General features: G+C 40.8%; 1 protein-coding gene across 2 annotated transcripts; it reads left to right on the top strand.

Moving 5' to 3' along the window:
- Positions 1-25,432: 25,432 nt before the first annotated feature.
- On the top strand, positions 25,433-59,528 carry TPM1 (tropomyosin 1). Of its 2 annotated transcripts, XM_063449400.1 has the most exons (10): positions 25,436-25,689; positions 26,964-27,089; positions 41,933-42,066; positions 42,355-42,472; positions 42,607-42,677; positions 44,038-44,113; positions 45,221-45,283; positions 45,370-45,439; positions 46,339-46,417; positions 51,255-51,433. In XM_063449400.1, the coding sequence occupies exons 1-10, from the start codon at positions 25,576-25,578 to the stop codon at positions 51,256-51,258; spliced, it is 855 nt and encodes a 284-aa protein (XP_063305470.1). In that variant the 5' UTR covers positions 25,436-25,575; the 3' UTR covers positions 51,259-51,433. The 2 variants fall into 2 exon arrangements, with proteins under 2 accessions (XP_063305469.1, XP_063305470.1); XM_063449399.1 differs by lacking the exons at positions 46,339-46,417; positions 51,255-51,433 and adding an exon at positions 58,801-59,528 and having other exon boundaries at positions 25,433-25,689.
- The last annotated feature ends 4,397 nt before the right edge of the window (positions 59,529-63,925 follow it).

Below are 63,925 nucleotides of genomic sequence, written 5' to 3' on the forward strand. Positions count from 1 at the left end.
TCTGTGTGTGTATGTGTGTTTGTATGTGTGTGTGTGTGTCTGTATGTATGTATGTGTATGTCTGTGTGTCTGTACGTGTGTGGGTATGTATGTGTGTGGGTATGTCTGTCTGTGTGTGTGTGTTTGTATGTGTGTGAGTTAATTTTGTTGACTAACAATTTTAGTCAGATTTAGTGGTCTAAAACTAGACTAAAACAATTCAGTTGACTAAGATACGACTAAAACTAAAATGCCTTTTTATTCAAAAGACTCTGACTAAAACTAAATTGAAGTTTGCCGCCAAAGTTAACACTGGACCATTCTAAGTTCCACATCCTTTATGTCTTCATATTCCTGACCTATACTTGTATGTTGGGTAGTGTAGCCTTGACAATTTGGGTAAATTCGGAGCTTGAGATATGAACTCCTATATTTGTTACAGAATTTTGACATATTTTCCTTATATTTTGGCAGACATGACAGATTGTAATTTTTACATTTGTGTCTCATCTCCAAACTTCCTTGTGTTGACCCGATAACTGAAATGCTTCTAGGGGTCCACACACTGTTATGCACGTACCCACTATAAAGTATTTAATGTGAGATTTTTTTTATTTGTTCCTTAAAGTGCAGAAGATGCAATTTTGCATTTGTTTTTTTATGCCAAGTTTGTTGCAGTTGTACTTCAGGAAGACATTGCTACTTTGTCGTTTGATAATAAGTACCAGAGCTAAAATAACCTTTTTATTTATTCATATAGCTATTTTCAAAATCAAAACTGGAGCAAGTGGTTTAAAGGTGCCTTTTCCTTAAACTTCCCCAAAGAAATAGTGTGAATGGTGCATATGTAGTGTCACACGTAGTTATATCAGTGGATAGTTAATAGGGTGTACAATAAAGAAGAATATATGACCATACAATTTTGGCATGTTATGAACATGTTAAAATTGAATTGATATATATTCTTGGATGTAACCTTTTTTTTATTCCTTTTCCTTAATGTTTTGGTTTTATTTTTATTTTTTTTCATCTCTCTTCCACTGTTTTCCTCAATGCTTTTCCCCCCTTACAAAATCTGTAGGTGGTCTCTGGTGATTAACCAATGGCAGGTCATCAACATGGATATTTTAAATAAATTCACTCAATAAAGAAGTGATATTGCTTCCATGTCCCTAGTATTGAGGTTGGTCATGGCAACGTGGGTTGTGACATTAATGAAGAGTTATGTTAATCAAAGGAGGGTCAAAACACCCAGAGGAGATGGAAATGGGCAGTATTAGTATTTAAAGGGACACTATAGTCACCCAGACCACTTCAGCTCAATGAAGTGGTCTAGGTCCCTCAGGTTTTAACCCTTAAGATGCAAACATGTATGTTTACATTTGGGGTTAAAGGGAAACTCCAGTGCCAGAAAAACGATCCGTTTTTCTGGCACTGGAGGGTCCCTCTCCCTCCCACCCACCAATCCCCGGTTACTGAAGGGGTGAAAACCCCTTCAGTCACTTACCTGGGACAGCGGCGATGTCCCTCGCCGCTGTCTCCGCCTCCGCGACGCTCCTCCTAGTGATTACGTCGGCCGGTGGGCGAGACTAATCTCGCTCACCGGCCGAGGAGACCTAATGCGCATGCGCGGAAATTCCGCGCATGCGCATTACGTCTCCCCATAGGAAAGCATTGAAAAATCATTTCAATGCTTTCCTATGGGGTTTTGAGCGACGCTGGAGGTCCTCACACAGCGTGAGGACGTCCAGCGACGCTCTAGCACAGGAAACCTGTGCTAGAACCCAGGAAGTGACCTCTAGTGGCTGTCTAATAGACAGCCACTAGAGGTGGAGTTAACCCTGCAATGTAAATATTGCAGTTTATGAAAAACTGCAATAATTACACTTGCAGGGTTAAGGGTAGTGGGAGTTGGCACCCAGACCACTCCAATAAGCAGAAGTGGTCTGGGTGCCTGGAGTGTCCCTTTAAGCCAGCCTCTAATGGTTGTCTTCCGGACAGCCACTAGAGGCGCATCTGCGACACTGGAGGCATATTATGCCTCCATCGCGCAGAGCGTCCATAGAAAAGCATTGAGAAATGCTTTCCTATGGACACTTTGAATGCGCGCACAGCACTTGCCGCGCAAGCGTATTTGGCTCCGCTGACATCAGACAGGGGAGCTGCCGTTGGCGGGGGAGGAGAGGTCACCAGCGCCCGGCGCTGGATTAAGGTAAGTGGCTGAAGTGGTTTTAACCCCTTCAGCCCTGCGGGTGGGGGACCCTGAGGGTGAGGGTCCCCCAAGGATGATATAGTGTCAGGAAAACAGGTTTGTTTTCCTGACACTATAGTGATCCTTTAAATTGTGATCTAATCCTTTTGCGGCCATGAAATAGGCATCTATGTATGATAGTACAATGACATATCTTCAATGCTTTTCATTCCACTGGCATCTTAAAGGGACACTCCAGACCCCTAAAGCACTTTAGGTTGCTGAAATGTTTTATTTGTGAAGAGTGTGTCCTATTTCAAAAGTTTTCAAAAAAGTGCACTTTTAAATAAAAATTTACATTTTTATACATTAACCTGGTTACACTCCCTTGGCTTTCAAGCATACAAAGGGTCCTGTTACTTGTTACCTGGTTTGGTTCGCTCAGTTGAGCTAAACACAAGAGGCATAAATTGCTCAGAGCACCTGCCTTGCAAACACTTCTCATTGAGCTGCATTGGGAAGTTTGTGATTGGACAGAAAGTATGTTTTTTACTATAGGACTACCGTATATTCTTTCTGCCTTGCATTCAGCTGGGCCACTCTAAGGTCTGGTAATAATTAATCTTTTTATTTTATTAATTGCCTCTAGCCTGCGTGTTGGGTACTACCTTGACAATAGAGCCTGCAGGATCCTTGAGTATGTGATTAAAGTTCAATTTACAGCACATGAGATAAAATCATATAAATTAAACACACTGTGTTGTAAGATGTGACTGTATTTTTTTTTTCATGGAGGATGTATGTGCCATAGGCAGTGGAGTTGAGGCTACGTGATTTAATTCCTAAATGGCAGAAAATTGAGCAGTGAGACTTCAGGGACATGATATGTACACCAAAACCACTTTATTATGCTAAAGTTGTTTCGTGATGAGTATACCTTTAAAAAATAATTTAATTATGTTATTAGCTGTACTTGTTTATAGTAATTAGTAAAAACCTTCGCGACACCGTAATGCGGAATATAGCAACAGGGTATCAGAGCTCCAGGTATTAAAAAAAAAAACAAGCAAACAAACAAATAAAAAAACAATAGTATTTGTAGTTCAGTTAACAGGCATAAAAGGCAGAAACCTGCATTGAGAAAATGCATGCAATACCTTGCGGTTGGTGTAGTCGCTTTCTGTCAGCATTGAAGTGGGCCAATGACCATGTGTTTGTGGATTTTTGCAGGCTTATTGGGTTGTTATGACTTAGACAAGCACTTTATCTTTACAAATAATCCCCTTGATATCTACAACAACCTTTGGCAGATCGTTGCTGTATCACACAGCCAAAATACTCCATAAGTCTGAGCATTCGTGCCACGCACGATCATCACTGCTATATTTTAACATTTTACCTCACTAATGTACACAGTAACATTTTGTTGTTGCTGCCCATATTTCAATATTACCTTAGTTCCCTTAGTTACACAGGGATAGTGTTAGACTTATATATTAGAGCTTTACTATACAAGCCATGAAGAGCGAGCATCTTAATTGTAAAGAGGCACTGTCACAGTCTGGGGAGTTTACAGAATTCGCAAAGACCACTGTTGGGTGACATCGTCCGCTGGTGGTCTGGTGGCCAGGGGGGCAGGTAAAGGTGAGATTTATTACCTGAACATGTGACTCGTGGGGGCGGCCATCTTCCTCCAGCCGGTCCTCTTCAGCTTGATGCCTCCAGGATGACATCATGTGAGCAACAAAAAAAGGATGCACAATGTTAATGTAACACACACACATACCGGAATGTTTCAAACTGGTGCATCATTTCTAAGGTTAGGTATTTTGTGTTAGGTGATTAGAGTTAGAGCTATATAGCACTGTGACTCTCCTTGCTGTAGCTCTGAGAATTTCCCCATGTAATGAGAACTGTTACTTCAAAGGAACTGTACGATGTTCACTTATCCCTATATTTAAAAAAATATGTATTTGGGGGATGTGAATTTTTTTTTTTTTAAATGTTGAAATAGAAAAAGCCAGATGACCCATAAGACAGAGCAGTTGGTCGTGTAGAGCCCAGGCTCAGACATGGGCTCAGTGGGTCCCTGTCTCGACCTTGAGCTCTGGCTCTGGCTGGGAGGGGGCTCTCCTTAAGCAGACAAGGAGATCAAAAATTGCTAGGCCCGAACCCATTCACTTCATTGAGGGAGCCTTGCGGTCTGTACCTCCGTTGGTTGCAAACCACTTTAAGAGCTCCCTCACAGTCCCCTGGAACGTCTCACCGATTCTGAGCACTGCAGCCTGTTCTCTGAGTCAATGAATGAGCTTGGGAACCTCAAGGGAGCTTGTAAAGTGATCTGCACCTGATATTCGTGCAGGCCGCAATGCTTCACCACTAGACCACCAGGGAAAGGTAAGCACGAGGGAGGCAAACACACACTCAGACACTACACACACATACAACACTAGGCCACGCACACAGACACACTTAGCTCCCCCCGCTCTCCTAACATGCAGCTCTCAGATTTCTCCACACACAAAACTCTCAGCCACTACACACACTCTCACAGACATACAATACTCAGCCACTACACACACACATCACTCATGGAAACAGAGCCCAGGCTTTAGGGGGCAGGGGGGTCCCAATCTACAACTTGCCTATGTCAATCCAGCTGTGGCAATCCTTCCCCGTTTATTAAGCAATTGTGTGCCTCCATCTTAGCTCCCTTTCAATCGTTGCTATAAACTCTGTGTTTTACACCTGGCGGTCAGCAAAGTAAAAGCAGACAGAGAATAAGATAAGATGAAACAATGTTTCTATTTCTCCTTTTCATTGTGTTTGCACTGGCTTTGCCTTGTCTGAACTGTATTATGTTGTAATTTGTTAAATCGCCAATACAAATGTTAAAGGAAATGGAGTATTTCATTAGAAATATTTTAAATGTTTCATTCAATAGCATAAGGTCCATCGAATTGGCAGTTCCCCATTAAAACACTATGGCATTCTTAACCATGGCGCAGTTACCCTCCTAGCATAGTATTGTGACTCTCCAATATATAAAGTTATGTGACTTTCATTGTGTCCTCTCAACCTCCCGCATACTCTGGTTCTCTGGATTCCAATGAAAGATTTAAGAGTTAAGACAAACAAAAGGGGATACATTCTCACTTTACAAATCCTTTCTCTGGAAATTACCTTTATTTGGTAAAATCTAATAAAATAAAAAGAATAAAGTATAACAGTTTCTATAGCTAATCTAACGAGCAGCGAGGTGCTGACAGCCTAGCCTAGCAGCGTGCTTTACCCAACAATCAACGAGCTGTCTCTAACAAGGCTCTGGTTAATTTCTCACTCAGATACTCCACATGGAGATTTAATAAAGTGACACACCTCCGTTATTACAACAACAACAACACTGGTTCGAAAGCACAAAACCATAAACTGCAATCAAATAATTCTAAACCGTACAAAATCCACTCCGTTCAGAAACAGTTTTTCCACACAAACCATTCTTTAGTGATTTCCTCAACAACCAGGAAAAGGTTGAGATTGGACCTAGACCTCATATTGGTTCCTATGTTTCCAATAAACCCACGAGCGCACATTGTTTTCATTGTTATTTTATTATTTCTCTATGACTGGTATTATGTATACTTATCACTGATTGTGATTAAACAGCTCTAAGCAGGGGTTTATGGGAAGCGTAAATCTGTAAATCTTTTGAGAGGCCAATCATTTGCAGTAGGATGGGGACTATATGTGGTAGTTACAGGGTGCAAGATGATTTTGCATGTTTGCTAAAAACATGAAACCAAAATCAGGTAAAAATAGAGAATGTGTCTTGCACCAGTAGTGTCTGAAATATCCTTTTAAATATAAAAATAAGCTTCCTTCCTCCTGTGGTCACGGTGTATTTAGATTATCGGCGTAGTATCTGTAGCAGTGTGCTGACACGTAACTCAAAAACCCAAATGGCAGCAATATATATAGTTTTTCATCATTAGTGTAACAATCTTTAAAGGGTAAATCCAAGCACCATCATCACTAAAGTGATTTGAAGTGGTTATGGTGCCTGATGTCTACATTTGCAGCGTGTCATCAGCCTGCCTGGAATTACAGTTTTGCATTAGTCGATGTTAGCTCTGATTCTCTCAGCAAATGAATGGCAACAGACATGGATTCCAGCTACTGCGGATATGCAGGAGCCAGAAATGAGTCGAGGAACCACGAGGGAGCCAATGTCAGGATCGGGACAGGGATCCAACACGCAGAGTACAAACAGGGGGTAGGTACGTATACCGGACCTTAGAATGGCCGGACTAACGTAAGGAGTAGATAAAGAATGGTCAGAGACAAGCCGAGGTCGAGGGAACGAGAGAGCAGATGAGCGAGAGACAAGCCGAGTCAAAGGTAATAGAGGTAAGCAGGGTAGAACAAACAAGCCGGGTCAAAACCAAAGAGACAAATAGATAACAAGAGCACTGAGTGACTAGACAAGCTAGAACCACGACAGGGCAATGAACAAATGCAGAGAGCCCTATTTTATACCCTGGTTCAAGATAGGTAATCACGCCCCCGACGAGTCCTGATTCGTGCTCGGGGCTTGATTGACAGGTCGGGACGGATCGTTGTCATGACGTCGGCTACTGAGCGCCGTGTCATAAAAGGAAGTGGATCCCTCGCGGCCGGCGTGTAAACGACCAAAAGGACCGCGAGGAACGAGTGAGCCAGGCCGTCTGAGGGGATGAACGTCTAAATGTCTCACCTCCTCTGAGGTAGAGACAACAGGTACCCTGACAGTACCCCCCTCTCAGAAACGCCCACCGGGCGGAAGGAACCGGGGCGAGATGGAAAACGAGAGTGAAAAGCCCTGCGGAGGCGAGGCGCATGCACATCCTCCTGAGGTACCCAAGTCCTCTCCTCAGGACCATATCCCTTCCAGTCAACAAGATATTGTAACCTCCCCCGAGAAACTCGAGAATCGATGATGGAGTTGATCTCATACTCCTCCTGACCCTCAACCTGAACAGCGCGAGGAGAGGATACAGTGGAGGAAAACTTGTTACATACTAGAGGCTTCAACAAGGAAACATGAAAGGAGTTAGGAATGCGTAAGGCAGATGGAAGGGCCAGACGATACGCAACTGGGTTAATTCGAGTCAGAACCCTGTAAGGGCCAATGTAACGAGGGGCGAATTTCATAGAAGGAACCTTCAAGCGAATGTTTCTGGTACTCAGCCATACCCTATCACCTGGAACAAAAACCGGAGCCGCCCTTCTACGTTTATCAGCGTGTTTCTTGAACAATGCGGAATCATGCAGGAGAATTTGTCGAGTTTGATCCCACAACTTCCTCAAATTGGCAACATGAACATAAACCGACGGTACCCCTTGGGAAGGAGAAACCGAGGGAAGAATGGAAGGATGAAAGCCATAATTCATGAAAAAGGGGCTAGAACGAGTAGAATCACAAACAAGATTGTTGTGTGCAAACTCCGCCCAAGGAATCAGACCGACCCAATCGTCCTGGTGTTCGTAAACAAAACAACGCAAATATTGTTCAATCTTTTGGTTGGTGCGTTCAGCGGCTCCGTTAGACTGGGGATGATAGGCAGAGGAGAAATTTAATTTGATGCCCAGTTGAGAACAGAAGGATTTCCAAAAACGGGAAACAAATTGGGAACCTCTATCAGAAACAATTTCGGAGGGTATCCCATGTAAACGAAAAATCTCTCTCGCGAATATTTCAGCCAATTCGGGAGAAGATGGAAGTTTAGGTAAGGATATGAAATGAGCCATCTTAGTAAACCTGTCAACCACCGTGAGAATAACAGTCTGTTTTTTAGAAACGGGCAAATCGACAATGAAGTCCATAGCCAGACAGGACCACGGTCTCTCGGGAATTTCCAAGGGATGCAAAAACCCACATGGAAGCGTATGAGGTTGTTTAGTCTTTGTACAGACCTCACATGCTCCGACGAAATCCCTAATATCCTTACGTAGCGAAGGCCACCAGAAATCTTTAGAAATCAAGGCACACGTCTTGCGAATGCCAGGATGCCCAGCCACCTTACTGTTGTGAAAGCACTGTAACAGTTCCAGTTGGAGTTCAGGAGGAACGAAATACCGTGCCCCAGGACCCTGTTTAGGAGCCAGATGCTGTAACTTCATGATCTCGGCAAGTAACGGAGAATGAATCCTGAGACTCGTGTTGGCGATAATATTGCACTTGGGAACTATAGAAGACAAAACCGCCTCAGATATAGTAGAAGGTTCATGTTGGCGAGACAAAGCATCGGCTTTAGAGTTCTTAGAACCAGGTCTATAAGTGAGCACGTAATTGAAATGAGTGAGGAACAAGGACCAACGAGCTTGCCTGGCGGACAAGCGCTTGGCCTCCCCAATATAGGACAAGTTCTTGTGATCCGTCAAAATAGTAACAGGATGCAAGGTCCCTTCCAATAAGTGTCTCCACTCCTTTAAAGCCATGATAACCGCTAATAGTTCCCGGTCACCAATGTCATATCTGCTTTCAGGCCCAGATAATTTCTTTGAAAAAAACCCACATGGATGTAACGGTTTATCCACACCTAACCTTTGAGACAAGATAGCGCCTATACCTGTCTCTGAGGCGTCTACCTCGAGTAGAAAAGGCAAAGTCGTATCAGGGTGAACTAAAATTGGTGCAGAAGCAAAAAGTTCCTTGAGTGTCTTGAAAGCAACGAGAGCTTCAGTAGACCAAGTCCTAGTGTCAGCCCCCTGTCTGGTCATATTGGTAATAGGAGCAATAATAGAAGAGTATCCTTTAATGAAACGCCTATAATAATTGGAGAATCCAATAAACCTCTGAATGGCCTTGAGACCCCTGGGTAATGGCCAATCTAAAATAGACTGGAGTTTATCCGGATCCATTTTAAACCCGTCCCCAGAAATCACGTAACCAAGAAAGTTTATCTGAGATTGGTCAAAACTACATTTCTCCAATTTGCAGTACAACCCATGTTGTAGGAGTTTGCGCAATACCCTTCTGACTTGTCTGTGGTGGGTCTCAATTTCTCTAGAGTGTATTAGTATATCATCCAAATATACAATAACGCAATCATGTTGAAATTCCCTAAGAACTTCATTGATCAGATCCTGAAATACTGCCGGTGCATTACAGAGCCCAAACGGCATTACCGTGTACTCATAGTGCCCATAACGAGTATTGAACGCAGTTTTCCACTCGTCTCCCTGCTGAATTCTCACCAAGTTATACGCCCCTCTGAGATCTAACTTGGTGAAAATCTTGGAGCCTTTAAGACGATCAAAGAGCTCAGTAATCAAAGGAATCGGGTAGGCATTTCTAATAGTTATTTTATTCAAGCCTCGATAATCAATGCAAGGCCTTAACGTACCATCCTTCTTATTCACAAAAAAAAACCCGGCCCCGGCAGGAGAGGAGGATCTCCTAATGAATCCCTTGTCTAGGTTCTCACGAATATACTCCTCTAAGGCTAAGTTCTCCTTAGTGGATAAAGGGTATACCGTACCTCTCGGAGGCATGGTCCCAGGCAGGAGTTTGATCTTGCAGTCAAAGGGCCTGTGTGAAGGTAAGGTGTCAGCATTCTTCTTGTCAAAGACTGCCTTTAAATCCAGGTACAGAGGCGGTATTTGTACATCTGTAGACTGGGTAGAATTAGCCGGTGCGTTAACTACGCAAACCGGTGAGACTTTCTGTAAGCACCTGCTCTGGCAACCCTGGCCCCAGGAGACTATCTCACCTTGTTCCCAATCAATAATAGGGTTATGTTTCTTTAACCACGGATACCCCAGGACTATAGGAACAGAAGGAGACGAAATAAGCAAAAGAGATATACCTTCCTCGTGTAGGATACCAACAGTTAAGTTAACAGGTATGGTCTCACGAAAAATAACAGGTTCAGATAAAGGTCTACCATCTATGGCCTCAACGGCCAAGGGTGTATCCCTTAGCTGGGAAGGAATAGAGTGTTTAGTAACAAAAACTTGGTCAATAAAGCTCTCAGCAGCTCTGGAATCTACCAACGCCATAGTCTTTAGTACTCCCTTCTCCCAGGCTAAAGAAACAGGTAGAAGAAGCCTGTGATCTTTATAATTATGTATAGAGGACAAAATAGAAACACCCAAGGCCTGTCCTCTAGAGAAACTTAGGTGCGAGCGTTTCCCGGGCGATTAGGACAATTTAGGCGTAGGTGCCCTCTTACTCCACAATACATACACAACCCCTCCCTTCTCCTGTACTGTCTCTCTTCTTCTGAGAGGCGAGTATTGCCTATCTGCATAGGTTCTGGAAAAGCTGAGGTTGTGGATTCAGGACTTTGAAATGAGGGAGCTAGTTTAAAGGAAGGTCTACGGGTTCTATCTCGAGTGTTCTGTCTCTCTCTTAAACGTTCATCAATACGAGAAATAAAAGAAATTAAATCCTCCAAATTTTCAGGGAGCTCTCTAGTAGCAACCTCGTCTAGAATTTCATCTGATAATCCGTTTAAAAATACGTCTATATAAGCCTGTTCATTCCATTTAACTTCTGCCGCCAAGGATCTGAACTCTAGTGCATAATCCACAAGGGTTCGGTTATCTTGTCTAAGGCGCAACAGTAATCTAGCTGCATTGACCTTTCTACCTGGAGGGTCAAAAGTTCTTCTAAAAGCAGCGACAAAGGCATTATAATTATAGACTAACGGGTTATCATTCTCCCACAATGGATTGGCCCATCTCAGAGCTTTATCAATAAGTAGTGTGATAATGAATCCAACCTTCGCCCTATCTGTAGGGTAGGAGCGGGGTTGTAATTCGAAATGAATACCTATCTGGTTTAAAAAACCACGACACTTATCCGGAGAGCCACCATAACGTACAGGAGGAGTAATACGGGAAGAAGCACCTACTGTGGCTACTTCTAGACCTGAACTTACAGGAGAGATGGATGTAGTACGCATCTCTTCTGGTTGATTACTAGAACGAGATAACAAAGCCTGTAACGCTAGAGCCATTTGATCCATTCTATGATCCATGGCCTCAAATCTAGAGTCGGAAGAACCACCCTGAGTGTTTGTACCTGCAGGATCCATTGGCCCTGTCGTAATGTCAGGATCGGGACAGGGATCCAACACGCAGAGTACAAACAGGGGGTAGGTACGTATACCGGACCTTAGAATGGCCGGACTAACGTAAGGAGTAGATAAAGAATGGTCAGAGACAAGTCGAGGTCGAGGGAACGAGAGAGCAGATGAGCGAGAGACAAGCCGAGTCAAAGGTAATAGAGGTAAGCAGGGTAGAACAAACAAGCCGGGTCAAAACCAAAGAGACAAATAGATAACAAGAGCACTGAGTGACTAGACAAGCTAGAACCACGACAGGGCAATGAACAAATGCAGAGAGCCCTATTTTATACCCTGGTTCAAGATAGGTAATCACGCCCCCGACGAGTCCTGATTCGTGCTCGGGGCTTGATTGACAGGTCGGGACGGATCGTCGTCATGACGTCGGCTACTGAGCGCCGTGTCATAAAAGGAAGTGGATCCCTCGCGGCCGGCGTGTAAACGACCGAAAGGACCGCGAGGAACGAGTGAGCCAGGCCGTCTGAGGGGATGAACGTCTAAATGTCTCACCTCCTCTGAGGTAGAGACAACAGGTACCCTGACAGCCCCAAGCCCAATGGGGACCCAGGTAAGGGGGCAAACACGGTGCTACACGGTTCTTCTCATTACAAGGGAACTGGGCCAGAATACTTCTGGTTTCAATTACCATTACAGCAAGCAATAGCGGTTATGATGATTGGAGTAACCTTTTAAACAAGTCATTGGCCCACATATTAAATATTTTTTTAATGCACTCAGTAGTAATATATCCTTATTTGTTATGTACAAAAAGAAACATTCCATACGAATCCTATAGATTCTAAACAACATTTCATTTAAAGGGGAACGTTCACTACTGACATTCTAGCACAACCCAATATCTTACTAAATTTCTTTTTCATGGGTTATGCTTTTATATACTTAACATTCTCAGATTTTTTCTTTATTTTATTTATAAGTCATACTGGGCATGCTAAGTTAATTTATCGCCCACAGTGCCTATACAGTATTTTTGAGCAGATGCCTGAGCGAGCATGAGTAGGACGTTGGCGTGATTGGGCAGTGACGTCATCCTGAACATGGAAGTGAAGAGGAGCTAAGTATGTTTGTACTTACCTTAACAGCATTATTTTCTCCAGTGTTATGGTATCATTTACTGGAGTGAAAGAACAAGAACAGTCGCTTCAAAAAGGTGAGAGATCCATTTTAAAGCTAGAGAGAGATTAGTAACATTGATAAGGGCACAAAATGAGCTTACTTGACAAAATGATAGATGGCAAAACTCATAATGTTCTTTTAGATGCACAAAGAGAACATTTGGACATAGTTTTCAGTGCAGTTTGTTGAGATTGCTTTGATCATAGGAGAATGCATTTATACAGCAAAACACATCTACTGTCACTTTCTCAAATCGCTTACCAAGGCAGGTGAATTTAAAGTGACAGCTTCTATTTCCTGGCTTTATCTTTGCTTTCAATATATGAATGTACAAGGCACATAAACAGTGGAAGCACTTCTATCTGCATACATTAAGGTGTATCTGTGCACAATGCATTATGGGCCACACAGGTGGCATTGTTGGATACATGTACATAAATATGTGCCATACATTCCTGTACGTTTATTGTTCGGTTATATATTGAGTTTTAACTTTACAATCAGCTTCACTAGCGAATGTATAGATAGTTAAAATGTTTGTTCATGCAGCGCTTTGCGTGCTGTCTGTGGATAGCAGACGTCATTTAAAGACATTCAAAATGAAAACTTCCAAAGGAAGATCAAATAGTGTGTGATCAACTTATGATGGCCATAAAAATAGAAATATCAAGATATTGGCTACAGAAAAAGACTCCATCTTGGACCCAAGTGCTAACTCAGCTTAAATACCAACACTATATGGAAAGGGGAATATCTTTTCAATATGATAGCCACTTAAAATTTGATGAGAAATGGTTACCTTGGCTAGATAATCTGATATAACTATATACCTTGTTGCGTTTTCTGTGATGAATATCCTTATATATTCAGGAAAGTTATGAAGTAACCTAATTATTATAGTTTAGGCCCGCCTAATCCGCCCAGTCCTTTTAAATTGTGATATTTGTGGTTTTGTGTGTGAAGTTTACTCAACAGTTCATATATCCTTCCATTGTAAATCAAAGTCTATGTCTAATTCTGTTAGACACTGTTAGAACTGTTTTTGTCTGTGATGTTACATATGTAAAATTAGCAAAAAGAATAAAAAAAAACCATATCATATAGAGAAAATATATAAATATATAAAAAAAATCCTAAATAGTACAACATTTTAATATTTTTTGTAATATTAAATCATTTTAAAAGTTTATCCAAGAATAGGAAAATATTTGGAAAATGCATCCAACAATATTAGAACGTGACCATATAATTTTATTTTCTTATCAGTTTTCTTTCATACACTAAACCCTTATGGACGGAGGTAGTTGTACAAGTTAAGATCAAAACAAAATGTAAACAAAACCTGGAATTTGCGCTATATGTTGTTCAACCATAATTTACATCTTTCATATTAAGTGCACCCACAAAAAAAAATAAAAAAAATAGTGTGTGATATAGATATACTAGATATCTTTACCTCTGTTGAGGTAACGTTAAGCCCTGTGGGTAGGAGAGTTGGGATTGTTACTTCCTGACTCTCATAACCAACCATTCCATGACATCATGCATGCGCAGGGGGTAAGGCATCAAGGCAGTAGAGCTGCTTTTAAACCTTTTAGAAGACTAGATTCCATCCAGATTGAACAATGCTACTCGCTGTTGATATTTGGATTGCCAAAATTGAGAGTTGAGAATTACATAGTATTCATTATTATTATTATTTTTATTATTTTATGACTTGTATAGCGCCAGCAAATTCCGTAGCACTGTACAATGAGATTAAAGATTCACCAGAAAACCGGCAAATTGTGAAACTAAATTTAACTTTGACTTTGAAAGAAAGCACAATAATAAACCTGTACACCACACAAAATGCAAAAAAAATTATTGACTCATCTTGACTGTGTTGGGATTCCATTGAAATTCCAAACCAGTCAATAAATATACAGAACTACAATAAATATACAGAACTACTTTGTCTCTGTATTTTTCCTCCATCTGTCTTTTTTTGTAACGGTTGCAGGAAATTGGCTGTGTCTATGGAGGATCCATACGTGAGAGCACAGCAGTTTCGTCGGCTCTGAAGAGGACCTGCGAGGAACAAGTTCAGGTAAGTAAATTTCACCTTTACCTGCCCCTCTGTCCAAATGGTGACAGGGCCGCTTTAAGGAGGCAGTGTAAGCAATATAATAACACTTAGCACGATCAACCTTAAGGCAATTTAAGGTTCATAAATATGGGACAGCGCTAACGGACTGCTGGAATTCTAATCAATACAGTGCTATGATTCCAAACCTTTTCGGATAAAGCCTCACTTCTGGAAAACTCCCCTGCTGTTTGAGAGCACCTCACTAACAGTATTCCCAGACCTCATCGAGAGTACCCTAACCTGGCGAAAATCACTGCAACCTCTCCTGCAACACCTCCGTGCCAGAGAGATTTCCTACAGATGGGGAACTCCACGAGCCATATTGTTTACTCACAACGGGACTTTCTACAAAGCACAAGGCTATCATGAGCTGGAATCGCACCTAAAATCATCAGGCATACTGCAAGCCGCACCAACAACTGGAACAGGACTGTCCCGGCTGATAACAGCTACCATTCGGGAATTTACTCTAAGAGAAATCCAGAGAGCCTCACCTGCCAGGCCACCCACCTGAGGAAACGGAGGCTAGCCCACTCAAGAGGACTCAATTCCACCATCCACACTCAACATGTTTACCACAGTTAGAGATTGCTTTATTTTATGTTTTTTTTTATTTTTTTTATTTTATTTCCTCACTTTTAATTATACTCTCCATGCACAGTCTATTAGACTACTATTCAGATATGACATATATGTTATGATAGTCTTATCTGCACGCACAACGAGCTCTCTGCAAGCAGGAGATTTCAAATTATGCGACCAATGCTAAGCGCGTCTCCATACCGAGTAACCACACTCAAGAATATTTCCCTAAATACCCCTTTGCGGTCATCACCTATATTGGAGATTAACACTCTAACTACATCCACACAGGGCTCACTGGCTGTTTCTTCCCTATGTCACTTCTAGTCTTATTTAATAATATAAAATGTGCTATGTTAATAGATGCCCACAATTGTTTCTGGATGTTGATAACTATGCTGACAACTGCTGTTGTGGCATTGCTTGCTTTTTTTTTTTTTTTTCTTTTTTTTTTTAGTTTGTTTTTTTATAAATTCTTTATTTTCGTTGTGCAAGGTATTACAATAGGCTTACTTGGCCACAATAGCAGTCGTAAGCGTGAACATACAATATTTCAAACATGGCATAGGAATATACGGCACAAATTTTAAGTTTTGTTGAGATAAAACGTAGATTGTATATTGACATAACACTTATAGGCTTTCCTGTCTGATATGCACATTTTTTAAAAAGGTAATACAACAAGAGTTGACTGATGCTAGGGTTAAGGTGGGTAGGTACTAGCTAGTGAGGCTATACGCATTAGGCTTCGATATAGCAAAATCCAGTAGTACGGTTGCGAGCCTAGACATGCAAAGAGTAAACAATAAAAATAAAAATGAATTGAGACAATATAGCATAAACGTAGCGGGCGCGTACTTGCTAATGCCCGGGCACCCCCTGTCGTTTATCGTAGCGATAAGTTAGCTTGGTAACGTTAATATGAGTAAACATATGCTAGTAAAGATTATTAGTTAAATAAGCGAAGCGTCGTGTGTGCAATCTCGTTACCTCTACTGGGCATTAATCCTACCAAGAAATACAGTATGGGCCTGTTTAGAATGAGGAGAGTTCAGGCCTAGCTTGTGGGCCCGTGAGTATGGGTCACTAAGGCAGGTAGGATCTGGCTGTTAGTGCACAGGCATGCTTAGACATTGTTTGGGGTGCCCGATTCATAAAAGCCTAATCAGTTAAAGCTATCTGCACATACATAGGCAATTATAGGCAAGAATGGAAGTAAAAATAAATCAAGTAGAACTATATACAAAAACAAAAGCTGAACGAATGCCATAGACCTGTGTGAAGGAAAAGCAATGAAATGGTATTAGTGGCCAGTAAGGCCTAGCAGTCCCTTGGGAGCTCTCAGGTGGTGGCTACAGTCTGTGCTGCGCGGGTGGGTCCACCCGGAACGAAGGGCTTGGAGGTAGCCGGGTTCCATCTGTGTGGCTTGTAGGTTGTGTGGCGTCGCTGTATAGCATCTGCCGGTAATCCCAAGGCAGGGAGGTGGGTCTCCGCCTCCTGAAGGTCCGCTATGAGGTATGTGGCGTCTCCGTGGTATATTTGCAGCTTGTGCGATGAGCGCCATCTATATTTAACATCCTGATTGCGGAGCAAGGCGGTAAAAGGCCTCAAAGTAGAGCGCCAGGCCATAGTCCCCTTGGAGAAGTCTGAGAAGAATGATAATGACAAGTCCTCGAAGCTAAACGGTGTGGTGCCCCTGCTTGCGGCCATTACTGTTTCTTTGTCCTGTCGCTTCTGGAATCTTATTATCAGATCCCTGGTTGCTGCTGGTGGGGCCGTTGGTGGTTTAGGGAGCCTAAACACGCCGTCAAGGCCTATTCCTTTGGCCTGTTTTGGTGGCAGAATCGTGATTAATAGGCGCCGCACAAGGTGAGAGAGCTCAGAGTCCGGGACTGAGTCGGCGATGCCCCTAACCTTAAGATTCTGGGCGCGTCGTGAGTCCTCCATAGCAGCCATGGCTTGCTCCATTGTCACTTGTTTCTGTTGTAGTAGATTCATCTCCTGTCGGAGTGCGGCCATTTGCCCAGTGTGTGTGTTGGCGGTTTGCTCCGCGGATTCCATGCGGTCCGTGAGGCCCTTTATGTCCCTCCTCATGCCTGCCACGTCCTCCTGGATATTCTGGCGAAGCTCCGCCAGCAGCTCCCTCATTTCAGCTTTGGTGACTGGGGCCGAGTCAGGTGGCGTGGCAGGCTTCGGATCGGGCTTCTCCGATGCCCTTGTCATGGGCTGATATAGCTCCTCTGGCTCAGAGAGTAATTCGTCGGAGTCCTCGATGCCCTCCATGTAGGCGGACATTTCAGGTTCGTGTGCGCCATGTGCTCGCCTCCACAAGTCTCCTATGCTGGCACCCGGCCGGGGTAGGTCGGGCTTAGGCTTCTTACTTTTCCTACCCATGTCTGCTTCCTATGTGGGTAGTTAGCGTAGCTTTTTGGGGGTGATTTTTCAGTATTTAGGGTCTTTTTTTTTTTTTAATTCTTTATTTTATTTGTGCATAAAGATTACAGATATGTTTGCACTGCCACGACAGCTGGTGCAAGCAGATACATAGACATTTTATAACACAGGTATGGCATGAGAAAACTTTGCACTTTTTGTTTTGAAGATCAGGATATGAACAAGTTGAGCATTAAACAATATGTGTAACATTGGCGGATCCAGGGGGGGGGCAACGGGGCAATTGCCCCCCCCGAGATTCTCCCCTGCCGGCTAATGCAGGGCTGGCATTGCCCAAGCGCCAGCCCTGCAATGTGCCTGCGGACCGGGGAGGGAGATCAGTGATCTCCCTCCCCGGTCCGCAGGCACATTACTGACAGCCGACCGAAAGCGGAGGGAGAGAGGACCCGGGAGCTGTTACCAGCAGCTCCTCCGGGTCCTCCTCTCGCGAGATTTGGAGCGTTGCCGCGGTTACCACGGCAACGCTCCAAATCTCGCGAGAGTGAACTCTAGCCCTGGAGCGCGGGCTAGAGTTCACTGGAACCACTGGACCACCAGGGATTCCCCACTGGGACCACCAGGGATCCAGAAATGTCCCCCCTCCTCCTCAATAAAGGTAAGAAGGGAGGGGGGACATAAATATATTTTATTAAATACATTTTTTTTTAATTAAAAAGCCTCCCTTCCCTCCTCCCCTCCCCCCCATACACACTGCCCAACATACACTGCCCCCATACACACACTGACCCCATGCACACACTGACCCCATGCACACACTGACCCCATACACACACTACACACACTGACCCCATACACACACTGACCCCATACACACACTGACCCCATACACACACTACACACACTGACCCCATACACACACTGACCCCATACACACACTACACACACTGACCCCATACACACACTGACCCCATACACACACTGACCCCATACACACACTACACACACTGACCCCATACACACACTGACCCCATACACACACTGACCCCATACACACACTACACACACTGACCACATACACACACTGACCCCATACACACACTGACCCCATACACACACTGACCCCATACACACACTGCCCCCATACACACACTACACACACTGACCCCACACACACTGACCCCACACACACACTGACCCCACACACACACTGACCCCATACACACAAACACTTCCCCCATAAACACAAACACTGCCCCCATATACACACTGCCCCCATATACACACTGTCCCCATACACACACTGACCCCACACACACACTGACCCCATACACACAAACACTGCCCCCATACACACAAACACTGCCCCCATAAACACAAACACTGCCCCCATATACACACTGCCCCCATATACACACTGTCCCCATATACACACTGACCCCATACACACTACACACACTGACCCCATACACACACTGACCCCATACACACACTGACCCCACACACACACTGACCCCACACACACACTGACCCCACACACACACTGCCCCCATACATACACACACTGCCCCATACATAAACACACTGCCCCCATACACACAAACACTGCCCCCATACACACACTGTCCCCATATACACACTGTCCCCATATACACACTGTCCCCATACACACACTGTCCCCATACACACACTGTCCCCATACACACACTGACCCCATACACACACTGCCCCACAAACACTGCCCCACATACAAACACTACACACACTGACCCCATACACACACTGCCCCCATACACACACTGCCCCCACATACAAACACTGCCCCCCATACACACACTGCCCCCATACACACACTGCCCCACAAACACTGCCCCACAAACACTGTCCCCATACACACTGCCCCACAAACACTGCCCCGCACACACTGCACACACAGTGCCCTACACACACTGCTGCCCCCCCATACACACATTGCCCCAAACACACACACACACGACCCCCCCATACACACAGTGCCCCCCATGCACACACTGCCCCACACATACATACAGTGCCCCCCCATACACATACAGTGCCCCCATACACACACTGCCCCCTAACACACACACTGCCACCCTTACGCACTCACACTCACTTCACCGCTCACACACACACTGCACCTTTCACCCCTAACACACACCACTTCTCCTATGCCCTATATCCCAGCAGACCCCAGGTAAGTTGTCAAACTGTTCTTAAACGGTATGACTACTTACTCTGGGGTGGGATCCTGGCACCATAACTACTACACTGAGCTGTAGTGGTTATTGTGCTAGGATTATTTTTTTTAAATAATCTACAAGTGCCCCTCCCGAGATCAGGCTCTGGATCCGCCACTGATGTGTAACCAAGCTGACCTAAGTTCCGCTTATAGGCGTTAAAACTAACATATAAAGGGTTAAGGGTAAGTCGAGTGTAGTGTACCACGCTTGCATGTTAGACTCACATTTATTGTACATTTTGCTTGTCTATAGGTCTTCTCTTGGAGTTAATCTAGGCATGAATATTTGCGTATTGTTACGGTTGCTTAAGCATGTTATAGTAGTTAACAGTTAACAGTATCCTACTGCAAATAGTGTCAAGGTAAGTGTTAAGGTAGCCTATGTGCACGTGTCAGGATAGAGTATGTAGAGGCGTGATTAAGGGTACAGGCAAGACCTATGCAATCTTATTTTTAGCAAAGCTATGCAAGTAGGTTCATGCTGAGAGGAAACAGGCCTATGTAACAGTCGTCTAAATCAGGTTCCTAAAACAGGCTTATATAAAGAGATTTCTGATAATATATGAAGCGCTATGTTCAACATCAGTGCCTTATCATAAAACATGCTAGACTATATAGGTATAAAACATTGCTTTGGTACGAAGGAGATCGTTGACTTTAGCCCGGACCGGCTGGCAGACTATACTGCGTGTGGGTTTAAAGGCACAGGCTTATTCAGGGTATTATCTGTCGCATGTGGGTTAAAAACATAAGTAACGGGTAAATCAAAGGGCAAAACAAATATTAAACAGCTTAGGTGGACTGGGCAAATAGAGTGAAAAGGTTCGTTTGTTACATCCAAGTCCCGAACTGTAAGTAGGCTAGTAGCTGGATCCAGAGCTGCTGCAATCTGTCAGCCGATGCCTTTAGTGTGCTTTGGTAAAGGATCCGTTGTGGAGCTCGACCCGGCATCTCTGCCTGCTCTCCGGCTTGTCAGGAGTGGCAAACGATAACCCGTGGTGGGCTGCGGAGGGGCTTTCCGTCCGCATCGCACACCGGCAGCCCGTCCCTTCGTCTCCCGATCAGCGTCTCGGCTGGTAGTGTGGGCTGGTATGGGTGAAGCAGCGCCTTGTGTGAGGGGGGTGGCTGGGGCTGCTGAGGTGCTGGCAGGTGGGGCATGTTGGTGTGACCTCGCTTGTGGCAAAGGGGCGTAAATGCTGGTGCCCAGGGTACCTGTTGTCAATTCTCGCCGTGCCGGTCCCCGGCGGGGAGGCTCCTTGGAGGTACGGGGGGGGACATCCGCCCAGACGGCGCCTGAGTGCCGGGCGAATCCAGGCCGCCACCATTTTAATTGCCACTTGAAAGAGTCTCCTCTGGGCATGAAACTGTGTCCAGAGGGTAGAGTAAATCCGCTTATAAAACTCCTGTGTTCGCCCAGGAGGTTTGATTGGTGCGTGGCTTGTGGCTTGCCGCGACCGTGTCGCCATTTTGTTTGGGCCCGAGCAGTCCCATGTTGCCTTGGGTGTTGGCGTTGTAGGCTTGCTGTGCGGGTTCATCGCTTGTTTCCTGGGCGACCATGCTTGGATCGGGATAACCCCCACCGATCCGGGGGGGGGGGGAGCATCATTCCACTGTCGACGAGAGGACGGGGAGATCGGCCGCCTCTCCCCTGTTCCCGCGTCAGTAGGCCGCGTTCATGCATCCGTGGATTATGTGCATCGATTTTCACAAGACAGGTATCTTTGTGTTCAGTGGGGCACACCGAGCTCAGGCAGGGTATTCTGGTGCTGGTGAGAGTCGCTTTTGCCTAGTTTTAGGGCAGTTTTCTTGATTTAGCTGCAGGAGCTCTGCAGCCATGCGTGTGATCAGGATGCTGGTCAGGCTCCGCCCCCCAGTATTTAGGGTCTTTAAAGTCGATTTCGCCGGGAGCTCTCTGAGGATGCGACCTGTCGGTTCAGTAGCTGGCTCCGCCCCCCCCGGCATTGCTTGCTTTTATGTTTTTTACATGCACGACAAAATAAAGAATTTAAAAAAATATAATAAAATACAATACGGTGCTATGGTTCTAGTATTGTGTTTCCTCATTTCTGAGGTGCATGGTGTTTTTTTACTAAACACCAGATTTTGTCCAGGTAAAAAAAAAAATCTGGTGAAAAGATTCACAAACCACTGGGTGTAAAGCAACACTATAGGGCCAGGAATACAAAAGTGTATCCCTGTCTCTATAATGTTAACACACCATGTTAGGTGGCCAACCCCCTCCTGCCTTCCCCCTTATATAAGTCTAAATTGTACCTTTATTCTACAGCTATGCTGGTCTGCTGGCACTAGCTCCGCCCCCGATCTGTGTCCTTGGCTGAGATCATCAGAATTGATGATCTCAGACAATCCAATGCTTTCCTATGTCACTGAAAAGACAGTGTTAACATCAAAAAGCATGCAGGGACTGACTATAGACACCAGAACCACCAGAACCAAATTATTATTAAAATTCAGAATCAAATGCATCCAGCAGGATGCAATTTCACAAATTATCAGTCACTTACCTTTCATGCAATGATCATTTTAAGTATTTTAAGTACTATTTGCCCTCAACAACCCTTGAGCATTCTTGGCAATTCACATTTTAGAAAATAACCGTACGATGGAAAGCAGTGGTCCTCCTCCATGCATTACTTATTATTGAGTGCAGGGGTTTCCAATTATTCTTTTCCCATGGAACGCTTTGACATATAGAATCAACATAATGGAACCCCCATTTCCCCCCAGGAAAAAAAGTTGTGCTGTTTTTTTGTATGTGACGGAGTGTGTCTGTGTGTCAAGGTGTGTGTATCTGTGTTTGTTGTGCCAGTGTGTGTTTCTGTGTGTCAATGTGTATCTGTATGTCTGTGTGTGTATGTATCTGACACACAGATACACACACTGGCACAACAAACACAGATACACACACCTGTGTGTGTGTGTGTATATGTATGCATGTAATTGTGTGTCAAGGTGTGTGTATCTGTGTTTGTATGTGCCAATGCGTATTAATCTGACACACATATACACACAAACACTGGCACATAGTAACATACAGATACACACACCTTGACACACAGCGTGTATCTGCGTGTATGTATGTATGTATCTATCTGTGTGTCAAGGTGTGTGTATCTCTGTATCAGTGTGTCAGATCTATGTGTCAAAGTGTGTGTATCTGTGTTTGTATGTGCCGGTGTGTGTATCTGTGTTTGTATGTGCCAGTGTGTGTATCTCTGTGTCAGTGTGTATCTGTGTGTGTGTGTGTGTGTGTGTGTATATATGTATATAACAAACAGATAAGATACACACACTCAGATACACATACACACACTCAGATGCACACAGCGACATATACACACACTTGCACCCACAGATACACACACTGGCACATACACACACTCGGATACACACATTGACACATACACGCAGTGTCATTCACACACACACTGACATACACACACTAATATACACTGGCACATACACACACACAGAGACATACACACACACTCAGATACACACAGTGACACACTCAGATACACATACACTCTCACTGACAAACACACATACTCTTTTACCAATACACATACAAACACATATACATTCTCACTGACAAGCACACATACATTCTCACTGACAAACACACATACACTATTTGACAGACACACGAACACTTACAAACTCCCTAACAGACACACATACAATGTATTTATTTTTTTACTCCACCCAGGCTCCCTACCTTTGAGAGTGCTAGCATGGAGTCTCTATGTCCCTGTGGTCCATTTGGGCTGCTGGGCTGAGCGTGCGGTCCTCGAGGTTCAGTGGGGCTGCTGAGCGGCTGGTGTGCAGTCCCTGGGGTCCAGTGGGGCATTGATCTCCCTGCTCAGCTCCCTCGCGCGCCTCTTAGTGATGCCGGAGCCGGAGTGACGTCATATTCCGGCTCCGGCATCACTGCTGTACGCGAGAGGAAGCTGAGCAGGGAGATCACTGCCCACTGCTCCATCGCCTCCCTCGGCCATTTTGTTTTTAGAAATTTTGGCAGAACCCCATTTGTGTTAACACCAGGGAGTACTCCGAGGTTAAAGGAATACTATTTAGCTTTAGAAATACATATTCCTAATGCTATAATGAGCTGATAGCTGTTTAAATTACCGCTCCCCCTTGTGAAGTAAAAAGGTAGCCTTACTTAACTTTTCCAGATTATCTCATCCAACCCATTGCTTTGTCATAGGAAAACATTGAGAGGCTAGTGCGCATGCACGGCAAATTGCCACTCTGCATCATTTAAATGTTGCTCATGGGGTTTCACTCAGTTCTCACAGGGGAAGCATCTCCAGTAAGACAGCCACTAGTGGTGGATTTAACCCTGCAAAACTGCAATGTTTTACATTGCAGGATTAAAACCAAACGGCCAACTGCACCCAGGCCACTTCATGGAGGTGAAATGGTCTAGGTGCCTTAAATAAAATATTTTTTAACTGTTTTTTTTGACCCTGAAAATGATAGGTGCCCCCAAAACACACAAAAAAACCAACTAATATTACTTTACCATTTCTCCAAATTCTATCTTGCTGTAGCTCTGCTCCACCCCTGGAATACTATCATTGACAACTGTATATCTTCCTATCTGGAGAAAATTGCAGCAAATGTGCCAGTTAAATGTGTTGATTGTCCAGTAGTTTATTTTATATAGGGAAGCATAAGACTACTGTTTCCTGTGGAAGTTATAACACTTTGTTCAAGCATAGTAAATCAGGAAACCTCCCTTGCTGTCAGATTGACTGCCAAGGGGTGTTCCTAAAGTTTTTCATAAAAATTAAGATTTCTCTTGAAAATCAGCCATTTTATGAACTGGGGAAAAGAAAACATCCAGTTAACCCCTAGTGGATTTCAGCAAGCCGAATTGCTTTAGAGGTGTGCAGTGTCCCTTAAATCCCCCCCGCCCCCCTTCTTCTGCCAATCCTCAATCAAATTCTTCACAATTCCCAGTATAGTGAATAAACCATTGCGAGTTTAAATGAAATGACAATAGATATAAAGACTGAAAACTCTATGAAACAGCAGTAAGACAGATATATATTGATGAGGGAAAATATAAATAACATGTTGTTATAAAGTAGCACACATCAATAGTATTCCCTAAATATTGAATTGGGATGAATATAAAGGCACTTTGCATTTGCTAATATAGAGGCAGTGTATTTAAAATACATAGTGGCACTCATAGAGTTACTGTTTGTTTTTTATCTTAAAAAGAAAGCAGTGTTACTGTGTACAATTCTCATTATTAATCAATAGCCTCCTGGCAAAATGTTGCTTGAAGAAGTTACCCTGAGACGTCCCATAGAAGACAGGACCCTCCTCCCTCCCCTTCCAGCTACATGCCATGAGGTTTAGAAATAGGAACACACACTCTCTCTGCATTGCCCCCCTCCTCCTCCTGTATCCCCCCCTACACCTCCCCATCTATGCCTCTGCCCATCTAACCCCTTATATAGTCAAATGCAGTCAAATGGTCTGCTGCAGCGAATAGAATGAGCCATCCTTAAAAAAAGCCAGCGCTGGGAGAGAAAGGCAAGGTTCCCAAAAAAGTATTGGGTGTCCTCAGGAATTTATCTGCCTCCCCCCTTGCCCTTCCCTGGTACATATTTGTGAGGCTGGAACAGCTGAGAGTTTGCACTCAAGCCCAGGGCTCAGACTAAGAAGGAGTTGGACCCCTCTCTGCATCCTCTCTCAGACCCTGTCTCCTCTGTCCCGTTCTCTGTGGTCACTGTAACCCCCAACCAAACCAGCAGCCATGGACGCCATCAAGAAGAAGATGCAAATGCTCAAGTTGGACAAGGAGAATGCCTTGGACAGAGCAGAACAGGCTGAAGCCGACAAGAAGGGAGCAGAGGACAAAAGCAAACAGGTCTGATTGGGAAAAATATACACCCCCCCTTTTTTTTTTTGCTTTCACAAGATTTACAAACCCCCAAAAATATTACCATAGAATCTGGCTGACATCACTGCCAGTGGAGGGCTTTGGATATACCCCTGGCCAGCTTTTAAACCCTCAAGAATAGAACTGTTTCTTTTTGGTGATAAAAAACTGAGTACTTTATACTCAGTTCTGGAGAGGGTTACACATTGCTCTTTAAACTTGTACTTAGAGAGAGGTTACAGCTGGAAACAAAAACAAACCTCCAGGTCCTATTCAGCCAGCATGTACTTAATAAAATGTGTCCACCTGTGGAAGGAGGGATAGTCATATTTCATTGCTGGGCTTTTCTTACTGCTGTATATGGGCATCTGCCAGGTCTGAGAAATCACAGGATTCCTTTCTTCTCCTATGTCAGTTGCTGATATTGGAAAAATTCCAGAATGTTTGTACCTAAGTTAACTGCTTCGCTGCCTGAGTACCTCAAAGTGCTACATATACATCATTATAATGCCTGTACGGAGTCATGTGCTACAGACATGTATGTCAAATTCTGTGATTACTGTGTGTGTGTGTGTGTGTGTATATATATATATATATATATATATATATATATATGCACACACATACATACATACACACACAAATTCATATTTCTGTATATAAATTATGTACACTAGTATACATACAGCTATACACACGCATATAAAGACAGCATATATATACGGTTCTTCTTCAATTTTAATTCTCACTTACAATCTATACTGCTATAATCTATATCATATAAATGCATTGCAAGAATATAAATGCATAAAAGATTAATCCCAATCAATCACATACGTGAAAAGCTCTATGTTGTAATAAATAAAATGCACACAGACATATGTACGTATGTATATAGATTCTATATTGTTTTTCTTCTTGGCTATTTGGAAACCTCTTAGTTAGAGGAAGAGATTGCCCAAATGGAAAAGGAGTTGCGGGTTACAGAGGATACCAGAGATAAGATTTTGGATGACCTCCATCAGGCTGAAGAAAGTCTCCTAGCCGCTGAGGAGAAGGCGGCTAAGGTATGAGTCTACACCAGTGAGAACTATCTAACTTTTGTCTCCTTTTTTTTTCTCTCTCTCTCTCTCTCCCTCCCTCTCTTCCTGTCCTGTCCTGTCTCTGTACACCTCTGTTGCCTGCCGCCTTGCATTACCACCCCATGCTCCATCCACCCATTACCCCACCACCCCCATGGTACCTATCCCACCCTGCCTCAGCTGGAGGATGAACTTGTAGCACTCCAGAAGAAACTAAAAGGTACAGAAGATGAGCTGGACAAATACTCTGAAGCCCTGAAAGATGCCCAGGAGAAGTTGGAACTGGCAGAGAAGAAGGCCACTGATGTAAGTTGAGGCCATTAGACTCCCTGCCCGCCCCATCGCCCCATTATTACACTATGGCTCTGCACCCGCTCAATGCAAACATTCTTCCTATGGAGCACTGCATGTATCACACAGGGATATGGGAGATGTTCACCAGCCCTTTGTAAGAGGACATCTTTCCTAAAATTTGATGTGTTTGAGAGGAAAGAGGGCAATTTTAAATGGTGTCCTGAAACCTAGATAGTGTAAATGGCTTATAAACATAACATAAGGTGACAAAAAGTTATAGTAGCTTTAAACTGGTATTTTATTTATATACACACCCTACTATATACTGTAACAATTCCAAAAGGGTGAGGAATGCAGTAGAAATTAAAGCATCCCCCATCATCCACTATGATTTACCCTTTCTGCTGTCATAGAGGCAGGTAGCAAAGGAGCAAAGGATTTCCTTTTGAATTGCTTGTCTCCCTGACAGTTCAAAGAGTGCATTCAATGCATTAAGCACACCGCTGGCACTTAAAGGGTAAATCCTGAGGCCTACGTGAACAGTTAAGAATACATAATAGGGTTTTTTTTCCATTTCTTGTACTGGACTAGTTTAGAGGATAACTATTATTGATTTTTATTTTCGTTTAAAAAAGAAAGTTCAGTCCTTTCTTCAAAATAAAGAAAAACATTATTTTTTGTAGAGGAAGAATCCATTCATTCTACAATGTTGAGTGGGGTTGTCTCCTATAGTTTTTCTTGGGGAACATTTACTTGAAACTAAAGGTGTGTGGGGTTTGTACACTAAACAGTTAATTGGGTGAACCGAAACCAAGTTTTGCAAAGGCTGTAATAAACTACAGTGCAAAAAAGAGTTCTTTTCTCAGCTTGTTTAATTGTGGCCTATATTTTCCCTCATTTCACTTTTAGTGAAAACCCCACACTATTCAGGGCCTATTCAGAGTGCACGGCCTGACTATAATACAATTTCCACAGCTCGTGCATTCTGTGTAGACACCGCATTAGCGATAAAATCCATTATAAACATTTTTACTTTTTATTTCTGTAAATCTCTTTGGAAATTAAACCCACTGATAATGTAGCAAATACTTTGAATTCTCTTTAAAATTACGCACATAGCAAAATGGTTTGTGAGTGTTCTAAGAATGGAGGAAATAATACTGTCTTATTATATTCTGAAATAATTTTACATAAACAACATACACATGGCAAACATATTGAATTAACTGTGGAATTGGACATTTTAGGCCAAAAATCGCTAAACTGGAGAGTTTACCATTTCAACGTTTGCAACTTATTCACTAAAGTGAGAATTATTGGGAATTCAAAATAAATTTACAGTGGCTCTGTCACCTCAAACTTGCCTTTCTTCTATTGTTTCCCTTTTTCTTCCTCTTTCAGAACCTGTTCTTTTTGTTTCTTAATTTTGCATCTATTTCTCTTCAATTTGCTACGCTTGACAATCTTGATAAAGGATGGAGCTTAAGACATAAGGCAAGCTCCACTTCCTTTGTCGGGATACTGGAGCTTGACTTAAGCTCCACCCTTTGTCAAGATTTGTCAAGCGTAGGAAATATAAATAAGACAAAGTACTCTTTACTTTGTCTTATGTTTTAAAGAGAAATAGATCAAAAATTAAGAAAGAAAAAAAGTGCAGATAATGAGAGAGGAAAGAATAGGAGAAATGTAAGTTTGGGGTGACAGCCACTTTAAGTCAAAAACAGTCGAACTGGATGTTATGCTTCAGTTCAGCCAGTTTTGCCTTAAATGTAAAATTCACTTTGAATTCCTGACTATTTTCCCTTTAGTGAATAACCCTATATTTTCCCCTAAAATGTGCAATTCTCACATATGTTTCCGTAATTGCCCATTTAGTGAATAAAGACAGTGATAAAATGGTTTAAAGATTAATTCACTGAAATAATGTTACTATTAAATGATGTAATAGGACGTACATAGCCCCCCCCCCCACCTTTTTTTTTTTGATCAGCTCCTTAAGGTATGTACCCAGGATGGGAGCTGACATCCGCCAATATTAGTTCATGAGATCACAAAGACATAAGTCTTTGTCAGTGACAAAACCTGGTTAATTTTTGCAATGACCTCTTTCACTCTGGCTCTGACACTTGTGCCAAGGAGAAATCTTTATTCCTTATAGCAGAGCAAGGAGGAAAATGATACTTGCTGTTCCCGCAGAGTTCAGAGATAGAAACACGTTGGGGTTATATATAACTCCACGCTTTATATGGTATACACTCAAGACATTCTGTCTCAGCTGTCCAGCCCTTGTCAAAAACTAAACAACTATGTTATGGGTTGGACCTTATACAATCCACGTAACTACAAAGATCCCTGCAAGCTCTCTTATTATGGCTAATTTTATCTTTAACACAAGGCATAGAGAGCACAATTAAAGGCTACTATAGGATTTAGATTAACTTAATGTTGAACTTTCTACTACCAATCAAATAAGAAAATTGTACATATTTATATAAGAAAATGTTTTGGGTTTATTTAAAAAAAAAAAAATGATAATAGATTACTATAAGTAGATTGATCAATCAGCTAAATATATAGAACATATAACTATAGACTGATATGTAATGTGTGTAGCTAGACAGACAGACACGCACACGCAGCACACACATTGCTATGTTTAAATTCCTTTCATCTGAAACTTAAAAAAAAAAAAAAACTAAACTGTTATCGGTTATGGATGAAAATGTTAAACAGATGAAATACCTTTAGATAGGCAAAAAAAAAATGTAAAAATGTGTTATGTATTAGCTGTACAATGTTAAACAAGGTCAGTAGAAGAACTCTGAATAATATCCGTATTGTGAGTGTGGTATAGGAGTGTGGGCTCGAAGGTATGGTACAATGGAAACATTTTGTATTGAGGAATGAAAGAGGCTGCATATGGAATTCAGACAGATATTCCTTATAAGGAAAAGTATGTTGCCTATTTAGAAATCGCTCCCCATGCAAAACCCAGACAGGGAAAGTAGATTTCATTCGGAAGTTTAAACTGGGAACAGTTATCACTGTTTGCTTAATGTCAAGAGCATGTGAAGACGTGTCTTAATGAATTGGTTAATTATAGTAAAGCCAAGGGCTAGACTAGGCAATAGATTGAATAAGGTATTCAATAGCCATAGTTCAGTCTTTGCCAAATATAACTAGGAAGTTAAATGTGTAATAATTAGTGCATTGGATTTGGCACTGACTTAACATGTACGTTGTTTATTTAAGTGTAATATGCTTACAGAATATTATATAATCATTTTCTCGTGATCCCCTTTATTGTTTTTTATTAACATTAGAGTGTTATGGATTGTATAAATTTAGATGAACGTTAATTGTTTAGTATAGTATACATTTAAAACAATTAAACAATACAGTAAAATATCCCTAAAATATGTATTTATTCATATATATGTAATTATTAATTATAAATCTATAAATATGCAGTGTATTACAAACTTTAAGCAAAACATTTTTTTAATGCAGTTGTATTCGGTTTTAAATTTACTATAATTTAGTGTACTAACAAGGTGGTCATACTAATATAAATATATATTAGTATGGCCACCTAGTTTAATATATATATATATATATATATATATATATATATATATATATATATATAAAAGTTTAAAAATAATCCCAAATACATTGGCTAATTTTTTGACTAAACCAGACCGGGCTATACACTAAAGTGAAAACATGGCTTTTAGTTTCCACTTTGGATATTGCGGCCTGAAATCTTAAATGCTATTTAAATTGTCTTTGAGTGCCTAACCGATCCACCCTGTTCTGTGGATGCTTACATTAACCCACTGTTTCTCAAACAAGCCCTGATAGTTTATTTCAAATCAGTCTCTTTTCACATAGAATTTAAAACTTATTTTGTTTGCTCAGTAATGTTCCACTGACTCACAGGCAGTTACTGGATTGGAACCAACAGCTGAAAACTGCAACTTCTACATGGTCCTTTATATAGAATATGCCCAATGTACTATTTTTACAGACTCACATAACTGCAGCTGTCAAACAAATGAACGAGTGTGAGCTCCCTTGCTAAAACTCAATTTTCATTCATATACTGTGTGCACACCCAGGACCAGCAATCCACATAGCACACAACATGACATACAGTCACCATACAACACTTAAGATAATATTTCACAAAACAGTGAGTTGTGTTCAGTGGGCAACCAGCATGCACAATTTAGACCAAAATAATCGAACTGAGGGGGGGAAAAAAAGACAGTTCGGCTGAGACAGATGCATTCTATACAGTCTCTTGCTGGTGAAGGAAGACGCAACTGTAGCACAAATGTAACTCATAACATGCGCTGTATAATGCGTTTTAATCTTACAGGTTAGTTACTAGACAATTAATTATAGAGAAACTAAAAAATTATAGAGAGCCTTGGAACCAAACTGGAAAAATTCCCTGCTTGGCTAATTTGGCCTAAAATGTAAATGCTGTCGACAACCTCTGCTTGATTAGCATTGTACAGCACTACAGAATCTGATGGTGCTATATAAATAATAATAATAATAATTAGAGAAAGTTATTTTGGAATATAGTATATACTACTAATATAATAATAGCATGTAACAACCATGGAATATAATGCATGTAATGAAGAATACACATTTTACTTGAAGTAGGGGTGGCCTTTCCATATACATATTAGTTGTATTAGCATGATGGGAGTTGTAGTACACAGCAAGTAAATTGCCTGACAATGGCTATCACTGTTCTTTCTTTTTTATTATCTACATGTGTAACCGTATATCAGGCATATATTACTATTACCTGCTGGTATCATGATACTAATATTTGAGAAGAACAGTGAACAGGATGAATAATGTTTAACTATTATCACTGAATATTATATACAATTATACTGTATCCTGCCTTAACCTTAGATTTGTACGTTTTATACTGTTTCTAGCATTCGCTTGAATAGTCAGGGTTAGTCACTAAATTCCAAACAGTAGAAAACAAAAGTCTAAATGACACCATTTATAGAAAAATCGCCAGAATGTACAAAATATATAAAACAGCAGAGGTGAGGAATTTCTCCAAATAATATTTTGCCATTCGGATTTCAGTTCTCTTCGGTTCAGTTTCTATTTTATAAAGCCCTGACTAACTTTTCAAATAATAGCATTTAAGCTGTGTACCATGGTGAAATGACAATCAGATTGCAAGATTATGGGCCCAATTCTCTGGGAAGAAAAACAACAACATTCTAACTGCTGTTTTACCCAAATATTGCAATCCTGTTGTCAATTCCCCACAGTTCTTACTAACTCAGCTATTTTAACCCAGATATTGCAATCCTGTCGTCAATTCCCCACAGTTCACCATTTAGTTAATAAAGCCTAATATATTATAGTTCAGATAGCTATTGAGTGAAATAGATTATGCCGTCTAATTTTCTGCTTAACCTGTTCACAAGCAGATAAAGTAGGGAAACCTAATTTGCTTGTGAATAGGTTAAGTATCAGACAATCAGATGGAATTACAGTATGTAGCTGACTTGCTACTATTTCAGGATCTAGCATTTACTTGCTTCCATTCCAAACCATCTGGTGCTGTACGTCTGCCTCTCGAAACTTGGCATCAAGAGGCAAGTCCAACCTGGGCATGTGTGCTCTTTGGTCAAAATGGCTGGGTTGTCAAGCCCTTTATAAGCCAGACCACTTATCTCTTTAGTACAGTGCCCGGTCACACATATACTCACAAGTACTACAATTAAACCCGATTATATACTTTGCTTCAAATCGATACATCAATCATCCGTTCACAAAGGTTTTCTCAACTATCCTCAAACAAGGACATGCCTGCACAAGTGTAATTAATTAGGGAAAGTTAGAAAATATAGATATTTAAACCTTGGAATCAACAGATATTATTTTAATTCATGCCAATATTCTCTCCCCCTTCAAATCCCTAGTTACAGTACATTAATTGAGCAGTGACTAGCTCCCTCTATAGGAAAAAAGACACACCACAAACACTTTGTAATCCGTTATTATTTAAAGTGGCACTAAGCATTGATATTAGAATTGGCTGTTTAAAGGAAATGCATGTTGTTGGTTTTGTGTTGCTTTATAATTAGTAATTAACAAAAAGTATGAATTTTTGGAAATGTAAAGAAATGCACAGAAATTATCTAAATTAGTAAAAAAATAAAAATTAAAAAAAAAAACTCATCCGGACACAGTTTGACTGTTCTGGCCTACATTTTTTAAATCATTTTGAATTAATTTCTAACTTTTCACACTTAAATAAATATTATTGTTTATAAAAAAAAAAAAAAAAAAAAAGGAGATGGTAAATTAATGGATTATTATTATGTTTAAATGGATAATCCAAGTAAATTAAATTACCCATTTGTAAAACATTTTTTTTTTAGGATTATTCAAGTGTGATTTATCAAGAAATCAAAGTGAATTTCACATTTTAGTCCAAGATAGAAACTCAACTAGAAACATAGCTGACTTGAAGAAGTTTTCAAGTTTGTCCGTTTTGCCCTGAAATGTCAAATTCTCTTTGAATTCATAAGCAATTCTCAACAATTCTCAACAATTACAGGGTTCTTCACCAAAATGAGGATTGCCAGGAATTTAAAGTGAATTTAAAATGTAGGCCAAAAATAGACAAATTAGGAAAAAATTTCCAAACCAATGATGTTTTCCAGTTTGGTTATTTTCACCTTAAAATTTAAATTCACTTTGAATACAGTTGGAATTTTAACTTGAGTGAATAATCCTGCCAGTATTTAGATTCTACTGCACATGTTTATAAATGTATCAAACATTTGTCAAACATACAAATCTTTTTTAGTTTACAGACCAAAGAATGGTAAATATATACAACGTTCACATTTCAAAGGCTCTAGCATACTTTTGCAAAGACAAATTGCAAAGTTTACGTTTTAGATTAGCGTGACATTTCAAACATACATATAGCTAGCAATAACAAATTCAATAGCCTTACAGCTGTTTAACATAATATTGACTGGGTACTATTGGTGTATTTGAACACTACAGTCAGTTTATTTGAAAGACACGCTAAACATACTGTAACGAGAAACCTGAAGTCTTGGCGATGATGTTGTAATTTACAGTGTCCTGGATGTGAAGCTATGGCATGTCTTCCAGAGTTAAGGTTCCAGTTTTTTTGGATCATCAACTTTCAGACCTATTTAAAGGGACACTACAGTCACCAGAACAAATACAACTTAATGTAGTTGTTCTGGTGTGTATAACTTGCCCCTGCAGGCATTGTATTGTAAACACTGCCTTTGTGTTAACAGTGCTGCCTTGTAACACCTCTCGTGGCCATCACTTAGATGGCCACTAGAGGTGCTTCCTGGGTCATTTATTCAATGCATCTGTATGAGGAAATGCTGATTGGCTCAACCTGACATTATAGCCTCTGAATGCTTTTCTACGGGAACTTTTGATGATCTCAGCCAGGAGGCGGAGTAAGGGCAGAGCCAGCCATAAAGGACCCACACAGCGCTGGAATAAAGGTAAGTAAAATAACCTTTTACATTGCTTACAGGTGGCCGGTGGTCTAAACGGTGTTTTCACAGTTTTTGCGACAAGAATACGTTTGTATTCCTGTCACTATAGTGTTCCTTTAACCATTCCATATCTGTAACGTGCAATCGTAGAATATCGCATTGACCATTGGCACTCGCTTCATTTAGAGTGGTTGCAATTTGCTGATTAATGCAGAATTATTTCATTTAACAAATAGCCATTTGTTGACTTTTAATATTTACCACAACTTACCTGTGTTTTGTCAATTACAATTATTTATATAGGGCCAGCATATTCAACAGTGCTGTACAATAAGTACACAAAACAAACAATATATTCCAAAATAACATGATTGACATACTGGAATGCTTTGGAGTATACGTTTATTGATTTAGGTCCCTACAAATCTAACACTGTGTGTGAGGACTTTAATATTTTAACCTTAACTAAACATTATTTATTGTTTAAAACCTTCAGAGTATTAAACCAATCCCATGGCATAAAATTGCTAATAATGGAATAATATAAAAAAAAATAATGGAATATTGCCACTTTATAAACTAAATATTAATTAAATAACGACTCTGTTTTGAGAGTATCACTATAACTCTATTTCAAATGTATATATTTTAAATTGACGACAGGATTTTTGCTGTGTGTAGTATATATATATATATATATAATACACACAGCAAAAATATGTAATACACACAGCAAATAAAATAAAATAAAATTGTAGTGATACTTGTTTATATACTAGTAAAGAAAATGGTTAACTCAATCTCTCAAACTGCCACCAGGTGGCTGTAATGTTACAATGTACCTGGTTAAGTAAGCCCAAGCCACATTGTCATATGTTTAAGGTGTGGCCAGGTCTTAGAGAGGGTTTAGGTGGCCTTCCCCCTGCCCCAGCCATACCGTGTGATGCATGTAGTGTGAGAGCAGGCAGTCAGTGCTGTGCAGCTTCGAGCCCTGTGGCTGTCCTCTAATTACAGGATTACAGGGTTAATTGGAGGGGAGGGGGCCTATGTAAGGAGGAGACTTCCTGTATGTGAGCTGAGCAAGTCACGGTGAAAGCAGTAAGAGAGAGATAGGAAGGGGGAAGCCCTGATCTCTCAGGGTTTGTAGAAGATCAGAGTGAGAGTGATACATTGTAACAAGCAGGAGGAAGTAACAGTCTGTGAGTAATGGCCGGGATGACTTCTCTGGAGGCCGTGAGGAGGAAGATTAAGTGCCTGCAGGACCAGGCTGATGCTGCAGAGGAGAGGGCAGAGAGGCTGCAGAGGGAGCGGGACGTGGAGAGGAAACTCAGAGAAACAGTAAGAGTAGAGCTGGGCTTTCTGCCTCTATTAACCCCCTCCCCAGCTTCTTATTAATTACCCACAGTCCTCTTCTGCTCTGGCCAGGTCCTCATCCAAACCACTCTCCCTCCCCCACTTGGATAACCTTATGGATTATGTTTTCTTAATTTCACCCCCTGGCTCTGCACCCCCCGTGGCCCACACAGGATATGGCAGTATTGTGCCATCCTTGGAACTGTTTGCTCCCTCAACTAGCTGGTATCAGACACAGTTACACAAGAGCCGCAGGGGGTGTGCAACATGAGCCTCCCAGCTGGTTCTGGGTCAGTAGTTTGGTCCTCTTAGGGCTGATGGTGGTAGTTTTAGTGGGGACAAGTTTAAAAAAACAAAAAACCCTATATAAGCAGACTCTTAAAGGGTGTTGGCATTGTAGGAGTGGCTAGAAGCCAAGATGCCAAGCTGGCATTTCATATTGGGAGTTGCAGTCCCTCAGCTGACCATTTACCTTTTTGGTCACTCCTGGTCTGGAAGCTCGGTGTGGGCTTGTCACATATTCATTCCCCAATTACTTTCTCACAATCTGCTTATGTACTGTAGCTTTTTTCATTTACCAAATCTATAAACTTTCTGTACCTAGAAGGTTTATGGCTAAGCCGGATTGGAGAGTAGGATAATTGTTGCTGAACTGTACAGAATGTAGGTGAATGTGGGGCGGAGTGTGACCTGTGATTCTGACCTCTCACCCCGTCAATTCAGATTTATTTCTGTGTGTCCATAGAGATTTGTATTTTAGCTTCTATTAAAATATGTTTAGGAGCATAGTGATTAGACTAAAGAAATTCGTTTTTTTTTTTTTGTGATTCTGTCTTAAGTGCAGTAAAACTGGCAGTTTTTAACAGATACATGGGTAGACCAGTTTCACTAAATGTGAATTTAGGGAATTCAAGTTGTATATCGAATTTTGGGGCCTAGGTAGCAGAAATGAAAACGTAAACTAGGAAGACATGGCTTTTATGGTAGCATCCAACTTGAGTTCAGTTCAGGGTGTATTCGCTACCTAACATACTGTGCTCAATAAATGATCAAACTGAATTCAATGTGCAACAATTCAAAGGAGTTTCTATTCTCCAAACACCGAATAAATGGCAATTCATACTTTTATTGAAACACCCAATGTGAGCTGGAATTGGCTGTGGTTTTGCAGAGTCCTGTTTCACTTTATGTTTTGTTTAGTAGGGTTCTGACAAACCATTAACTAAAGTGTACCAACCTTAGTTTTAAGCCAAGAGGCGATTACCTATTATCTCCCGTACGTAATGTACAACATACTATTTTATGTACATACTGTTCCCTAAAACAAAGTGTGACGGACCTCAGCATTCAGCTTTAATGTCTTTGCCAAGGGTCCCTCCCTTTTAATGCTGGATACTTGGAGTGATTTTGGCTGTCTCACTCAAACACTAGCCAAGACTTGGTGTAGGGTGAATGAGAAGTGGTTTATTGGGAACAAGGCACACTTTATTTATTTTTTTTATACACCCAACCTAACAGAGGATCCATGGCTTGAACAATGTAAATTCCATCCTGGGAGATAACTAGTTCAGTACCCACTAAGCTAATTATCCCCCAGACATCAGGGCGCCATCACACTATACCCCAAAACATAAGAAGTGAGGCAAATAACCCCCACATGTCTTATATCCCCAATAGCTCTCCCCTTTAGCCTTCTTCAGTCGAGTGCTCTTGTGGCACACACGATGTTGAATCACCGCCAAGTCTTGACCGCTAGGAGACTTGGTCACCAGGTGGGTTGGCATGAGGGCGCTCTTCGGGGCTATGGCTGGTGAAGAACGGGGGAAACCAGGGAGCGTGACTTCAGCTCTTCAGTGAGAAGTTGGGGTGACTGTCTCTTGCAATTGCTTTTTGGATTTAAATGGGAAAGGAAAAGAAAAGGGTGGGGGATAGAATTTAAAAAATAGTTTTTTGAATTGAAATGTATGTAACATTTGTTGCTGATTTACCCAGAAGCATGCTTTCTAATCTAGATTGTTTTACTTGTGTGTGTATTTGCCCCATTCAGGGTAGCTTGTATCCAGGCATTGAAGGGAGGGGTGTGGGCTGTGAATGTGTAGTCGAATTCCAAGCATGCAAAAGGGTTCATCTGGTTTGGGAGGAGTTAACCGTTTCAGGCCTTTTTGTTTTTTTAAATTAAATTAGTTTTTTAAATATGTTATGTTGTACAGGGGGTTGAGGTGAAGTACAATATGGTTATACACATTTTCCTTTAAAGACAGATGTGGAAGGTAAATCTATGTTTTTTGTTTTGTGACCTCTTTGGCATAGAGGCAAGGGTGCAGCCATTTTGATTTTCTTTCATGCAAACTACAAGGTGACTTTTGTTTAACGATACTGCTTTTAAAGCAGTGTGTAAACTGGGATATCATATTTTATTCCCTTATAATGTTTGATAAGCAGTGCTTTGTCATAAAGCAAATACAAGATGGCTGCTTCTTGGAACTTTATTTTGCTCTGGGTTATTCTCTTTTTTTTTTTTTTTCCTCTTATCAAAGGAATAAACTTTAAAAGCGGGTGCTATCAGTACACAGGTGTGTCGTTGTGTTTTTTATTTTTATTTTTTCTTACATTTTAATTTTATCTTCTACAGTAATGAAACTGACTTTGGGGGACTTGCTTTCCCGTTATGGTAACTGGCACAGATATTCTGCCAGGTGCAGACTTGGGTATGTGTTTTGTAAACACAATTCATTAGAACGAGATCAAAATCTATTAGTATTGGTGACGGAGGTGTCCATTTAAGTATGATTCAGAATTGTATCAGTTTATGTATTGTAGAACCTGTGAATTGGGGCTGATTGTACAAGGTCTTAGAAAGGCCTGTCAGAAATGGCGTTCTGTGTTCTCGTTCTTTTATTTTTTTGCTTTCACTATGCGCTTCTACACCCAAAATCTCTAACCCAGCAGCATCCGTTTGTAGAAAAATATATATATAAATTTTGGTGCATGGTTTGCTTGTGTATATGTGGTTCTAACATGATCAGATGTAATATACACATGGAATATATTGTATGCCCTTTCTAGGACTTGGAGCCTGGATGTTGAGGGGTGTATGGAGCCCAGAAACAGCCCGGCAATGAGAGCAGTGTGTAGATGTATGATGCAGGCAGGGAGTTGTCTGAGGAACTTAGAATTTCCTTGCCTTATAAGGCTTCAAGTCCTGCCCTGTCAAATAGCAGCTATATAGATGTGTCCTTTCCTCCAGAGGCTGCAAATACTCCAGTGACACAACAGGAAACGGTCACATTAACATTTGCCATAGCATTTCAGTTCATGGAGCCGTGCCCCTCACCTAGCCAAATTCCTCACCAGTGATGCTGCACAGCTAGATTGTGACTCTGATAGAGTATCCAAGACACTGTATGTGTACGTTTGTTACTTGTGAGACACTTACCAGCTTTCTACAGCTAAACTGCACACTCTAGTGTGTGTGTGTGTGTGTGTGTGTGTGTGTGTATACACACACACATACATTATACATTTTTTTATTTTATTTTTTTTTTCTTCCCTAAGAGGAAGCTAATGATTAATCTCAATTGGGCAATGTTGCTCAATAAACTCCAAAATATGACAGGCATGCAAATAGTTTGCCAACTTACTCTAAGACGTATGATCGATAGAGATTATATGTATGTGTTTTTTTTTGGTTTTTTTTTTTTGTTCTGACCGGCCTTACTAGTATTAAAACGTTGTTTTTTTTTTTATTATTATTATAGATTTTTTTTTTTTTTTTTTTATATATCCAAGCTTTCTAAGATATTTTTAAAATATTATTTAATATAATTATATTTGACATCTTGTTAAAGCGTCAAAACCATTAATAGCAGATTTGGTAAGATTTCAATATCCGGATGAAATGCGGAGGTCAAGTAGCACTTTTCTGCCAGAGTTGAGCACCCTTGGGTGCTGCAGCATTTGGGAAATATCTACACCATCAGCTGTGCTTGCTCGGTCTCATGGGAGCAGTTCACTGCAATAAGAATGTAGTTTTTTTTTTTTTTTTTACTTTCACGCACAATAAGTGACAGATACATTAACTGTTCCCGGAACCCCTGTCACCTCTCACATCTAAGCCTAGTCTGTTAAACCGGTAGAGCAGACTTGAATGGGATGGGCCTGCAGGGTGAAAGGTCCTTTACATTAAGGGCACGCAGAGTTTAATGTTCTTCCTGGGCTAACCATAAAACGATTTAAAAGCCACAGTATGGCCAAACTCTCTCTTGTTTGGCTGCTTTTTAGGTAAAAAAAAAAAAAAAAAAAAGCACATGTTGATCTAAAGAACTGGATTTGGAGCAGTACAGTTACAATCTCTACCTTACATTCTGTGCTGTCATAGAACGAAAAGGTCAGGACTCTTAAAACTTCCTGCTCTACTTGCAGGTGACGTTTCGTGAGCTATTTGGGTGTTTTTGTTTTTCCCCTTCTTCCGTCAGATAGGAGTATGTTCTGTTTGTGCAGTCTACAGACGAACATCAGTGTATACACACAAACAATGACAGTTCTGTTCAGTCGAGATACATTACACCTTTTACATACACTGGGGTCAGTGCAATAGACTGAGTAGGAGAGGTTAATTGAGCACAAATAGTTGTACAGGGTGGATTCTCATCTGCCCTGCAAACACTTAATCTAGTTCCCTGTGGCCATTGATAGAGGCTTGGTTCAGTGATTGCACAGGGTGTGCTTGCAACTTCCCAGAATCCTCTGTTCTGTCTAGAACAGGCGCCTCTTGCTTGCCAAATATATATTCAAAAGCAGATTTAATAGCTTGCAAGATCAACTGACATGTGGTCACATTCATATGCAGATGATCTCTTCTATTTGAAATATATAATATATTTATCAGTTTTGATGTTTATTAAATTTAATTATTGCCTGTGTACTACAGTTACACTTGTTGGTTTCAGAATTTAAGTGGATGTTCAGTTAAATTATATTGCAGACCCTGCCTTAAAAACGGAAGTGATGAGTTTTTGTACTGCAAGAGGTGTGTAACCACATCCGATTTACACATCTGCAAACTTTCTCTAACATCTGTCCCTGTTCTGTGATCACACTGAATATGTAAACCTAAAAGGTGATAACTGATTAAAAATACTTGCCCCCCCACCCAGTTTACAATTGACCATATCCTTCCTTCTATGAAACCTTTTTTAAATAACTCTGTTAAACTGGTACCTCATGCTGAAACACTGAACGTGTTATGGCTTTATTGGTGGGGTTATCACATAATTGGGTATAGGGTTGATTACTCAATCACTAGCTGCTGACCCCCATCCATTTCTGGTTTGGGTTTAGAAGCCCTTGGAGCTATGATGTGAGTGACTAGTTAAAATATAAACTAACATTCTATTCCTTGTTTTTCCTAAAGTCATATTTCTTTGTTAATCTTTTGACTGAAAAGCTAGCCCTACAGATATGCTTTTAGCAGAGATCAAATGTCTTTATGTAGCTATCTCTTGCTCCACGACCTTAACTGGTATTGGAGAAAGAGGTGGATATTCTCTGGTAATTAAGGTTCTAATAGAATACACAAATCTAAAATTAACTGGAATATTTTTTTATATACATTATCTTGAGCATAGAGCATTTTCAGCATTATATAAACGTTACATTGGAACTCTGATTTGTGACTGCTGTACTTGGTGACTGCTGTACTTGGAAGAAATAATGCCCCCACCCCATAATATTTCCAGTAGTAACATGAAGGAACACTGGCTTATGATGCCATATAACATCCCATCGTCTACTCTAAATCCATTGTCCGTGCTTCAGGTAAAATATCCTGTTACTTTGCCACTTATTTCCACCAAACTGTCCAATGTCCATCTCCTGGAGCCTTCCTGTTTTCTGCTAGTGCTAGTGGATGCTTGGACACTTGCTCACCTGTGGCTTTTCCTCTCATAGGCTGAAGCAGATGTAGCCTCATTGAACAGGCGTATCCAGCTAGTAGAGGAGGAGTTGGATCGTGCTCAGGAACGTCTGGCAACAGCCCTTCAGAAACTGGAGGAGGCTGAGAAGGCTGCAGATGAGAGTGAGAGGTGAGTAGATGGGACTTCTCTTACAGGTGATCTAGGTGACCTGTATATCATTAGTATTTTAGCCTTACTGTAGCCATGTAGGAGTGGTGAAGAAGTAAGGCAAACTTGGGTTCTCCAACTCCTGTGTTCAACCAGTCAGTCTTCTGTCTGGCTTAGAATCATGTATTTTGTGGATCACTGCACTTATAGTGCTACAGGCTGCTGTTGAGATTACTAAGTGGAGGTAATACAAATATTGGTACTATTGGCATTGAAAGCTACATCATTACCTATTTTCATTTATTTCAGAGGTATGAAAGTCATTGAAAACAGAGCCCTGAAGGATGAAGAGAAGATGGAGTTGCAAGAAATCCAACTGAAGGAAGCCAAGCACATTGCTGAGGAGGCTGACCGCAAATATGAAGAGGTGAGGAGGTCAAACTAAGCAGAACTATGTACTAAGTAGGCTTATAAAATCTCAGTTGGTCAAAGATTAAGTGGTTCGTACAGTAGAATGCTTTGGCCAGACTTGAAGACTTATTGTCCATTCTGTTGCAATAGGTTGCCCGTAAGCTGGTGATCATTGAGGGTGACCTGGAACGTGCAGAGGAACGTGCTGAGCTATCAGAAAGGTATGGGTTACTGGTTCTTCATGGGCTTAGTGACCTTGATGCATGGTTTATCCACTTGCTGCAAAAACACACAATTAATATTCTTGGACAGCATTTTTCATATGCTTCCATTGCAGTGGCATCCATTGATTTTTGCCAAACTACTTCTGCATGTAACTACTATGGCTTGAAGACCCTTAAGAGTTGGTGTTATCAGTTGTGCATTAGGCCACACCAAGAACACTATTTTGCCCTATATGATTAGTATTTATTTTTAAGACCTGTTCTCTAGAATGTTCCTGGGATTGTGTTAAAAAATGTGACACACAAACTCAGACACTTGGTTTAGTGGATACTTCTGCTTCGTCTAGAAATCTAGAAAGGCCTATCCTGGAAGCCATACCATTGTTAGTTGATATGCAGCTACCGTTAGTGGTGATAAGATTTAGCTACAAACAAGTGTATGAGAGTTGTTGGTTCTTTAAGTGATATTGTAGGAATTTGGAACTGGCAATTGATTAGCCTAGTCCTGACCCTCTTCTTAAACTGCAGGGCTGTACATCACAACTGATAACTCAAATCCTGTGCTACCCACAGATATAAAAGCATTCTAACTTACTTTAAACTCTAAGAAACGTTTTCCTGATCACCTGTAACAATGTGGTTTTTTTCTTTGCATGCTCCATATAATGCGAATGGCTTGTTCGTTCCGCCTTTATTTCATATGCTCATTAATAGTCGTTGCCGGCAGCTGGATGATCAGCTGAGAATAACGGACCAAACTGTGAAAACGCTAATAGCCTCAGACGAGAAGGTACTGGTGCTAGATTGTGCCCTCCTCATTTCCCAGCAACAGGGCATCAGAACCTCGCTTAATATGTGCTTACTCTCTGCTACTTTAACTTCAACAAGCTTCTTGTGATTGTTCTTGGGTTTTCTTTTTTTGTGTATAAAACTGAGCCAAGAGGAGAAAAGGCAGGATTACAGCAGAAGACTGAGTGCTATTAAAACATTTTTAATAGTCTAGCTAACTGTACACCAAGCATAAACTTTTAAATGTAAAAAAAAAAAACTTTCATGGTTGCAAAAATTGGGCTACTATAATTTTAGAGGTAAAATGTATTAAACCAATTTCTGAATCACACTCGAGTGCCGTGCTGATCTGCGTGCCTCGCTGTATATTTAAAAAAATAATATTTTGTAAAATCAGCACAGAGTGTTTAAGTGTAACCTGGCCTTTTTTCTTTTTGGATCAGTTGGGTTTTTCTCTCTATATGGATTGGATTTTCATTCTTTTCTCTCCTCTTTCAATCTATTTTTTTTTTCCTGGTTTCTTCTTGCTCCTGCCACCCCTGCCTTTTTCCTCACCCCGTCCAAATAGCAAATGTGCTGAACTTGAGGAAGAGTTGAAAACTGTTACCAACAACTTGAAATCCCTGGAGGCCCAGGCAGAGAAGGTAGGATGGCAAACTGCGTACTGAGCCATGCTGCTCTAGTTTGGTATAAAGACACTTACACACACAAATCTGACATTACCAGGCTTATTCTTTGTCCCTTGTCTGGAACCCATTTGTGATCAGCATTACATGGCAAGCCCCTAGTTGATATTTGTAAACTTTTTTTATTATTATTTTGACTTAATTAGGTAATTAAATTGTCTTTCACTCTTGTCCCTTGTAATAGGGGAAAATGTGTTGTGTGTTTTTTTTTTTTTGGGTTTGTTATTATATTTAGAATTTTTTTTTTTTTTTTAAATGTCTTTAAAAATTTGTAAGACGTTTATTTTTAAAGTCCGATCATATCCCCCTTTTTGCTGCATTAAATCCTAAAACTCCTCAACTCTATCTTCAATCTAGCCTTATTTAGAAACAAAATGGCCAATGCCCATCACCTGGGCTGTGATTCCTAATGATGCAACCAGAGTGTTGAATACATTTTTAGTAATTGCGATATTTTAAATATCTGGACAATAACATGCAGTACACAAACAATGGGATAAAAAAAAAAAACCTCAAGGAATGCGATGCTTACTACCAGATCTCTACAATTCTCTACAATTTGCACTTTTTTTTATTTTATTTTTTAAAAGCCTATTCTATAAGGTGATGGGTTATATACACTCCCATTTCTTGCTTACTTGTTTATCTTCTAAATATATTTTGCTGCTTCAGTTAAATCCCTGTGGTGTCTGTCTTCGTGATTTGCTCCCTAGTGTGCTGCTAAATGTTAGATCTGTAATTGTTAACCCATTGAGCATTATACTGCAAACCGTTACCGCTACTAGCTTTATTAGTGGGGCCACACGTTACAGAAGCCACGTATCTAATTTGTTCTGTGGGAAGTTTAAATACAGCATCCTTTATTATTGGCATTCTTAAAGACCCCCATTTTAATGAAGGATGGTACAAGAAGCATTAAAGAGATGTTTAGTGGTAATTTTATTTGTTTGCCATAATTGGGCATATTGTAGCCTTTCCACAGAGATACCAGGGGAACTGCAACATCTTAATGGACCCAAACTCTAATTTACCTGAATACAATTTTTTTTCTTCTTAATCCTACAGTACTCCCAGAAAGAGGACAAATATGAAGAGGAAATCAAGGTGCTCACAGACAAACTGAAAGAGGTAAGTGCGTTCAACTGGCCAATGGCCGTGCACCGGTAGGTTATCTTGTTGACCACGCACTCATGTTGTCTTCTGTCCTTCTCCAGGCTGAGACACGTGCTGAATTTGCAGAAAGATCAGTAGCCAAGTTGGAAAAGACCATTGATGACTTAGAAGGTACGTCCTTTCGGTCCCTTGGGGTTAGAATGTTTGAATATCGCCCGGAATACTGGAAAACAAGAATGTTTGTTTGGTTCTTGTTTCCTCTGAAGGGATCCTCTAAAATTATTGGTAGTCCTGTATTTATTTATCAGGTTGATAATTACTTAATGGTATTTCCCCAAATTCTTCCATATGGCAATATACATTGTATCCTCTAATGATTTATTCAGTCTTATCCCTCTCTATATAGAGTCCACTCGTAAATCCAGATTATTTATTTTTGTGCTGTACGTAAACTAATTAGGAGAACCACTGCAGTTTGATTTGTTGGAGTGATAGCAGGTGAACGTAAATATGTGGATACTTGTGCGTTATTTGGGCCTGTATAGTTGAGAACGACAGTTTGGGCATGGTATGGAAAATACTGGTTGGTTCACCTGCTGTAAGACTTTTTTTTATTTATTTTTTCCTTTATGGTGTGGGGCACAAGCTTTTATAATTCACGACCTTACTATTCTCTTTACTTTACCAATGTGATTTCTGTCTTTGCCTCTTCCTAATCTGTCTTCTTTCTTCTCCTTTTTTTTTTTTTTTCTTTATTTGATCGCACCATTTGTTCTTCGGCTGGGTTCTACGCTGCTGCTTCTCAATCACTGTCTGCCGCTTTGCATTGGATGGGCTTCTTCCCAACAACACATGCCGCATCTCCTGCTTTTTTTTTTTTTTTGTTATCCCACCACTGTCCAATTGTCTTCTCTCCTCTTCCTTTCCATACCCCCTATGCTCTTTTTGCTGTTCCCTTTTTCTGTCCTTTTTATTTTCCATCCTATTCGTTAACCCCTGCCACCTTCTCCTTTTTATTTTTATTTTGTTTTGCATTTGCCTGTTCTTGCTCCTGCCTTCGTTCTGAGCAGATGAGCTATACGCTCAGAAACTGAAGTACAAAGCAATCAGTGAAGAACTGGATCACGCTCTCAATGACATGACTTCAATGTAAATTTTATTTTTTTTCTTTCTCTGTTTTTCCTTAAGTCCATACCCTCTCCACTCGCTTAATAAAACTCACGTCCTACCCTCACACCTTAAATCACTTTATTTGCTCACTTCCGGATTCACTTTAACTGCTTATTTGTAATATTTTCTTTTTACATTTGTTTAGACCACTGGCCAAACTTTATTCCAATCAAATTATGAATAGGACAAAGTGCACAAATGATTAGTTTATAAACTAAAGTTATTGGCTGTCAGAGGCATTCTGCCCAATGTCATGGACATAAGCCATAACTTTAATGGTTCCTTTTGTTTGGCTACTGCCCTGCTGGATTCCAAGATTCAACTAAATGTTGATCAAACTCGATTTACAAAAATAGCCAGTGTTTAAGCAAATGTAAACTCTGCTTTGTATTATATTCCATATTTATTTCTGCTTTATTTATATAAAACCTCACTGTGCACTAACGTAACTGATACGGAAAAGCTGTATACATAGCTCTGAAAACAATGGCTCCTTCCAACAGAGTTCTTTTCATTATGTAGCAAACTGTACATATTCTAATGTGTCATAAAATTTGAGTCCAACATATTTTATGCTTGTATCTGAAATATGTTTAATGGGACGTTGCATGCTATGCATTACAACATAAGCTTGCGCTAACTTGGAAACAAAAGTATTGGTCACTGTAGAACATATGGGAATATGTGTAGTATTTGAACATTATGGGAGACTATGATCTGTTTTAATAGGGTTGCGAGGCAGTAGACTATAGTGGGTTTTTAAAGGTTAAAAAAATAGATTTGAGGACCATCACATTTTAAATGTCAAATAGGAAGAAAAATTATTACTTTGCTCTCGCCCATACCCATGTTCATGTAAATTGAGCACCACCGATATTTTATTTAAAGGAACACTATGGGGCCAGGAACACAAACATGTATTCCTGGTTTAAAACCACCATTTAGCCCCTCTGATCCCCAAAAATAGTATAGTATGCTGCTGGCTCTGTCCCTGATCTGCCTCATTGGCTTACATCATTTTAAAGTGGTGATCTGAGCCAATCAGAATCATTTACCATAGGAAAACATTGGATTGGCTGAGACTGTCAAGGAGGCAGGTCAGTGGCAGAGCCAACACAAGTCAAACACAGCCCTGGCCAATCAGCATCTCCTCATAGATATATTAATTCAATGTATCTCTGAAGAACATTCAGTATTTCCATGCAGAGGGTAGAGAAACTGAATGTCAGTGCTGCGCATTATGTAACACTGCCCCAGAATGCACCTCTAGTAGCCATGTGAGGAATGGCTAGTGGAGGTATCTCTAGGCTGTAATGTAAACACTGCATTTTCTCTGAAAAGACCGTGTTTACAGCAAAAAGCCTGAAGGTAATGATTCTACTCACCAGAACAAATGCAATAAGCTGTAGTTGTTCTGGTGACTATAGTGCCCTTTTAATGTTGCCGGTCTTGAACATACTGGACCTGTAATGTATACACCATTGTGATGCTCTGTGATACCGACCCTCGAATACCTTTTTAAAGGAAAACTGGCCCCTGTACATGTCCTAATGTCAACACCCTGATATAAAGCTACAAGAGGTACAGCAAACAAACCAATGTTGCCCCCATTATCCAGAGGAGCTGATGAGAACTGACTTTTTGCTACATTTGACAGTTCTAGTGATCTTCTAGAAACATGATGATCCAGTAGTAGAACGGAACACACTTAAAATGACAACTACATTTCAAGTAAACATGTACAAAAAAAGTTCACATTGTAGCCAAAATGTAAAATGTCACATGACCCCTTCTATGGGGTTTTAATTAACTTCTATCGGAACTGGTTCACTCTGCTCAATTTGCGGATCCTCCATTGTCATTACTCTACACACGCCACAGATCCCCCTACCCGTTGTACTGGTTTAGTGCACTGAAAAAGCTAGTGGTAAATAACTTGTGGATTAGTAAATGACACACAGTTTGGGTTGGAGCCATTGATGCATGAGAAATCCTTTTGCAACACTTGTCAGACCAGCAGTCTAGTAATACGGTTTTCATTGTAACATTGGGAGAAGTATTCTATTCCCATTCTAACTACACCTTTTAACTATTGAATGTGTTTCTTTGCTTCTATAGAACTTGCAATCCTTTGAAATGTTGGCTAAATTAAGGTTTCTGGGAGCTGCGAAATGTTTATTTTGGCGACTCTTTGCACAGTAGCTTTTATTAATGGTATTGCTGATGTATACAGTGGCAAAAACTAGCCAGAGTCTAAAAAAAACAAAAAAAAAAAACAATTCTCATTTTATCAAGATCCCAGAAACCTTCACCAGATTTACTACAGATATCAGGAGATTGCAACCACACACAAAGAAATCGGGTCACCTTGCTGACCAGTTTTATGCTCACCCATCTAACACTTCTGCTGCTGTTTTGCATTTAAAAATGGAAAATTTAACACTTTACGTAAATTCCAACTGCTTTGCTGCTGACCTGCGAGCAACTTCAGTCAGCTAATAATGGCGCTTAATTAAAAGAAAAATCACATTTTGGACCCACTCCTCTCAAAGAACAAAGCAAATGTAGTATAATCAACATTGTAGAGGATGCTTCTTAGAACATTTAAAGTGAAAACCGTCAGGTTTTGCCTTTGATCAAAGCATATCAAGAAGCTTCGATACCTCTGGACTCTAGTCATTGATTAAGGAAACTTGAACGAATGATCCTTAATTCTTGGTGTAAGGGTATGCTGATAGACATAACCACTTGTTTTATAACACACCTTCTGTAAGATGGTCACGTTATAAACTGGGCCCCATAAGTGGTAATGGTATCAAGCTCTATCCTTTATATAAAAAAAATAAAACGTTATCCGCATTTAGTTTCTACACAATATGACTCTAAAGGTGGATTTAGATCAACTTGCCGACCTCAACCCTGGTGCCTGGACAAAAAGTCCCATGGTATTCCTCCACCCTCCTATACCCCCTCTCCCCCCACGTAAGGGAGAAATCTGTTTAAACTGTGTTGCGGAGAGCAATGTCTTGGTTGCAGATTAAATTACAATCTTTTTAGTAATATTTCATCATATCTCAATACTGACCAGTGCTTGGAACGCTTGGCCAGTCATGGCCATCCAAGTTGGACAGAATTTACACTAATAATTTAACCTCCCATCAAAATAAACTGCTAAGGGGGTTGCCCTTTAGTGGCAGTAATACTCTTGGTTTATATAAAATAACTTAAAATTTTTTTAGTAATGAACTGGGAGAGCGTTTGCAAAATTGGCAATTACAGCAAACCATAGGTCTTCTGTTTTTTTGCATTTGTGGTTTTGTTATACTCCCAAGTGAAAATTGTTCCCATTTGAAAACGGATAGCCAACGTGTCTATCCTGTGAACCACTTTATGCAAGTCATTTTTTTTTTTTTTTGGATGAAAAATTGCAGTCCCTTCCCGTTTGGGTTTGCAACAAATATGAACACACAGAGGTGTGAAGATCAGATATATTGGGTGGGAAAAAAATTGGTTTTCCTTAAGTCTGACTTCAGTTTCTCATTAAAAAAAAACAAAAAAAAAACTGTATTGGTGTCAGGCTCCCCAATTGTAAGGAATCAAACTGGTTTTGAATGGTTTGACTTCTTACCCGGAGGGCAGGGGGAAGAGGACTTCCGGAAGCTTAGTTTATGACTTACAACAATCAGTTGACACCTGCTTATAAAGGATGTGCCAGAACACTTCGTACACCATAATTGCTTTAGTGGTTATAGTGCAAGAGTGTTTCTTTTCAAAGTAAATTCAATGTTTGTGGGGGATTAATTCCCTTTCCAGTCAAAAGACCAATGCCGTAAGAAATGCTTGTGCATTTGATCAGCTTCAGAGTAAAGCAATTGCTTTACCCCCAGATAGTTAGTGTTACATTTTAAATGGGGGAGGGGGTTGTTAATGTGTGGCCTACTCTTATTGCTTTCACGAAGGGGACATGTGCTAGCCTTTTTTTGTTCAAGACGGCATAGCCTTTTTCTTGCCCCATCTTTAGAATAATTGTCCCAATAATGTAATGTGTTGAGTACTGATGATGAAATCACTCAACTTCTAAGAGTTTGCACTCTTATTGAAGTGCCTCTCCCATTTATTGCACTCGTAGAGATTCCCAAACTTCTGCAGTAAATTGGTGCTGGTCTTCCATAAAAATCTGCTTTATTGAAATTCCATAAAGCTAAATCCTAAATTGATGGTTTTAAACGGGCACATGTAGTAGTCATTCAACAGAACTAGCAGCCCACGTTTTTCACTTTGATATGCTGAAGCGGCATTTGGGGTAGTCTTTTACCAATACCACCATGACCGCATTTTAAAGAATTTGGCATACAAAAAAAATTGTATTCTCCCTTCCATTCCTCAGTGACGCATGCAGGCTCCCTACACTTCACACTACGTGCCAAGTCCTAGCGACATCATGTTGCTTATTTGCGTTCTGAATGTTACTAGCTGTCCATACATTTCAGTGGTACACATTTAAAAAAAAAAAAAAAAAAAAAAAATGCTGAAAAGTTGAGGGGGGGAAATGTATTTCTAGTAGCTAGGCTCAAGGTGAGAATCCAGTATCCGGCAAACTTCAATATCCTTTAATAATCCCACTAAAATCGACTGCTGGTCTAAAAAGAGCACGATAATCTAACAACTGGTCTACGATGCTTCTGACCTCCCATATAGCGTTAGGAATGCTTATCTGCCAACCGCATGCGCTTTCATCTTACCCTGCACCCACTCCACCCTTTTTATCAATTTGATTTATTATTATTTTATAACCTTACCTTTTTCTTCCACACAGATAAAAAAATGTTTTTCTGCAGCTGGTCCTCTTTTTCTCCTACCTGGGCTGGATATTCGTCTGAGCTGTCCTTTTATCTTAGTCTCTACTTGGAACTCTTAAATCTGTCCTTCTGCATTAAATCCAAAGTCACCTTTCTGCTGTACAGACACTCTGTAAAATAAAAGACCCACTGTGTATTTTTCGCTCTGCTTTATTTTATTTTTTCCAGCACTATTTATTAAAAACCTTTAATAAAATGCAAATCTATACTTTTAAAGCTTGTAGGACATCTCTGTATATGTATTCTGTAAGTGTTCACATGAAACAACCAGTTTAATATACTACTGTCACCCATCTCGATTATTTGTTGCCGTTTTTGTTTTACCTATATATATAGGTATACCTATATATATATATATATTCTCTCCTGCACACAAGTCTCTGGCAAACTTGGATGTTAAATCCTCGTGCTGAATAAAATAGAATGAATTCCACTTCCAATGCGGAATTGTTGACAGGGTTGGTGTTTGCTTTGGGAAATTATAAGCCGGCAGTCCTATCCTGCAAAAAAATCTCTGCTTAATGAAGTCAATGGAACAGGTGTTTTGTGTCCACTTTGTCCTGTTTACACAAGTGCTATGCAAATCATCGAAGGTTTGATAAATCAAGTATTTGTATGAAAAACAGATCATATTTTAATCTGGCTTTTTTTTTTTTTTTTTTTTTTTTTTTTTTTTTTTTGTTAAAGGGCTATTCCAGTCTAACTTTTCTTGATATGCCTTTTTAATTTAAATTTTATTTGTATTTATTTATTTTAAAGGGGGAGGGGAGGGAGAGAAAGAGAAATCTCCCTCTTGTGTTTCAAATACACAGGAACCATAAATAGGCTGTTAAAAAAACCAAAAATAAATGAAATGGTATGGCCAGGATTGACCAAGATTTGCAGCAGCTTAAAGTTAAGAGTAGAGTTGACTGTGTATTATAGTTTTGTTTTTTTATGTTGAAGTATGTTTTATACTCTGTCCATTGCATGTTGCAAATCTGCAGCTTAACTGGGGACCAGGAATAGGCAAATGGTTTTCTGCCAATCCTGGGTATTCTCAATGTGCAATTTGGAGAGGGGAGGAAACCTGTTTAGCATGGATTTGGAGGATACATATTTCAGCACTTGACAATTTAATTTATGCAATTACAGAAAAGAAGGGACTGCTTTACCTAATCCTAGTTGTAGTGTAGCTTTAGTTAAAGGGACATTCAAGGCACCCAGACCACTTCAGCTCATTGAAGTGGTCTGGGTGTAAACTCCCATCACCCTTAACCCTGAGCATGCAATTATTGCAGTTTTTATAAACTGCAATAATTACCTGCTGGGGTTAACTCCTCCTCTAGTGGCTGTCTACCAGAAAGCCACTAGAGGGACTTCAGGGTGCTATGCATAAGGGCTTCCAGCATCGCCTAATCCTAATTTTGAGCATTGGCGGAGCTGAGGGACATCGGCACTGGATACAGGTAAGTGACAGAAGGGGTTATATAACCCTTTCTGCACCATGGGGGGAGGGGGCTGGAGGGATGATGGTGAATCTGCACGCGCACAAATTGAAATGTATTGTGGTGATTTGAGAAACTCCCGTTAGAGGAGTTAGGGTCCCTGATCCCAGTAAATGTTGTTAAAGTGTCCACTGAGGGTGAGGGGTGACTGGATGAATAAAACACATGCCTACCTTTGCATGGGTCTTGCACTGCCATCTCCCCAAGTTTAAATAATCGCATACATACCACTTTTATTTATATATATATATATTTTTTTCTCTTATTTACTCATCACTGTGTAATCTCCACATCACTGTTGAACCTGCAAGAGTTCAAAATGTAGATCTTACAAGATGCATTGTACCTTGTGTAATGCACAGTAGGTCACAACGATACAGATAGTCAACTAGCTTCAAACTGGAGGGTTTACATGTTGGAAAGACTCCTAGCTTTTAAAATGTTTCTACTTGGTCAGCAATTCTAAGCATAGATTTAATAATTTAAAACACAGTGTATGTATTCTGACAAGTGGACAGCTAAAGTGTTATTGTGGATAGTTTAAAACAAACCAAATCTGTTGCTAAATCAGCAAATTGCAGAAGATTATCTTGTCATGTTGTAAAAACTTCCTATCTGAATTGTATAGAACGACAAGTGATCTGTACTGGGACCCAATCTATATATAATTGTGGTGATCTCAAAAACTAGGATCTGGAGACCCTTTTAAAATGTCTCTTTAAAGGGAAACTATAGTGCCAGGAAAGCAAACTTGTTTTCCTGGCACTAGAGCTTCCGCCTCCAAGGCCCACCATGGTGCAGAAGGGGGTTAAAAACCCTTGTGTGATCTACCTTGGTCCAGCGCTAATGTCCCTCGGGAGACCTAATGCACATGTGCAGCAATGGCTGCGCTCGCATAAGGATTCTCCCCATAGGAAAGCATTATTCAATGCTTTCCTATGGGGTTTTGGCTGATGCTGGATGTCCCCATGCATAGTATGAGGTCGCCCAACTACTCTATATTTCCTCTAGTGCAGGGGTAGACAGCTGCTAGAGGTGACGTTAATCTTTAAAAACTGCAGTATTTACCTGCTCAGGGTTAAGGATCCTGAGACATAGCACTCAGACCACTTCAATGAGCTGAAGTGGTCTGGGTGCCTATAGTGTCCATAATACAAATTTACTTTAAGCAAAGCAATTTGAGACCACAGTAGTCCTTCCCACAAGCTATATTAAGTTTTAGCTGGAATTGGTTACGCCAAGATCAGTGTGGAGGCAGCCATTTTAGAATTGCAACACCATATTTAGACACTTATTGACTGTTGCTTATAAAGGCTGTAGAGGAAATGGGATGTCAGCAGCCAATAAGATTGAGTGTGCAAGGTAGCTTCCAGTTTAACATTTTAAGAAAGCCTTAATGGTTCTTTAAAATCCATGTGCCCAAGCACATGAGTTAGCTGAAAATAACTTCAACTTTTATTAATAGAAAACAGATTTGGAAACTATTGGAATGCCCCAGGTAATTCCATTGGTTTCCATGATGACTGATGTACTATTGGCTTTAGGCCCAAACCATAATTTATCTTGATCTGAATCAGAGAAAACTATTTTCACACTTCTACACTGTGAGGTGGTAGTAGTATATGCATCAGAAATATTCCAATATCCACTAAATACAAAACAAGGCCCAAATAATTAACTAGTTTCAGTAGCAGGTAGAAGTTGGCATCTGATATTTGCCAGGATGTTGGAATTGGCATTGCATAGGCTCGATTTTGGGTTTTGTTTCTGCTAACCTCTGCACTGCAGTCTTTTTTTTTTTTTTGTGTGATATTTCCTGTGCACTGTATGGCTTACTGATAACGTTCATTGTAAAAGCCCCTACTTGTAACTGGACATGACATTTGTGGGAATGGTACCTAGTAAGGCCGTTCTACAAAGGTTATAACTTTTACACATCTTGTATTGTGTGCACATGGATGTAAAAGGATATCAGGGGCTCTGCTTCTACTTTAAATATTCTTCCAATGAATGGTGTAAAAATGGCAGTGTCGGAAGGGGTGTATATAGTTGCAATGGCGGCTCTAGACTTTGTGAGGCCTTAGGCGACACTCAAACATGAGGCCCCCCACTGACACCCAAAGTGGGGGGGGGGGGGGGGGGGAAATAGGTGGTGTGTGTGTATAAGGTGCTGTAGTTGTATTGAAGGACAAGCTTGCAGAGCTGGATACAGAGAGCTAGTCTCTGTATTCATTGTTCAGAGGCTTGCAGTGTCGCGACTCCCTGCGCCGCTGCGTTGAGTTCTCAGACTGTAGTTATGGCATAATTTGCAAACTAAATTAATTTGCAAGAAACCAATTAAATTAGTAATTATGCTAATAATTTATACACGACTGTGGAGTATGATTACATAGCCTTGCAGTCGTTTATACATTACTGCCGGTGTGTGTCTAGCATTGTCTACCTGTGTATGTGCATGAAAGTGTGTCTGAGTGAGAGTATCCTTGTGTGTGAATGTTTGTCTTTATGAGCATGTGTCTGGGACTGTGTGTGTGTGTGTGTGTGTGGGGGGGGGTAGCTGCTTGCGATGTGTGGTGTTTATCGGGGCTGCATGTGACCTTTTGTGCATCTATATATGATGAATGTCTTCAGTTTGTGACTGTGACAAGGTGAGTAAAGTGTTAACTGTGGCAGGGTGAGGGGGGGGGGGGTGAGTGTGACAGAATGAGGGAGGGTGAGAATGATGGGGGCGTGACTGACATGGTTGGAGGAGGTTAATGTGATAGGCTGCGTGTGGCATAGTTTGGGGGGTGTATCACAGGGTTGGGGTGAATGTGCCATGTTTGGAGGAGGCAGTGTAACATAATGAGGGGAGGTGAGTGTGGCAAGATTAAGGGGGTTACCTGGCAGGATTAGGTGTGTGTGTGTGTGTGTGGCAGGTTTGGGGGGGAGAGTGTGACAAGGTTGGGGGTGAGTGTGGCACAGTTGGAGAACAGGATTGGAGGGGCTTATGTGGTAGGGTGAGTGTGGCAGGGTGAAGGGGGTGACTGTGTGTGTGTGTGTGGGGGCTGAAAGTGTTTGGGAATAGTGATAGCGTATGTGTATGGGGTGACAGTGTGTGCGTGGGGATGATAGGGTGGGGGTGACAGGGTGTGTGTGGAGGGGTGGCAGAGTGGGAGGGCTGTTATCCCACAGCCAGTAAGGGGGGGACTGTGACCGGGTACGGGTTACCGAGACAGGGTAGGGGGGGCAGATGGTTGGGGGGGAGCTGTGACAGGGTGGGTGTGGGGGCAGTGGGGTGGGGGGGGGTAAAGGGTGTTCACAAATACATTTAAAAAAGGGGGGGGGGGAAATATTTCCCTGGTGGTCCAGCAGGTGCCCTCTCTCTTCAGTCTGCAGCTCCACCGGGAGTGAGCTGCAGACCGCATGGTGAGTCTCATGATCTCCAGTCAGGCAACACTCTGACAGGCTGGAGATCACGAGACCGCTCAGTCTGCAGCTCACTCCCAGCGGAGCTGCAGACTGTAGGCTGGCTCTCTGTCAGGGCAGACTGACAGGAGGGGCCTCGCACCCGGCGGCATTGTGGGCAAGCCGCCAGGCCACCTCCTGTGTCGGGCCCTTGGCCCAACATGTCAGTTTGCACTAAGGCGATTTAGGCGGCCGCGAGGCCTTAGGCTGCCGCCTAAATTGCCTAATTAGACAGCCGCCTCTGTATAGTTGCTCCTAGGCATGGGTAACAGGCATATGGGGTGGCACTTCATTTTAATCAAGAAATTGTAAAGCCCACAGTGATTGAGCTAGACTTATGAGAGTGCAGCACGCTGTAAGCACTAAGAATTCAATAATTATCAGAACAAGCACTCTATTTTGTTTTGGCTTGTAATTCCTCCTGTATGGGTTTTGTGTGTGGCAGTTTATCTTGATCCCCATGTAATTGCCTGTAAAATCTTTAAGGCCTTAAGCCGAACGGCTGTGATCATAACATGTTCTTTTTAAGGATCCTATTCCAAAATGGAATGTCCCAATTACTGAACAAATGCAGTGCTGTATGGCATGGCCAAAGTTTAATACACAAATTCCATGCTGTCATAATGTCTCTGGACTCTGGTGGATATGTTGCAGGTGGCGGGCGGATTGTCATCAAGACAGGGTTTTAAAACCTAATTTAAGTCTGATCCCCAGAGAATAAAAACTATAATTGTGCTGCAGGGAACAGCAAAAACGTAACTACCTTTCAGTTTAGAACATTGGCCTTTGTGATCAAATGGCCAGAACATAGTGTTTCTTTTCTTTGAGCATTTGAAAGCTGTAATGGTCGAATTTCTAGGCCTCAAAACTGGCATTCGGGCATATCCACATATTGCTCAAGGTAACTAAAGCAGCTGTTGGTGTATATAGTCTCAGGAAGCCAACAGTCAACTTCACATAGACTCGTATAATTTAGAGGATATTGGCAACAGTTGGCTATTTTGATAAGCTAGGTCTTGCACTGACTTCATTGGTGTTTTGGGTTACATATTACAAGGTGGTTAACTCAATTACTCAGTTTTTTATTTTTATTTTATTTTTTGGTGCCATTTCACAAACCTAAATGGCATGCGTAAACTGCACCGCAGATTTTCTACCGAGAGAATATGGCACAGTAGGACATTACCTTTTTTTTTTTAGTTTTTTTTTTTTTTTTAGATAGATATAGAGATATAGAGATAGATTAAACCACTTTGTTTACACGTTGATTTTATTATTCTCGAGCATATAAGAAAATTGCCCTCGGCTAGTTAATGCCCCCAAGTTTTAAAACTGGAATGAGGGTAGGAGAAATAGAAACTCTCTTGTCTAGACTTTAGTTTTTAAGAGTTACCAGTTCTCCAGACATTTAATTATCTCAACACTCAAAGGGAAAACGAAACCACATTTCCATCGTGTAGTGAAGGTATGTTGTTCATGCATACGTCTCTCCTGAAAAGGTAAAGTGGCCTGTTGTGGAATGCTTTAATTTCAGAATTAACTAAAACATTTTGTGCTAACCAGTTCTTGTGGATTTTGATATAACCAGAAAACCCATTGTGTGACAACTAACTTGTTTACCCCTTGCATTTTGCCCTGTTGTGTTTTGCCATGTCTGATCTGTTGAGGTGAAATTCATTTGTTTTTTTTGTTTTTTTTTTTACCTGCCTGAAGGGTAATTTGTGTCTATACAGAAAACCAGTTTACTGATCTGTCTTGTAAACTGTCTGTTTATATTTTGCAAATGGCACACTCCAAGACTATAAAGATCATAGTTTAGTAATTTATTCATCATGAATTTCACTGATGCTTGTGGAGTACATTACTAACTCTTATTTATTTATTTATTTATTTATTTTTAATTTTTTTCATTTGAGTGGATTATGTAGAAATCTATGGATGTGCCCTTTTGGATAGATGTAACTCTCAAATATAAGTGGCTTACAACAGCAGTGACTTCTTGTCGAAATATTCTGCAATTGTTAACCCCACCAACAAACTGTCAGGCTGATTGGAACTCAGTACCTCTGTCTCTCTTCTAGCGATACTGATTGTTGATCCTTAAACACAGCTGGTTTAAAGAGACATGGCACCTCCCCTACTCCCTTTATTTTATTTATGTAAATATTGGGTCACATTGGCTTTTACTATTCACTCTATTATTATTATTATTATTATTGCCATTTATATAGTGTTAAATGCATCAAGATCCTCAAATATCAGAATTTTATCATTAAAGTGTGTTTAACAATGGTTTTGTGTGTAACTGTATGCATACATCTATAACTATATAAAAGTTATAGGTTTGTTCTTTCTCACTCTTTCCCAATACATCTTTAATACCTCCTTTTTGATAGTGGTATGTGTTTGTGGTTTTATTTTTATTCACCGATTTTTATTTATTTTTTCATGTAGTTTTTTTTTTTTATTTTTTATATACTAAATGGCTGTACTAATTTATACAAATATGGTTTTGGGGTGCTTGCATATATCTATGTACTCAATCTTTCTTGTTTTCGGCCCATTGCAGAGAAAGTGGCACATGCAAAAGAAGAGAATTTAAATATGCACCAGATGTTGGACCAAACACTGCTGGAATTAAACAACATGTAAAGATACTTCGACGTGTTCCTGTGATGTCTGGTTTTCTGAAGACACTGCTTGTCAAAGTCCATACAAATGCAATTATTTTTGGGGGGAAGAAATGGCAGGGTTTTTTTTTTTCCTTCATGTGACCTGAAAGACTTCAAGTGTCTTTCTGCCCACAAAATCAAAGTTGGGATGGATAGGGGTTCTGAATGCAGTTAGCCAAGGTGCCAATTAAGGATGTGGCCCATCTTTTAAAGGGCCCAAAGGTTGCACATGGAATTTATATAATTTTTGTTTCCTTTCTTTTTATTCTTGGGTAGTGTCTTTCGTTTTATTTAAGCAACCCCATACTGTGGTTTTGTAGTTTTTAAAACCTAGCCTAAAATATATAAGATTAAAGTTATTTTCTTAGTTGTGGAATTTCTGAGAGTCCTGCCTGTAGGATTTTAGTGTACTGTGCACTTACTTTTTGGATATGGGAGGAGAAGGGGATTAAAGTGCAATGCCATATTATAAATGCACGGTCTAGTTATTAATATTATTGAGCCTAATCTTTACTAATAGACCTTGTGCAGCATAATAGAAAAAATATGGCATTGCATGAAGCAATTGTGTAGTCCAAATTCCTTGTCTGCCTCTCTATCAATGTGATATCCCAAAGGCAAGATGAAGAAAGGGCTGCGTGGCTGGCATGCGGTTTTTAACCTTGTTTCAATGTACTCTCTACCAGTCACGTTTTAAGGTTATATTTCTTCAATTTGTAAAGGTGGGGTACTTACTGGGTTAGTCGCAAACTCTCTATTGAGTACCGTAAATTGGGCTGTATCAAAAGCTGCTGTAATCAAGTTCTGTAAAGATATTGGGCAAGGTGGAACATCCGATTTATATTTTAACTTCTATAATACTTGACAACGGTTTAATGGAAATTTAAGAGTAGGTGAATCGAAAAATAGAGAATGGTCTTGCACATTATACAAAATACTGTAGCTGCAGTTTTAATAATTGAAGTTTACACATTTAAAACCTCCTTTTATGGCCCAGCTGCATTCCTTTCCCCTTAACATTTTTTTTTCTTTTTTTCTTTTTTCTTTTTTTTAATTCCCTCTCCTCAAAAGATGTTAAAATATATTCCAGAATTATTTAAAATTTGGGAGAAATTTTGTATGTCTGTGCAGATCTAAATCTTCTAAAAAAAGTCTCACTCTTATTTTATTTTTGTTTTTCGTTTTTTGTTTTTTTTACACTTTTAGATTTCAACCAAAATGTAAAGCGTTGTAATATGAAATAAAATGCACACTTGAAATTTTCTACACTCTGGACTCTTCATGCACTTGCTTAGATCTGTTTGGTTGTTTTTTTTTTTTTTTTTTTTTTTTTTTTACTACATTTTCACACACACCACATAGTGGAATGTAATCCTGGTGAAGCACAAGCAAACTAGAACTTTTTGTTTGTTTGTTTTTATGTGAAAAATAACATGACTGATATATTTGACATTTGATCCTTGAGTTTTTCTTTATTATTTTTTTTTTGTCATGCAGGCAACACATTTGCTCGCCACTATTTACTTGCCATCACCTGTATGGTAAAGCTTGTACAGTTGTACGTGTTTATAGGCTGAAAACTTTTCTGGTAACAGTGTTGTCATACTGAATGAAGGCCACTTTATGCTCTAAAATTCACGTGATCATCTAATTCTTATTGTTAATCCAGTGTACCGAGACATAGCTACAACACAAGTGCTGACTGTCACATATTCGTGGATAAATCCGACTCCCACGCCAATACAAAACATTGTAAAGTAGCTTAAAGACACTAGCAAGAGATTGCAACTCTACATAGGTAGCTAAATGAAGTTATACCAAATAATGCAGCATGTAGATACAGCTTTGATGCATAAAAAAAACTTGTCCACGTATAGAAGATTAAAATAGGTAAAGGAAACCAGGCAATTTAAACTGCAACAAATTGCAGATGGAATTTTTTTTTTTATTTCTTTTTTTTGGACAGAGCTGCTTACTACAAATTAATACAAAAAGTAAACTTCGGATGTAGAAAGGATTACATGTATGATCTATATTCAACTACACCATGCCTACCAACATTTTCAATTGGTTAGACAGGGGCACCTTACATTTTCAGGGTGTGCGTGGGGTGTAGCCAGGGGCAGGGCTGATCTGAGATAGATTAGGTGGCTTAATTATAATTTATGCGAATAAAATTTAATTTTAGAACAAAGTGTCTAATTTACAGATTGATTTTCAAACCCAGTCATTGTTGCTTAAGGACACTACTGTGAGTATAACACTGGTGCTTTATACTCACACCAGCCTCTTGAAGAGACATGGGTATTTGGGTCCAATCTAAGGACTGTTCGTCCTAATTAGGGACACATGGGAAGTATGCTACATACAGTAATAGCAATGTTTGGGACACTTTTTTGTACTCGAGAAAATGGTGGATCCCAGAGTGAACAGGAGTGTACCTGCGTGTCCATAATTGTGGAGTGTTCAAATAACTTGTTGCTATCTTAATAAATAGCAGGGGTATATTACAGGAATGCTGACCCATTTTGCACCAATGTTGCAGAGTAGGAAGTTCTGTTGCCTTGTGTTCACCTGTGCCACCTTATGGTATGGCCTGCCCTGCACACACCATACATTTCTGTGAAGTTTCATGTTATGGAGATGTGATATTCATACTGCTGTGCACTGTAAGTTGTATTGCTATAAAATTCTATTATACCTATTCCAGGTATCTCCCTCTTTTACCATCCTAATCTTTTCACCTCTTACTCCACATTTCTAAATTTCATCTCAACCTAATCTCACATCCCTTCCAATCATTCCATGACCATATCCCCCCCATTCTCCATCACCACCTTTTTGTTTTTACATTGTTTCTCTTTAAAGTAACACTATAATGTCGGGAACTCAAACCTGAACACCACTTCCAGACAATGCAGAATAACAAAACCGAGACTGTACTTGTCTAACTATTGTAAACAAAGTTACGAGTTTTCTCTGGGGTGATATGCCAAATACCACAGTCTAGGCCCAGTCACGGCAAAACATGTCAGAAAAAGATAATGCAATCTCTAGCCAAGAGCCACGAGGAGATGGTTAGTACTCCAGCAAATGGCTTTAGACAACCAATGCCTTGGTTTTTAGTGTTTGGTTTTTTTAAAAGCCTAAAAAGTGCATTAAGTCCCAGGTCAAGGATGGCCAATAACAAAGAGATCCGCTGCTCCAAAGAGGGTAAAGAGGACGAACTGCAACTTGTAAGAAGGCTTTGGTGAATCCCACATAGATAATGGATATGAACAGTGGAAATTGGGGAGTTTCATCTCCAATGTAAGCAAGGAAGGTGCTGAACCTGAGCAACTCTGAGTGGTGACATCCAGCACCAGGATTTGCGCAAAGCCATTGCAAACCAACCCTAGGTATATTTACGCCTCGTTTGGTAGCCTGCAATCTCCAGGCTTAGCCTGGCCCACTGGGATCTTAACCAGGAGACTGTAGTAACTGAGCACAGCCAGATTGCCTATCTATGGTGATTATACATGGTCTATCTGTGGTGACTGGGGAATGAGATGAGAAACATCCTACTCGTCACTGGAGTTCTGGAGACAGTCTGCATCCCCATGCACAGATCTCTCCCTCTTTCTGTGCAATGCATGTGTGCAGTGTGTCTAGAACCAGTCACACCAAGATCTGTAAAACTTTTTTTTTTTTAATCTTTTTTTTTTATTTGAAATTTTTAGGTGATACAAGGAAAGATATGAAGATCACGAAAATCACTGCTTAGAAACGCACAGGTTTCAAATAATTGGTAGAGTAATATAACAGTAGATCAATTGAGATACACAGATCTCTCTGGTACCCCTAGAAAAGGGAGACACGCAGGTCTCTCAAGAACAATCATACGTACGATATATCCCCTGGGTCTCTGATGTCAGTTGGCATGTCAGGAATCAGAATAGGCATACAAAACATGACAGAGGTACACGTAATTATGGGCATGCAAGCCCGATTCTGTAGTAAGGCAGGAGAACCTGTCGTGGATGTACTGGGTGGGTAGAAACGTCATGCAGGTGATTGCTAATCAAGCCTATGTACAATGAACTTTCAAAGGTCGTGACACTGCTCGGATCGTCTGAACGCTCACCCCTGATTCCTCCTATTGCCCCCACTAGAACATTGGGCTTTTCCCATGAACCATATGGATTCTCAGTGCGGCATTTCTCATGGCGTCTAGGCGTGTCCGATGGGCTGGGGGCGAGCATATGGCTTTCAAGAGTGGGGGAGTATTAGGATATATTACCCATGTGTATCCGGCTCGCTTCCTTGCCGGTCACGTATATCGTTATCTGTCATGGTGTTTCGTGGTGTGCATAGTAGGATGAAAAGGTAGTGGGTATAATAGGAGTAGAGAAGAGAAGGAGCAAGAAAGGGTAGAGAGATGAGTATTGTCACCAGAGCTCCGGTACTCCCTGAGCGGCATCAGGGCTCAGCATCCCGCAGGTCCTCCCCGTGGGCACCCCGGATGGGATGGGTGTACAGACCGACCATGCCCTCTCGTGAGTCCCTCCTCCAGCTGCTTACCCTATCTAACTGACTAACGATTTTGGGACCTATAGACAACCCATGGTTGCCACCTCTCAGCATGTTTGTCCCCTCTCCCCAGCAGGGATGCTTGTAAGGCCTCTGCCCCCCGAATGTCCTCCACCCTGCAGATCCAGTCTTCAAGTCGAGGTGTCTCTTTCTTTTTCCAATATGCCGGGATCAGGGCCTTCGCCGCGTTGAGTAGGTGGCGCAAGATCGATTTCTTGTACCTTGCTATTGACATCTCCGAAATGTGTAGCAACGATAGAGCCGCTGACCATCCCGGTGTCTCCCCCAGGACTTCATTGCATTCCTGCCGAATCATGTTCCAAAATGGCACAATCAAGTTACATTCCCACCAAATATGCAACGTCGTGCCCCTCTCCACTTCACACCTCCAGCACGTCGGTGGAATCGTTGGGAAGATCCTGTGTAGTAACGTTGGTGTCCTGTACCACAGTG

This window comes from Pelobates fuscus, chromosome 3 (assembly GCF_036172605.1).
Source record: "Pelobates fuscus isolate aPelFus1 chromosome 3, aPelFus1.pri, whole genome shotgun sequence".
In the NCBI taxonomy this organism is placed as follows: Eukaryota; Metazoa; Chordata; class Amphibia; order Anura; family Pelobatidae; genus Pelobates; species Pelobates fuscus.

Excerpts from the sequence above, each read along its gene's own strand:
- TPM1 (XM_063449399.1), top strand. The coding sequence starts at position 25,576 with ATGGACGCCATCAAGAAGAAGATGCAAATGCTCAAGTTGGACAAGGAG. Across the intron at positions 44,114-45,220 it reads TGGAGGCCCAGGCAGAGAAG|TACTCCCAGAAAGAGGACAA; the intron begins GTAGGATGGCAA and ends TTAATCCTACAG. Across the intron at positions 45,440-58,800 it reads GACCATTGATGACTTAGAAG|AGAAAGTGGCACATGCAAAA; the intron begins GTACGTCCTTTC and ends GGCCCATTGCAG.